The 69122-nt window shown below is 40.6% G+C and overlaps 1 long non-coding RNA gene across 1 annotated transcript; it reads right to left on the bottom strand.

The window, feature by feature from the left end:
- Positions 1 to 8672: 8672 nt before the first annotated feature.
- Positions 8673 to 64239, bottom strand: LOC118802610. The gene is made up of 3 exons (XR_005006801.1): positions 64038 to 64239; positions 11290 to 11318; positions 8673 to 8682 (listed from the first exon to the last, which is right to left on the bottom strand). It is a non-coding gene; the product is annotated as an uncharacterized LOC118802610 (long non-coding RNA).
- Between the last annotated feature and the right edge of the window lie 4883 nt (positions 64240 to 69122).

The raw sequence follows: 69122 nt of genomic DNA, 5'->3' as shown, positions 1-69122 counted from the left end.
CTGTGAATGCCAACAACGGCTTTGCAGAAAAGCACTAATGTTATTCATTTGAATACTTCCCTATGAATATCACTTTAAAACTCATCTTTGTTTATGACCTCTTCTGATTTTGTAGAACAGTTTTCAAAAATGAACAACAGGATAGTACAAATGGCAGAAGTAAAACAGACTGCTGAACTGATTTGTTCAGTCTGATGTGTGACACTGTGTTATAGAATGTGTTAGCCTGTGTTAAAAACTGTGCTATAGCCTCCACTAGGGGTGGGAGGAAAAATTGATTCTTAGATGCATCACGATGCGGACATGGACGATTCTGAATCGATTCACAAATGTCAAAAATAGATTTTCTAAATTTTAATTGATGACAATTGCTGATGGAATGCAAAAGGCGGAACCTGGAAGCGCGGAAGTGCAGCACCCGGACGCTCTGTGACGTGCAGATAACAAAAACACAACTGGATGAGCAAGAAATACAACCAGCACACTCTGCATTAAAAGCTAGGTTAGGTTAACAGCCATTTTATCCTTTCAACAAAAATCAAACCACCTTGGGAGCCACAACATTTTATGTCCAGTATGTGCTAATGTCCTAGTGTAGGCTAAAAAATATAAACGAAAACACAGACTTACTTTGCTTTGCTTTAAGCTTTAGCTATAGCTGCTTTCCTCCACCAGAACCACTCCTCCATCTCCACCAGAAAACTTTTCCTCAAAAGTAGAACAGTTTCTTGTAAAATGTCTCTCAACGTTCAACTGTTTTACAAAGCTGAAGTCAGCTTCTTATTTGCCAGCTTCTTGTTTGAATTTTCCTGTTCCACTTTAAATTCTGCCTGAGGTGCCAGAATGTAAATGCAGCACCATTTAAGGTGGAACGGGAAAATTCGAAAGGGAAGCTGACTTCATCTTTGCAACTTTTTAGTGTTTGACAGTCTCTCATTGCAGGTTTAACGTTCCAGGAAACCAACTGCGCTGCTTATAAATGCCAATAAGTCCATCTGTCTCCAAATGTTCGTCTTAAATCTCTCTCGCTTTTTCATTAGCTACTACCTAGGCGAGACTGCGTTGCTATGTGACCTGCAGTCTGCACGCCAGTTCTTAGTCACTGAGAACCAGGGCTTTTGCACTATGTTGCACACTTTGGAGCCAAGATACAGCGTCCCTTCTCGAAGATATTTTACTGACATAGCGATCCCCACTCTCTACAACGAGACCAAAACCAAAGTTACAAAATCAAAAAAATATTAAAGAAAATGGGTAGAACAGCTGCAACATGTGCTGGACATCTATTGCCACTGGATCTTATGTCACCAAAGTGTCTCATGTGCTCCAAACAAGAGCAGTCAATGAGAGCCTTCAAATTCACTTGCCATATCACTTACATTTGTTTTAGTTATAACAGATATTGTAAAAGTAAAAGTAAATTCATTATAGATAATTACAAATCCTTTGCTTTAAAAGTACCAAGTCCTCACACAGTGAGAAAAAAATATATAGTATAGAAAAAAAAGATGCATCAAGATGCATCAATAATCGTTTTATAATCGCGAAGTAGCCCTCTGAATCGTAATTTAATTGAATCGTGAGATGCCTAGAGATTCCCACCCCTAGCTTCCACTGTTGTGGACAGATCATTTTCATTTCTGAGGACCACCCAACACTGAACGTTTTAATCCAACTTTCAAACTCTTCAGCAAAACAGTAAAAAAGACTTTCACTTTCCCAAAGATTTGCTAGTAGCAATGGCGAATTATACAAATTTACAGCTAAGGGGGTTATGCAGGAAGATACATAACATAAAAAGGGTAGCTAAACACAAACAAAGCCCACCCCCAATGGACCCAATTTACATAAAACAACACAACTACACTAATAACAATGTCAGTGTAGCCATAATAATACTGATTTTGATTATTTTTAAAAATATATATATTTTTTATTTTATTTAAATATTATTTTGCATCGCTATTGTGAACTTCACTAAGCTTTACTAAGTCTCTTTGGGGAATGATAAATGAATATTGCTGTGAAATGTCTGAGTTTCAAACTAATTTCAATGTGTATGGTTTTTATGGGGTTCCCCCCTTGCTGGTTGTAGATGGGGCATTAATTGGTGCAACACAATGCCTGTGTACTGTGTGCTTTCCCAGTATATCGGTAAAGGCATTGTGAATGCTGAACGGGTAAGCAGGCGGTTTCACTCTCTCCCATATAGTTCTCTTTCTAAGAATAAAAAGAGGTCTTTCAGTCATTGCTAAGGATATAAACACTACATGGTGAAGTCGCAGCACTGTTTTACGTGCATATGTAATTTTCTTTCCAAACTTTTAAGTGTAAACAGTGCTTTTAATGTACTGCATGCACCTCGTTGTTTTTATGCCTCGTGCAGGCAAGAGAGAGAGAAAGAGAGAGAGCGCGTCTGCGTATGTGCACTAATCCTGCCCTATGTCTCATGTGTTCAGGTATGTTTTACTGTTGAATTTGTACTGTTTAAACTAATTCATTTGGAGTTTGGCAAATTATAATGGTTTGCTCACTGTGTGATTATAGTTTTTCCATTTCGAAGCCTCTTTCTGTTGTAGCCTTTCAGCGTTTCAGGCAGCCTAGATTTTGCGTTTTATGTTTAAGCCTCTGCTCAGTTAAATATAGTTACAGTGCATGAGTGTACATGTAATGTGATCTTTTTATTTACACTGATAATTATTCACATTGTCATGTCGATCTAATAATACTGTTAACATTTAAGTTTTTCACAGTTTTCCAGTTTTATTGTCTTTATGTATATGTATGCATATGCATCTTTGGAAAAAAGCATTGTCAATGCTGAACGGGCAAGAGAGAGAGAGAGAGAGAGCGAGAGAGCGCGTCTTCGTATGTGCACTAATCCTTCCCCATGTCTCATGTGTTCAGAAATAAACGACACAGAGCTCCATATCCCTGTGTGCGGTGTGGCTGTTTGAACTGTCCTGATCTACTTTTCCGGCCTTGTTGATGTCTGCTACATCAGGAACAACAACAAATGTCCTGTTTTAACCCAGGAGCGCTTTGCATGCCAAGAGGCATGATAGCATAAGGAGTTTAAACTGGATACGAAGCGGGACAGGTAACCAGTGTAACTGACATAAAATTGGGGTGATTTGAGCTGATTTTTCAGAGTGAGAGAGTATTCTAGCAGCTGACTTATGCAAATACTGAAGAGGGCAGATAGTTTTGTTTGGGACGCCAATGAGCTGCAGTGGTCTAAGTGGGACGATATGAAAGCATGAACCAGTTTCAGTATCTTTCATGGAGAGCAAGGGGTGAAGATGAGAAATATATATCAGAGAAAAAAGCTGTTTTGACCAGAGCCCTAATATAAGCTTCAAAAGAAAGGACAGTATCAAAAAGTACACTTAAGTTACAGACTACTGTTGAAGGTCTTACAGTCGCACTGTCCAAGTTAAGCGTGAAGTCAGTGGAATATGCAATCACAGACTTAGGGCCAATGAGTAAAATTTCAGTTTTATCAATGCTTAATTTCAGAAAGTTACTATGCATCCAGGGCGTGTATAAAAGATATTAGGGCAGGGGGTGGCAGGTTAGTGGTAATGTTGGTGCTGACATAGATCTGAATATCATCAGCATAACAGTGCAAATGAAGTCCATGATGGCAGATAATCTGACTGAGGGGTAAAAAATAGAAGATGAAGAGTAGAGGGCCAAGGACTGATCCGTGGGGGACACCTTGCATAACAGTACTTATAGCAGAACCTTACCAAGGTTAACAAAGTGAAGTCTATTAGTGATATAGGATAGGAAACAGGTGAGGGCAGTGTCAGTAATGCCAACAGCTGAAAGGCAGGAGATAAGTATGTCATGGTTAATGGTGTCAAATGCAGCACTTAGATTCATGATGAGCAAAATATCTCTCGGTGATATAAATCTCTGTGCTATGCACTGTACGGAAGCTGGATTGGAAAGACTCAAAAAGATAACTTTATCAAAAAAAGACTGCAATTGAGAAGCTACAATCCCTTACAGCCAACGGCTTGGCTGAAAAAGGGGTAGATTAGAAATTTAACAGTAGTGTTCAAGGGTGGCTTTATCCAGACAAGGAGTGCAGGGAGGGGTAGGAGAGAGAGGGTGAAGAGGTTTATTAATAGTAATAGACAATATTAATAGAGAATAGTATTTCAGGCTTATATCCAGTACCATTAATAACAGATAAAATACAATGTACAGCCAGTATTTAAAGCAGCACTGCATCCATGTATATGCTCTGAGAATACTAATATCTGATAAAGGTGCTCTAAATGTATGCCTGTGGTTTTCAAAGCACAGAGTTCAGGGGACAACCATGGGGAGGAATGACCAGAGGCAACCAATCAAGTCTTGTGAGAGGCCAGCTGGACAAATATATCAGAAATGGATAAAATATCATCAGGACATGAGAATTTTGACATAGAGGGGAAAGGAGAAGACTGAAGAAGAGCAGAAAAAGTGTGAGAATCAACAGCATTTAAATTACAAAAAGAGACGAAGGATTTAATAATCAGCAAGCTTGTGGTCAGAAACACCAACAAAAGAACCAGAAACAGAGGTGCACAGTTAAGCACAGACAAAAACTCAGTTGATAATGACAGTGAACAGTCAGTGTGAACATGGATATTGAAATCCCCAAGCACACTTATAGCTGGACACACAGAGCTGGCTAGAGTGAGTAATTCACTAAACTCTGACAGAAAATGAAGCAGATTTGGGCGGGCGGTAAATTGACAGAAACAGCACAGGAACTGAACCAACCAGTTTCAGGGGCATGAATACAAAAGATGTGAGTTTCATGAAGTTACAAAGGTTAATGTAATATTAAAGACAACAGCCAGGGCACCACCTTTTCCCTGGGACCTAGGGTTAGCTAGATAACTATAGCCATTAGGTAGCATCATAGGATGGAAGTAATCTCCAGGTTTCTGCCATGACTTCTGCCATGACATGAAAAACAATCATGTTGAAGCTGTTTTGGACAATTAGGTCATTTAGTTTAGAAGCTTTGTCCATTATAGAACGACAGTTGACAAATGCAAGTTTGAGTCTGTTAGAAGTTCTGGAATTATTTGGAGTTGGCAGTGAAGTGGAACGAGGCAGAGAGTGAAGGACATCAAAGTTGATTCACCAAGTGTTGGAAGGGGTGGTTATTTGTTAGTCCCGTCTATTTGCCCAGATAGCTGGGACAGCAGAGTCCAATGCATAACAGACAGTGAGTAGAGTTCTGGAGGAGCAGAGGAAATAGCAAGGGCGACGATTAATGCCAAGCAACTGGCATAATATTAATGTAGCAAAGACATCTTTAGTCCAGAAGCATACATTTTTAATAATCTATAATTTAGGGACCCCTAACAAGTGCACATTATTATTGTGGTCCAGCTACAAACATGCCTCAGCCAGATAATTAAGGGCTGTAGATGCTGAGAGACTGAAAACCTCAAAAATTTAGACATGGTACAACATGATGGGGGGAAAAGCCCCCTTTAGTGATAGGTACAGAAGGAACTTTAAACTATTTCTGTAGATGTTTCATTTATTGTTGTCTTTTCTGAGCATATCATGGACATCTATGTGCTTACAGAAAACTGACCAACTTAGATGTTTAATTGGAAAGAAAGTAGAATTTGTTCTGTTCAATTGGCATTAGTGTAGTGCCGAATGTGAAATGCTGAATAAAAACGGTTTAACTCTAATAGTGCATTTGTATCTGTGATGATGTAAGGTACTCCTTACACATCACAAAGACTGATTGTATATACTTACCTGTACTTACCTGTGGACTGATCATCCTTGCCTTTAAGGATGAACTGAGTGGGTTCACCTGAGTTTTACTTACCTGGATGAGTCTATCCTCTGTAGAAGAGGAAAGTACAAAGCCTATAAGAGAGGAAATTGTGTTTAAGAAGTGTACACTGTAATTGCAAATGAATGTTAATGACATTGTGAATGTGAATATGAGCAGTAAGTGAAGAATAAGAATTATAATTACTGTTGCATGTAAATATATTTAAATATTCAGAGCTCTTGTATTACCTCAGGCCAGTAATTGTTTATTCTATGGGAGGAGCCGTATATAAGCAACATTACTTGGCGGTACAGGTTATTCTTTGTTCAGCTCTGTGGTTGACTGAATGTAATGAATGTTGGTGATCTGAGTGTGTGTGCTTGTAAATATGTAAATAGCTGTGTGTGTGGTGTGTAAATAAAGGTGATGGGGAGAAGAACTCTTGTGCAAACTCAACGTTTTCCAGGTCCTCAGACCAATTGCCCGACGTTACCCATAAAGTGTGCCCACTACTACAGCATATTGCCGGGTCGAGAGACATGCTTTACCACAGTATCTGCGTGTTAAAATATCATGATAGGTATTGTGTATCGTAAAATATCTTATCGAATAATATACTCACCCAAAGTGTTGTGCGATAAATATATAAAGCAGTAATGGTTACTATTACAACAAACCTGCATCACCATAGTAAGTTTTTTAAGGAATTAAATACATATTTTTAGGTTTTTTTGTATGTCTATATAATATATAAAATAAATTACAGCTGTTCAAGTAATGCAGACTCAAAGAAAATTCCATACATTTCCTTTAAAAGGAGAACCTTTTCTGTACAATGAGCTGTCCTTTAAGCACACTAATCTCATTATAATAAAGTCATTTTTATCTCTTTGTCTGAACAAAATGTCTTGACCTGTCAAGTTTTAAAATACACATGTACATTTCCTGGCAGCCACGTCTGGCTCATTCGAGGTTTCCTGTTAATAAACAAGTGTTTCTCGGAACTTTGATGCACATGTGTGTGTGTGTGTGTGTGTGTGTCTTTGCTTCTTGCGCACTCCCGGAGCTCCAAAGGAGAACAAGCAGACAGAGTGAGGTCAAGGTGGGATCAGAAAAGGAGACAGAGAAACTAAATTCTTACACAGACTTTTTCTATGAATCTATTAGCAGCTAATAAGCTATAAATATTTAATTATTGTTATTTTGCACTTTACACAAAAGTAAATGATACTTTTCTATTTTTTTCTAATTTATTTTTGTTATTATCTAATGATAGGTTAGATTTAGACAAAAACAAAACATCAGAGTCTAAACTTACTGCACACTTGGTCAGGTGCAAATAATTTTAATCACAATGTATCACTTCCTGTATAATCGTTACACATTTTATGTCAATATTTTGTAGGCCTAACTGCAATAATTAGAAAAATGGTAACAGTGAGAAATAGTTTCATAATTTAATTTACTGTACATTTCCATGTAGGCCATTATTCTACAGCATAAATGGCACAAACACTCATTAAACACTCATTACACTCAAAAAATAGTTCCAGTTAAATAGCTTTAAACTTGTTAAAATATACACTTTATCAATCTTTAGATTTATATTTTGAATATCCAGCTAATTTAAACAGAATTATTTTGGCCATGTTTATTTTGTTTGGCTATAAACTTGAATTATGCTACAGCGAGTTTTTAAAAAAAACTATAGCAGCTGATGTTTAATGGATACACATTTTTATTTCTCTAATAAAGTTAGTATTAATGGATTATAATACAGCATTAATATTCCTTTTATGTATTAAGCTCCCAACAGCATGTCATGGAAAAAAAGAAAAACCTGTAATGCATGTTAGAATGAAACACCTCAATTCAGAAAGTAATAAGAGGCATTTTTAAATGGCATATCAAGACTTTTAGCTGAGATACAAAATCTGTATACTGAGAGAGTATACCTACATGAAGAAAGAGAAGACTCCACATGTATGAAAGTCATGATTCAGATCCTTCTGCTCAGGGTAGCACATAGCAGCATCAATTATAATCCACCAGCCTGAGAAGAACTGAGACAGAGAAACAGTGAGAGACAGAGACAAAGGGGCAATTAAAGGGCAATTTCAGATAAAAAAAAAAAAAAACCTTATAATTCTGCATAATTTAATTGTGTAGATGCAAGTCATTTAGGGTGCTTTGAAGTAAAATGCGCCACTCAAGGGTGCAAGGGTGTTTTCCTCTGTCTTTTCTGTAGGAGGGGTGGGCTTAAGCTTTGAATGTTTAAATGTAGCCTAAGTAAAACAAATTGAAACACTCCTCCTAATGCACAAGTTTTATTTTTTTATTATACTGTTTATATTGATGAGAGATGTTCTTTACTTTTGTAGCTGATTTTTTTTTTGTAGCCATTATTGTAGGAAGGTGGCTAGCCATAGTCATACAACTGTATATCATCAAAATTATTTAAAAATATTTTTTTAAAAAGAAAATGTACAGTCTGTACTATGCTGTATCTGTGAATTGAAATTTTAATCTGTGAATGCCATAGCCATCTGTTAATCAAGATTATTATTGTAATTATTAGAAGTAGTTGATATCTAGCACAGATCAAGCAAAATCTCCTGCTACAGCAACAATTCCTCAGTACAGCTCAAATCTCACACACACTTTCACAATGTCTGTCCTTTACCAGTACACCAGACACAATGGAGGACACTGTATTTCTCCTCTCTGCCCAGTCAATACACTCATTCTCTGGCCAGCAGACATTATCCAGTAACCCAGCCATCGCTGAATTGTTGCTCTGTGTGTTAACTCATTCACACTCGTAACTCATTCTCTGAGCGCAGATATCAGTCTGTGACCACGTGCTCCAAATCAGTCTGTAACAAGAGAGCAAACATTACTCACAGTCTTGTGGTCTGAATCCTCTCTGGAACGGAAATACAACCTGAAAAACACTCTCATTATGACTCTGAACAGGCAGATAATAAAGTAACGTACTGAGCAGTGAGCCAAATCCCGATTACAGTTTTCAGCCAAAACAGTTCACTAAAGCACTGATTATTTCACCACAAGCTGAAAGTGTGTATCAGTGAGCACTGTAACTCTTAAAAATAAAAAATAGAGAATGCAGAGCTGGCAACTGCGTGCTTCTGGTGACAAGCTACTGTTTTAATAAATATTTTGGGTTGATAAGTATAAAATGTGCTAGTTATTCACATGGCTTTTCTGCTTTTGAATATTCTATTCCTACATTGTTCACAGGGATGTAAATACCCTCAAATTCAAGCTGAATGTCTGCACTTTGAGCTCATATGTGTTACTTAATTTCATTTTCAATATGCTGTAGTAGACAGCTAAGATAATAATATTGTTGACATCCAAATATTTATGAACCTGACGGCATTTATTTTTGTTTATACTTTTTGACTTTCACTCAATATTTTGGCTCCATACTTCAAATGTTACTCGGTTCGGTTCTTTTAAAACTAACTATATGTGAAAACACTGTAAGACATTGAAACAGTCCCCATACTTGCACTTTAGTATATTTTCTCTGTACATTTCCGCTCATGGGGTATCGTCACCATGACAGTGCGGTTCATTTACAGACAGTAGTAAAATGGGGGAATTGTGGAAGCGCTGCTGTCAGTGGTTTTCACAGCTCATATCCTAGAACTCTGCGGTTTCTTCAGGCACACCTGCTCACCCTACAGTCTTGGAGATGTGTGTTTAAAGTATTTTAAATAAAATTATGCCATTACGTTCCTCAAGCAGCAAAAGCTCGCTAATTTTAAGGGTTTAAGTTATAAAGAGCAAAAAATTTACAGGTTTGGGGGAAATTATATAGAGATGATTGTGGCAAAAAAACACGTCCTCTAGCGTGGAGCTGGTTTGGTTTGGTTATAACTGTTTCTTAAATCAGGTGCATTACATTTTGAAACCTATTCAGACTTTAAGTTGAGCATTACAAAATACACAATTAGTATTAGTAATTGTTAATATTGAATGGTTTGGAAAGAATCCTGAAATTAGATTTTTGGTCATACTGTCCAACTCTATAGCCCTATTTAGAATCAAATGTTATGTCTTCTCAGTGATAAAACTCCTGCATTCAGATGGCAATAACATTAACGTGGGACAAGTGAGTTTCTAGTGGGTTGTATTTTCTATGAACCTGGAAGTTTGCATTACACATGATTGCAAAACAGGCACTACAATCAGCAGATGGTTGAAAGATTTTCCAAAGCATCCATCATGATTGCTGCAGTTAGGTGATATGCCCAGACAAACTGTCTACAGTAAACAGAAAGCTGTATATCTGCTTCGACTCTAAAGAGGGAAATTCCACTGACCCCCAATGGTGCTAATCTGCCACCAACAGTCATGGCTCCACGAGATTACCTCAAGGATCCTGAGCTTCTGCATAAACTGGGCCAGACTTCTGGGCAACACAGCTGATAGCAGTGGTGCAAAAATGTGCCAATCTGAAGGTCACAAAGGTCAACTGCATTCACATTGTAATTCTGAACCAATTAATGAATCTTAATTGTGAACTCAGGCCAACTGTATTGACAGTAAAAATTATGAATTGCAAAGATGAAAAAATGTTGCGTTTGAGTACAACCAGAGGTAGTGTTGGTTCTAGGCGCACTGAGTTGTGCAATGTCTGGTGACAGGACATTTTTTACATTTTGACTATATGAATAGTATATGAATGGCTAGTATATGCAATTATGCAGAAAATCTAAGTAGGCAGAGCTAAATGGTCCAAATTGCAAATAAGTTTGACACCTCCGCTGTCAGTAACCAGCCCAAACGATAGGGGAATATCCTTTCAGTTTGTCTTGAGCCAACAAAAAAAAGAAATTTTCCTTTAGAAGTCGTGAGGCAAAATGCGTTTTGTTGCACTATAGCACTCCCCCTTTGGCCAATCGGGTTTATTTTGGTTGGCTGGCTAGATGCACACAAACTACACAAGTTTGGTGTCTTTATGATTTAAAGGCCTTTTTTAATATATTTATAACACAAAAAAGCAAAAGCCACAAATGTTTTCAAAGAAATGACACATTCTGTAAAACTTAAATGTTAATATAAAATGTGAAAAATGAATGCCAGGGGCTTCTTTCTACTGGCTGGGGGCATTTTTTCCCTGACAGCAGATCACAGCTTTAGGAAAGCTAGTCATAACACATACCTGCACCTGTCTGTTACCAAGGCAGCATCTGTGCTGCTTATATGACCCAGATTGTCTTCATCATGTTCTGTTCTTCATCATTCAACTGTTTTTTTCTGATTAAATGAGATGCGAATTGTCCAAGTACAAATGATTACATTCTGACAAAAGCTTCCCTCAAATAGATTATATAGTAATAAATCACACATGCATTTCATTTACCAGATACTCTTCATCTTAGACATCACTAAAACTGCCTTTCAAGCTCACACAGTCCTGCTGTGCTTCAGTAGAAAGTAAACATACTCACCTTCAAGCACAGCTGTCTCCATCAGAGCCCTAAAATACAGACAATAAGAGATTACAAGGTGGAAGAAACCAAATAAAAAACGATTTACCTTCAACATCAGTAGTTAAATATACATAAAGCAATTTTAAACCACTGCAATCTTACTGATCTCGTAAACTGCATGCTTCATGGCTTGCATTCAAAATAGTTAAAGAAATAAAAATGAAGATATTACATATCACCACCATCACAACAAAACTTATCTGAAACAGTAACTCTATAGGAGTACATTAACTTTAATGTATGCTAATGTTAAAAGATTTTGTTCCATTAACCCAAAATACAAATGGCAGCAAGAGTTTTCAAATGGTGTAAATAAAGCAGATACTCAATACGTTCAATTATTTATTTAAATAAGGTAGAGCTTTGCTGATTTTGTATTTTGCATACATTCTAAAAACCAAAAAAGTCAAGTCAAAGTTTATTTATACAGCGCTTTTTACAACAGGAGTTGTCACAAAGCAGCTTTACAGAAAAATCCGGGTCCAAGCCCCCATGAGCAAGCCATAGGCAACAGTGGTAAGGAAAAACTCCCCAGGAGCAAGAGGAAGAAACCTTGAGAGGAACTAAAATTCAAAAGAGGAACCCATCCTCCTCTGGTCGACACCAGATAGCAAACAGCATTAGTATAACATATTACAATACAAAACGGGGAAAACAGGCGGAGCAATGGTTAATTCGATTAGTTTTAGTTTATGCAGCAGCAGCAGCATCATCGGAAGGTCAGTTCATGAGGGTGACGTTTGCACAGCGTTGTACAGTATGAAGCTCAACGGTGGTCAAACTGGTCCAGAAGGCTGGCGAGCAGTGGGCACCCCATCAAGGCAGAAGAAGCAACAGCATCAGACTGCACAGGATGGGGAGTTGTTCAACTCGGCACAGAAAAGGAAAACACACAGAGAGTTATTTCTGTAAAGAGTGACTGATCACAGAATACAGTATTAACAGAGTGCAGCACAGACTCCGGCAGGTCTAGTTATTACAGCCTAACTAAAAGGAAGAAACCAGAAAGGTAACAGAGACATGAGGGCTCCCTGAGATGTCAGTGCCCCTCCACTCCACCGTCAGCAAACCTGAGTGAACGCGTGAGAGCAGCGGGACGACAGCACCAACACTCCAAGTTAACCATAATACTCTATGTCCATGAACCCCCAGATCTGCACTTTTTATCTAACAGGGAAAACTAGTTACCAAAGGCTTGACTAAACAAGTTTGTTTTTAGCCTAGACTTAAAGACTGAGGCTGTATCTGAGTCCCGAGCACTGCCTGGAAGATTATTCCAAAGTTGGGGGGCTTTGTATGAGATGGCTCTCCCCCCTGATGTAACTTTATTAATTCTAGGTACTAATAGTAAGCCAGCAACTTGTGATCTAGGTAGGCGTGATGGTTCATAGTATGAGAGAAGTTCACTCAGGTACTGAGGGGAGAGTCCATTTAGAGCTTTATATTTCAGTAAAATAATTTTGTAATCGAAAAGGGTCAAAAAGGGTTCTTTAGAGCAATGTCGCATTTGACTAAAGAACCTTTTAAAGGATGATGGTTTCAGTGGAACATTTTTGTAAATGAGATGTGTGAGCATGAAGAACAGCCACATAAAAAAAAGGAAAAACAAAAAAAAAGACAAATGAAAAAAAAAGTACGCCAACATCAAACAGAGAAAAAACACTTTAGAAATAATTCTAATTGCAATGAAAATGAGAGATAGCTGTTAAAAAAGCCATTTGTTTCCTTTGCTCTCCTGCACTGACCAGCACAGAAGTGTTCAAACAGTTTGAGTGACAGCAGATCAACAGTGACATTACCTGTGTTATACTATTTCACTGCTTCTGTGATAGACACTGATACCAAAGCAGAAAGGAAAGTCCCTGCAGCACGCAGACAACAGACAAAGAGCAAAAATCACCAACAATAATAGAGTTCAGTCAAGGATGCTGGTTTGTTGGATTTTGATGATGCATACTGTAGCTACATAGTATACGAATTTTGGTACATTTACTTTATGTGAACTTTATTTATTGTCAGTTTTTCAGCTTTGGTTTTCCACCCAGTGTGTCCTGAATTTCAGTTTCTGCCAAGAATTGTCAGTAACACTACATGAATAACATAACATTGACTGTACTGTAAACATGTCATGGTACATGTGATACTGATTTTCTCGTTCCACCTTAATGGGTGCAGCAGTTACATTCTGGCGCCCACACCAACATTTGAGGTATAATGGGAAAATTCGAACAAGAAGTTTGCTAATAATGAGTTTAGCTTTGTTAGCAAGTTTACAGTTTACTGTTCCCAGTTTAACGTTTACAGTTTACCGCAATCTAAGCGAAACTGAGAGGAAGATGCTAAGCTAATTAGCTAGCTTGCTAATGTCAGCTAGTTGATAGACAGAGTATGGTTAAAGCGAAATGAGGGTAAAAGTGAGGGTAAACGGAGCGTAGGAGAAGCAGGTGTCTGTAGTGTAAGTTAGTGTTTAAAGATAATAAATCAGGTGGGTGTAGATGTGTTTTTGATCGCCCACCTCTCATAACATACTTAGCTTTATTCTTTATTACACACACAGACGCAGTTTAAAAACCTGAATGTTTAATTTCCAGTGTTGCACCCGTATCAGTTCTTCCTCAAATTCACATCCCCCACAAGTTCTCTGTTTCTACGATGACATTTTAGGGCCACTGTTAATAAAAAAACTGTAGACTTCAAAAATATAGTCGTAATATTTCGAGAAAAAAGTCTACTACTATTTTTATTTTTATTAGCAGTGGACCTAAAACGCCGTCGTACTGATATATATACGTATATGATGTATAAATCATAGTTGCGGGCGCGTGCATTCATGCAGCACTATAACAATGAAAAGCGAAAAGGGTCAAAAAGTCTTACGCCTCAAACGAATCATCCAAACAGCATCAAAGCGCAGATTTACACCCTTCTTGAATCTTCTCACTTTCCGTAGTTGCAGTGTTGTTAGGTACTGATTTCTGCTCAGTGAATGCGTGCTCCTGAGGGGAACGTGAATTTGAAGGGGAACTGAGCGGTTGCAACACCCGGGCAGCGCTGTGCGAGACCTCAGTGAAGCTGGCCCCCCATGTGGTCAGAAATGGAATAAAAATACTACTGTTCGTTTGTGCTGGTTTGTGCCGCAGAAATCATCGTTTGTGCTGTCACCATTTTTAAGAAATTAAACATTATATTTTATTGCCTGTGATGTCACGCGGCCCCCATCAACGTCCAAATCGCACCAAAAGGGTCTCGTTCGTTTGTGCTGCGTTTGTGCTGGTTTATGCGTTAAAATAAACATTTGTTTTGTTTTAATTCTCCAGTTATAAGCCATAAAGGTTGGACGAGGGATGTCAAACAGCCCCCCATCAACGTCCAAATCACACCAAAAGCGTTGCATTCGTTTGTGCTGCGTTTGTGCTGGTTTGTGCCGTTAAAAGAAATGTTTGTGCTGTTTTAATTATCAAGTTATAAAGCCATAAAGGTTGGACGAGTGATGTCAAACAGCCCCCCATCAACGTCCAAATCGCACCAAAAGGGTCTCATTCATTTGTGCTGGTTTATGCCATTATAAGAAACATTTGTGCTGTTTTTATTCTCCAGTTATAAAGCCATAAAGGTTGGACGAGTGATGTCACGCAGCCCCCGCCCCTTCCAATCAACGCCCAAATCGCATCAAAAAAAAAAATGCATCAATATAGTCTTGTTGGTTATCATGAGTAGTCTGTCATCTCCCACGTGATTGTCACGTGCTGACAGTGCTGAAGTGAGAAGATCTGAGGAGATGCACATGTTGCTACTGGAGCTGCCTGAGCAAATTGAGTTATCTCACTTTTAAGTCTTAGTCAGGATCATAATGAAATTAAGGATAAGTAAAGAGTTGGACAACTTTACTACTTACTTTAGATACATTTAAAACTAAAGCAACGATTGAGCCAACCACCGTTCACTCACAAGGATTGCTACACAGTTAAACTGATTTGTGGAATCCAAACGTTAATGTCATTTCAATTGTTTTAAATGCCTGTGGGCAGTCCACAACCAAGTACAGGAGGGGGTAGTGTGAAGAATAAAAATGTAAGAAGGTTTTGATTTATTTAATATTTTATAGTCACTCCACAATTTCATGTTTTATTTTATAGCTCTGATTTCTTCACTGTTCCAAAATATAGGAAATCGTCCACATTCTTTGAGTGTGTCTAAATATTTGACTGATAGTGTATTCAGTAGATATCAGTCATCAACGATTAATAGAATGCTAATGGAAATAAGACACAAGACATCAAGAACAGATTGGTTAAGTTTAATATAAATGTCAAAGCAGTTACAATACATAAATTGCAGAAATGTTAAAGAAAATAAGAAAGAAAAAACATGCAATATGGAGCAAATACAGACATTTTTCAGAGATAAAACCATGAGGGTGGTTTAGACTTTGACAGAATTCTTATTTACAAATAAGACTGAGGGACTGTAACGAATATCACAGAACCAGAGCTGCCGAAGCGCCGATTAGTGGAGGACCATTGTCGTGGACGCCCCATATGAGCAGGGAGGGAGCTAGAGAGCCCCTTACGTGGGCGCCCTTGGGGACGAGGAGCAGGCTTGTCCAGATGTCGACTGTGAAAGTCCGCCACCAGTCCTGGGTCCAGGACGTCTCTTGCTGACACACAACTCTGCTCCTCCGGTCCGTATCCCTCCCCAGTCCACTAAATACTGGAGTTGTCCTCCATGTCTTCTGGAGTCCAGCAGCCTTCGGACAGCGTAGACTGGCGCCCCATCTATCTCCACAGGTGGAGGTGGCACCTCGCCCGGCGTAGCCTTGTCCAAAGGACCTGCAATAACAGGTTTGAGGAGAGATACATGAAAAGAACGGGAAACACGATATCGGGGGGGGGTAAGTCTAGTCTATAAGTTACATCATTTATTCATTTCACAATTTTAAACGGCCCTATATATTTGGATTGTAGCTTTCTACTTCCCTCTAAATGACGAAAGGCCCTCGTGGAGAGCCAAACACGGTCCCCAGGTTGACAAGCGGCGTCTGCCCGCTTGTTCCTAGCTCCTTCTCAGAACATGCTCAATACGTTGATGTGTGTTCTCCCATACCTGTTCACTCTTCTGCATCCGTTTGTCCACTGCAGGGACGTCAGTGGTAACTCCTGTCCAGGTTGCTAATGGCAGTTGGTACCCCAAAATGCACTGAAAGGGAGTCATCCCCGTGGTTGAGCTAACTAAAGAATTCTGTGCTATTTCCGCCCAGGGTAGAAAACGCAACCAGTCCATAGGGTTGTCATAGCAAAACAGTCTCAGAAATTTACTCAGTTCCTGATTAGCTCTTTCACAGTGTCCATTCGATTGTGAGGTGAGGCTAATGCTAACACCCAAACTCTCAAAGAAGGCAGTCCAAACTTGGGAAGTGAATTGTGATCCCCTATCTGATACAATGTCTTCTGGTACCCGATAAAATCGAAAGACCTGTTGAAACAGTGCCTCTGCTGTCTGAAATGTGGTGGGCAATGCATTAAAGGGAATGAATCTGACCCCCAATAGAGAAATGATCTGTGACCGTTAAGATCGTGGTATGGCCTTGGGAATCAGGTAAGTCCATAACAAAATCTACTGCTAAATGAGACCAGGGTCTGCTAGGAACAGACAAGGGCATGAGTTTGCCTGCTGGCAATGCTTTAGGGGTCTTACATTGGGCACAAGTGGAACATGACCTGATAAAAGAATGAATGTCCTTATTCATAGTTTCCCACCAGTATCTATTGGCTATCAGTTGCTGTGTCCTGGTCTCTCCTGGATGGCCTGAAGCAAGGGACTAGTGAGCCCAAGTAATTAGGGAAGTGTGGAACTGGTTGGGTACATAAATCTTCCCTGAAGGACAATGATCCGGTACCTCTATATTTGGTAGTGCTCTCTCAATTTCTTCATCTAGCTATAAAGGAGTACAACCAGGCTTTAATGTTGAAATCGGAATCCAAAATCGTAGTCAAATGGCAGGCAAAAATGTCAAGGCACAAAAACAGAGAACCAATGCAAACAATCCAGAGGGGTAAACCAAAAATCAGAGTCGGGGAAATGAGAATACAAGTCATACACGAAAAACAACACAATAGAAATAACGCTCAGTAGTTCAATGAAGCAATACCTCACAACTAACTATTGCTAAAGCCCGGGCTTATAAGCTACTCTGAAGTAGTCAAGTGACAAAACATACAGGTGTTACACATTAAAACTCAGGCGACCGTGAACGCTGATAGGAGCGAGTGTGGAGATCAGCAGTAAGCTGATCTCGCTCTTCACTCTGGGAGATGTAGTCCGTGTGTGGAATGGAGTCTGTAGGCAGTGAGGAGGTCATGTGATCTCCCAGAGGATTCTGGGAGATCGAGTCCATAGCCTCGTTGGTGACATTCGTGACAGAGACACATCAAGAATAGGTGAGTTACTTCTATTATAAATGTAAAACAGTTACGATTATTCACTTACAAAAATGTTATTAACATTAAAGAAAACAAAAAAAAGTTTAGCATGCAATACAGAACATATAAAACAATAACATTTTTTTCAGAGGAATGGTAGTGTGATTTTGTTGTAGGTTAAACAATCTTAGTGAAAGCACCAGCTCCCATTGGTCAACAGTAGGCCTGTAATATTCCTAATGCACATTCAAATGGCTAGTCTACAAATGATGACTGGTCATTTTTCAGAGTCATCTGGCTAAAGGTAACGTTTGTCAGTCCTTTGTATAAAATACAACATGTGGTTGTATTTTTGTATTTTCAGGTGCTGTTATAGCGTGATTACAAAAGTCATCATATCTCTCCCAGACAAAGTACGGCCTCCTGCAATAGGCCACGTAGTGTCCAAGAGTGTCTTTGGTTGGCCCTGGGAGAAAAGCCACAATGCCTCTGAGTGTAAACAACTCTTTGCTCAGGGTGATGGTGATGGGGAATTCACTCAGTGGAAAACTGCGTTCTGCTGCTGTTTCAATGTACAGTGCATAACTATGCGTGACCAAACCAGTGCACATGAATTTGAGCGCTGAAGGGTATTCTGTTTTTAAGCTGTTTGGACACTTTTCAGGAGACTTAAGTGGCTGAAGACATTTTGAGGGGTGTAGCCGCGGCCCTGCTTCAAGTGCAGCCTGAAGCCCTCTCTTTCCTTCTATGTTTAAAATATTAACATCGACTGGAATCAGAGGAATTTGCCTTAAGCGTAGCAAACTACGGCTGCAAAATGCAGAGGAGCACTGACTTTTGCTTGTGACACTTGGGGTATGCTTCATTGTTGAAGTGATAATGTGAGCGATGTTGCATTCTCCATTTACTTGCTTCACACCTGACTTAAGTTGCACAGAGTCAAATATGTCCAACATTTTTGCCCTCTGTTTGTACACACCATGTTGTACTCCTCTTGTGACAATGGTCCTAACCAAATTAAACATTTCAGCATTGTTTTGTTGTTCAGTTACATAACAGCTGAAATTGTGACTGTCAAAGAAGGCACAGCAGAGACATTGGCAAAGGGAATCGAAGACACAGGTATTGATCATGCTTAGAAGTGTTTCGCCTACTTTAAAGGGCTGTTTTGCTGAGTAATTGCCATTTTTTAAAACACCAATTTTTGTTCTTTGTTTTTTAGGAGCTGAATCAACATGTAACCACTCTGGACAATGTGTAAGGTATGACGATTTTCTCTTTTTCAGTGGCAGACCAAGGCCTCTCCAATTTTCAATCAGTGGTTCCTGTGGCAGTAAGTCTTCTGTGGACTGCAGTATTTGTTTGTTCTGTTGAATCTCTTGGGGCAAAGGATCTTTTATGCTTAAAGCTTGTCCACATTCAACTGACTTTGAGATTGTTTTCTCACTGTTTGCAGTTTTGGCTGCTGAGGAAAGTCTCATGTTCCCTTCAATGAACTCAAGGTGTCGGCTGAAACGGTCCACTCGAACTGGCAAGCTTTCGTGTTTGAAGAGGCCAAATTTCAAATTCTTGAATTCAGCTTCAACATGGGCAGAGCTTGCTGTGATGTTGGCACTTTTGAGAAGTGGAACCATTACACCTGTCCAAAGAGGTAGATAAGAACCTAGTCTTATCAGATGAGAGATAAGCTCGGGAAGAAAATGCAAATTATCTCGATCACCATCATGCACAGCCAGAGTCTTGCTTTCCTCACAGATGTTGGTCACCCACTTTTTAACATCAGTGGTGCATTCTTCCACAGGCTCCTGAGTCTTCACTGTATCCACATCCCTCCACAATTCTCTTTTTCAGATTTGTTTTGCATATCTCTGAGATGACAGGCATGCCTTTCTTGTAATTTCGCTCAGATTCGCTCACAGCAACAACTGCAATAGAGTGGATGAGCTGTCTTGTGTCCTGGATTGTCACAGACTGAAGAAGCTGTGCCATGGCTCTTAGGTAAAAGTCTCTCACCCGTCTTGCTTTCTTCTGGAGACATTCCCATTGACTGATCATCTTTATGCAGTGTGCAACATCTACTCTGATGAAGCAGGGAGGCAGTTTTGTTGACTTATTGCTGTGTAGTACACCAAAACACTCATTTATGTAGGTCTTTAAATCAGAGTAAGGAGTAAAGGCCTTGACAAGACCTCCCAGCAATGCAAATGCAGAAATAACTTCTTTGGGCACAGATGCTCCTGCTCTAAGCCATCCAGAGAGCCAGTTTGATATGGCATTGATGTCATGCTGCTCAGACAGCATTTGCACCACTGGGATGTGAACAGAAGTATCTACATGTGAGGACAGAACTCCTTGATACAGAAAGATATGTCCTGAAGTTTCTGTAGGTCTAGTGAGCCTTTTGACTACTGTCCCATCATGTAACATCAAAACATACACTTGAACCCTCAGTCTTTGCTAGTGTTTTGTAGACCTGGACTTGAGAGGAGGTCCAATAATGGCAAAAAGATTTGTCAAGGCCAATGTCATGAATGCTGCCCTTATGAGGCACACTGTATTTCATTATGTTAGGAAAGATAGGAGCTAGGGGCAGATACTGACTTTCATATTGGAACCACACGGGGGCGCCAACTACCTCACGTATGCTTTTATTAATTGTGATTAGGCTCAGCCGGAAGGAGGAGACCAACGGCAGGAAAACAGGGTTTTTGGTTGGAACGGCAAGCGGTGGACCGGCGGGCATTTTTCTCTGTCTCTCTCTTAGGCTCTCGTTACTCTTTTTGGACTCTTAGTGTATATATTTTGGATTTTGTCGGAGCAACCATTCTACTAACTGATAAAACCTGAACGCTATCATGGACACGGCTTGAGCTGGTCGACCACGGGCTCAAGGCTTGGGCTGGCCACAACCCCTTTCCAGGTGACTCAGAGACTAGGTAGCAGGTGAGTTGGCCTTCGGTGGGGGATTTCCAACTAGACTTAGGCATGCACTTTTACTTAGGCTCATGTTTCACACTAAATCGCAACACGTAGGGACAGTGGGCCTTGGTTACAGTCAGGACTAGAATATATGAATTAGACCCTAGACAACTTGCCATTTCTTTTGGCCTTAGTAATTCCTGAGCTTGTAACATGTGGAGGGCTCGTCCAGTTCCTGAAAGGGTGTGAGGCTATATTTCTGTAGTGTGCTGATGGTAGTCATTTGTTAGCATTATGGCTCATCGCGGTTAGCATGCTAATGGCATTGGGTATGGGCCTGGTTTTGAGGAAATGCTGGCATTAAGTGGTTGCGTTTGTTAAATGAGCAGCTCGTTTGCATGTTATTTTGTTGATGTGGTTAATGTGGCAATACAAAATGAGGCTGTGTCATTTAAAAGGGTGAATTCGTGAGCAATTAGTAGCTTTCCACAATACATTGATAGGTCTTGTATTTTGTGTCGGTTTATTGGGTTTGATGTAAGCTAGCAGTATTGTGTTTGGGGAACGAACTGGTGTCTTTGATATTCGGTTAATAGAGCAACAATGGCTGAATTTGATCCAGAGGAGTTTTTTGAGCAGGAAGTAAACCTTGTGCACTTAGCCAGACTCTCAAAGCCTAACCTATTGAAATTAGCACATTTTTGTGAGATAGAAATCCCTCTGGAAGCCAAGAAAAGCGAAATAATAAGTGGAGTGTTACTTTGTCTTGGGGTTCCAGATATGGAGGCAGAATCAAGTAAACATAGAGAAGAGTTGCAGGAGGAGGAGAGTCGAAAAGAGAGAGATTTGGCAAGAAAAGAGAGGGAATTTGCATTAATCCAAAAGGATGGAGAAGAGGCAGTAGCCCTAGTAAAGTTAGAATTAGAACAAGCTAAAGTGAGACAGCAAGAGAATAATCGGCAACGTGCTCATGAAGCTAGATTTGACCTTACTAAGTGTTTTGCCCTTATGCCCCGATTTAGTCCAGATACGGTTGATGTTTTTTTTTAAACATTTGAACGTATTGCGATAGAGAGGAACTGGCCCAATGAAGTGGGTAACTCTTATTCGTAGGGAACTGACAGGAAAAGCTCAAGAGGCTTATGCTGCCGTCAGCATGGTGGGTCGTAATAATTATGAAGTAGTTAAAAGAGCTGTCCTGAGAGCATATAAACTTGTACCGGAGGCATATAGGCAGCAGTTTCGCTCAGAAGGACTAAAGTTAGGACAGACATATGGAGATTTAGCCAGACGGCAGGAATTACTTTTTGACAAATGGTTGAGAGCTAGCGAGGTGTACACTTTTCAGGAGCTGAAGCAGCTGATACTCTTAGAACAATTTAAAAACCGGGTTCCACGGCAGCTAGAGGTTCATCTAAACGAGCAATCGGTAGAATCTGCTTCGAAAGCTGCAGAATTAGCAGATAACTATGTGTTGGTACATAGGGAGTTTTGGCAAGATAAACCTAGGAGCAGAGTTAGGGAGCTCACTACTGATGAGAAAAGACATGATTTCAAGCCTAAGAGTGAGCAACGAACATCAGCTAGGTTTCAGTCGGGGGGAGGGCTATCTGGAAAGCTTTCTTTTCCTGATGACATAAAATGTCACTACTGCAAGAAACCAGGGCACATGAAATCTCGTTGCCCTGCCCTTCAGTGGAAAGAGCGTTCTGGTGGTGATCACTTTAATCGACCGGTGGCTTTAGTTATGTTTGAGGTTTTGCCAGCTGGTTGTTCAGATGGGATCTCTTCAGACTCCTTAAGGGAGACCAGGTTTGTGTGACACCAGTGGTGAGTAATATTCCTTGCTTGACTCCAGAGACAGAGGCCCTGGAGCAAGAGTATCCTGCAGTTTTCCCGGTGTGCGTTGTTACACGTTCAAGGTCCAAGAATCAGGTCAGGTTGGCTGAGTCTATCGAAAAAGTGCCAGACTAAATCAGTAGATTCTTCTCTTTCCCAGTTAGGTAGACCTTGTATAAGGTCTCAGTTTAGCCGTGATGTTCTTATTAAAGAGCAAAAGAATGACCCTGTCCTGTCTGATTTAAGAGTGACAGCAGCCTCAGTTGAAGAGAGTAAGGAGATGGCCGAGGGTTATTATATTCAGGAAGGGGTGCTTATGCGCAAATGGAGGCCACCTGACCGTCCAGCTATAGAGGAGTGGACGGTGGTGGAGCAGGTTGTACTCCTCAGTGTTTTCGGGAAGAGGTTTTGCAGTTGGCACATGAAACTTCTATGGCAGGTCAGTTAGGCATACGAAAAACCCAAGCTAGGATTCTTAGGTATTTTTATTGGCCAAAGCTGCACAAAGATGTAGTGGCCTTTTGTCCGTCTTGCCACACCTGTCAAGTAGCCAGAAAGCCCAATCAGAAAATTCCTGTGGCCCCACTATTCTCTCTTCCAGTGGTTGAAGAGCCGTTTTCTCATGTGTTAATTGATTGTGTTGGACCACTTCCTAAAACTAAGAAGGGAAATGAATTCTTGCTTACAATAATGGATGTTACAACTCGTTTTCCTGAAGCGGTCCCATTGCGTAACATTAAAGCTCAAACAGTTGTTGATGCTTTGCTCCAATTTTTTTCCCAGTTTGGTTTGCCTAAGGAGGTTCAATCAGATAGAGGGACTAATTTTACATCTGGAGTGTTTCAGCAAGCAATGCATGAACTTGGCATCACCCAGATTGTGTCCTCAGCCTATCATCCATACGAAAGGTATCATCAGACTTTGAAGTCTATGGTTAAGACATATTGTGTTCAGTTTCCTGTAGATTGGGATTGTGCCATACCCTTCCTTGTGTTTGCTGTTAGAGATTCAGTGAATGATAGCATGGGTTTTACTCCATTCGAGTTGGTTTTTGGGCATGAGGTCAGAGGCCCCCTCAAGATGGCCAAAGAGAAACTTCTGGGACAGGAGGCAGGGGCCAGTCTTTTGCACTATGTGTCTTGTTTTAAGGAAACGGTTGACTTCAGCATGTGAACTGGCAAGAGAAAATTTGAAAGGGGCACAGAAGCGTATGAAGGGCTATTATGATAGAAAGGCAGTGGAAAGAGCCTTTGAAACTGGGGACAAGGTTTTAATGTTAACCCCTATGCGAGGTGACAGTCTTAGTGCAGCTTTAAGTGGGCCATATACCATCATAAAGAAAGTGAGTGATCGTAATTATGTGATTAGCACTCCCGATGGTAGGAAAAAATCTAAGCTATGCCACATTAATCTGCTTAAACCTTACCATGGCTGTGCAGCAGAGGTGCTGGTTACGTCTGCATCTCCAGCGTATAGTGAGGCTGAGACAGAGGAGTTGGTGATGGTGGAACCAGTGGGTGCACGGTTGCTTAACTCTGTTGTTATGGAGAGCCTAAATGAACGTCTCTATCATTTGTCCAAAGAGTTGCAACAGGATGTTCGAACCTTGATAAGTGGTTTCCCTGAAGTGTTTCGAGATAGACCTGGCCTTACCACATTAGTAGTCCATGATGTCGAGGCTGGTGATGTTGCACCTATTAAACAGCACCCTTATAGACTGTCTCCTTCTAAACTAAGTATGGTTAAACAAGAACTGGCATATGTGGAAGAGATTGGTGCTATAGAACCAGGGCAGAGTGATTGGAGCTCACCCGTGGTGCTGGTTTCAAAGCCTGATAATTCGCTGAGATTGTGCATAGATTATCGAAAGGTGAATCAAGTGACCAAGACAGATGCTTTTCCTATTCCTCGGTTAGAGGATTGTATAGATCGTATTGGTAGAGCTCAGTATGTGTCCAAACTTGATTTGAGGCTAAAAAGCTACTGGCAGGTTTCGCTCTCAGATAGGGCAAAGGAAATCTCTGCTTTTGTAACTCCAGATTCTTTATATGTCTGCAAGGTTCTTCCTTTTGGGATGAACACACCAGCGACCTTTCAACAGTTAATGAATCAAGTCACAGCTGACCTTAATAATGTAGTTATTTACATTGATGATGTGGTTGTCTATAGTGACTCCTGGCAAGAACACATACATCATTTACAAGAGTTGCTGCAGAGGTTACAACAGGCTAGATGTGTGGTTAATTTGGAAAAGTGTGAAATTGCAAGAGGTCAGGTCACTTATTTGGGTCACTGAGTTGGGCAAGAGAAGGTAATGCCAAAGTGGGCTAAAATCCAAGCAATTGTAGATATGCCCGTACCACAATCTCGTAGGGACTTGATGCGGGTTTTGGGCATGTGTGGGTTCTACAGGCGGTTTGTTCCAGATTTTGCTGCAGTGGCAGCACCCCTGACTAACCTTCTGAAGAAAGTGGCTAAGTTCACTTGGTCTAGTACTTGTGCAAAGGCTTTTGAGCAAATCAAAGCAGTGCTGACCTGTGAGCCAGTGTTGGCTGCACCAGATTTTTATGCCCCATTTAAGTTGGCGGTGGATGCTTGTGAGGTAGGCGTGGGTGCTGTCCTACTACAGTCTGATGCTGTTGGTATTGATAAGCCAGTAGCCTATTTTTCCAAGAAGTTAAACAAGCATCAAAGATTGTATTCCACCATTGAGAAGGAGGCGTTGGCTTTGGTGTTGGCTATACAACATTTTGAAGTGTATGTGTCTAGTTCCGTTGGGGATGTGGTAATCTATAGTGATCATAACCCCCTGACCTTTCTTGCAAAGTTTAGAACTGCAAACCAGAGGGTGTTTAGGTGGAGCCTGGTACTACAGCCCTATAACTTAGTGGTGACGCATGTGGCTGGTAGAGAGAATGTGATTGCTGACACTCTGTCCAGGTTGCATCCAAGGGATGGCAAGGTCTGAGTTGGGAAGCTTACTGTACTGAAGTTTACTCTCGTAATAATCTCGAATTTTGTTTATTTGTCATTAGTAGACCTGTATTGTGGAAATATGGTGTAGTTGTAATGACAAGAAAGGGAGTTGGGAGCTGATGGTATATTCAAAAAAAAAAAGGGGAAAAAAGGGAAAAAAGGGTTAAAAAAAATTAATGTGGTGGTGTGGTATGGGTTGCTCAATTTGTTTTGTTAGGGTTTTCCCTTTAGGGGGGGAATAATTCCTGATCTCGTAACAATTAGTTGAAGGGAAAGAATAGGATCTTTGTGCCCTACCTCCTTATCCCCTCTCTCTTGTTTTGCTTTTCTTAATGTAGCCCGAGTGCCATTATCTTGTACGCCTCTGCAGCTTGCCACACATGTGGCAGTTTTTTGCCAGAGTTCTTCAGAGACCTGCACTTTCTTCTCTCCAGATAGCGTGGTGTGTTTACCTCTGTCATCTCCTCACTGGAAATGCACAATTTTGCATTACACTCAGTACAATGACCATTGATATCAATGCACTTAGATGCACTGTGTGGGTACACTTTTGCCCTCTTGAAAAGTGTGCAAGATAATTTGGTCATGTTCCATATCTTTTCATTTAGGACAAGAGACCATGTGCCACGCTTCAAGATGGTGTAAGTTCTTTCATTTGATGGTGCAGCACTGTTCTTGTAGACAGCTTCCTCTTGCCAGATGTCTGTCCACTCTTGATGAGTAATGGCAAGTTCAAAGTTGATGTTATTTGTCTTTTGTGTGGAATGTACATAAGAATCAGAGCTGTCACTGTCCTCATCTGCCTCTATACCTAGGATTTGCCAAATGTTGTGTTGATTCATCTTGACAAAAGTGTACAAGCCTTTAGGAGTCATTTTTCCTCCAAGTTCTGTCCACACCTTTTCAGAGGGGCTGGCTCTGACAATTGTATCCCTAGCAGCATGGATGAGTTTTATGACATCATCCTTGTTACAAACCGGCAGCTTTGGCATCTATGCAAAAAGAATATCTGTTATTAATTATGCAGTTAATTTCAGTTTTGGTTACTTGTCTTTTCTCACTTGCCTAATAATGTGTATGTACAGTAGATGTTTATATATTTTTCATTTAACTGCCCATGCATTTTATGACTCTGAAATTTGTTTTAAATGTCATTAGTATGGTTGAAATGCTTGGACACCCATCATCTAATAGTGTTTTGTTATAGGCAAATTTTGAGTTTCTATAAAAATAAATGAAGTCTGTGAATTACCTTGAAACGAGAATTACATGTTTATATAACAGCTCAATTTTTCATGGAATGTCCAACAGCGCTCTGAGGAGAGGACAAAGGAGGTATGCTCAGACTTCAGTCACACATTTGACTATCAACTTTTTTTTAGCTGGGACAATGGCCTTTCCCATATGTGTTTTTTTTTAAATAAAGCCTGCATAAAAAGAATGATTTATTGTACCAGCCCTTGGACTTTGATATTCAAGTATCCACTCACCAATTAGAGATTGTAGTGACGCACAGTTTGTGTTAGTGTCTTCTCAAAGATCAGTGGTCGGCTTCTAACCACAAAGCCACTCTTGGCTGGATATTTTCAGGTGGTGGTTCACTCTCAACCTAGCAGTGACACTGATATGTGTAAAAAAAAAACAAAAAAAAAACACCACACACCATATCAGTGTTATTGCTGTGTTGAGAGTGATCTGCCACCCAAATATTATCTAGCCAACAACAGTGCTGTGGTTGGAAATCAACAATGAATGAAGAAAAGGAGGCTGATAAATTGTGCTGCAGCAGATGGACTACAGTTTGTAACTGTACACCTACATAGTGGAGCTATGAGGCTGGTGAAGCTTCTTTCCAGCATTATTCCTGTTATACACATATGGGAATCCATTGCTCCAAGCGCTGACAATTGCAGTTACACATGAAAACATGAAAATGAATTTAGAATGCAAGGATGTAAAATAACATCCTAAACATGCCATGTCATTGTTTATCCAACAGATTAATATCCAAGAGGTAAGAAATTCAGATTTTTAAATCTTTATCTTGTGATTTCTGGATGACCATTTCGCTACCTGGTAATGTTTTGAAAAACTGACTCAACATCTATCAACATTATGCCCCTATATATATGTATATGTGTATGTGTGTGATTTCAGAGTAATTGTAATTGGACTCAAAAATGCTATGTTTGCTCTATGACTGCCAACTGCTGTAAGCCATTAATGAGCCCTTCCCCCACTCAATATGGTACCCAAATTTGATACATTTCTGTTTTTCCCCCACAGTCTATCAGGCAGTTTACTGATCACTAGTAAACTGCATGTTTAATCAAACATGCATTGCATTTTTCAGAAAATACCTTTTATGTGTACAACAATCAATCCACCTGAGATTCTGTATTTTATCAGAGTCAAGTAAAGATATTTCTCTTTATAAAGTGACTATAAAGTGTAACATATTTAAAACGTGATGTTACGCATTACTTTTTAGTAGATTGATATTTTAGTGAATGTTTTACCTGGAAAAGATGAGTTTGGGAAGAAATTAGTGTGCAATTTGGTAAGAGGTAGCGCTTTCTGCAAATGAACCGTTTGCTTGCTTTCAATGAAAAGTTCCCCTCCCACTTTCCTGCGTGTCATTGTTATTTGGTCTATATAGAAACATGGCTTAGAATAAAGATTCCTTTTATAAAGAAGTCACATACAGAGCATTGGTTTATTTTAACCAGGGCTGGTAATTTATGCGTTGGTGCATTGACATATCTGGGTATAGCACTAGGAGTCCACATTGCATTTTCAGCAAGAAGCTGCCAGAGGTGAGTACACCATCAGTGCTAAAATGCATCATCTGGAATGTCAGTTACAGTCTTCATCCTGGAAAATGGAATCAAGAGTTATGAAAGAGTGCAGGTCTCTGAACTGGAAGGATAGAAAACTGCCATGTGTGGTGAACTACAGTGGTTTAAAAAAATAATGGTTAGTGATCCATTCCCCATAAACCTACCAGGTGGTGGCTGCATGAAAAAGTATTTAAAATGGTCATGTCTCTGTGTCTATCAAGGGGAAGGACACGGTATGCAAGGTTGATAAAACACAACAGTGGTGTTCATATGTATTGTCCACATCAGACAGTGAGAAATCAAACCGGAATTGTCACATCAGCATCTGGCAGAAAAAACAGCAATTTGTACAAAGGATTAATAATCAGCTCAGGTCAGTCTGAGTTTACTGATGGTCAAGCTGCTGATTGCTAATTATCAAACACCTAACCCAACTCATCTTGACCTGAGCTGAGCATTGATTCCATGTATAAATTGCTGTTGCTAATCAGGTGCTGACAGGACAAGTTCCTATTTGATTTGCCAGTGTTTATTCCGGAGAGCACATCTGTGCAGGGCGGGGTATGCCCAGGAGCAACTTTAAGAAACACAGAGTTAAAACAGCACGAATGTTTCTTTTAACGGCACAAACCAGCACAAACGCAGCACAAACGAACGAGACCCTTTTGGTGCGATTTGGACGTTGATGGGGGGCTGCGTGACATCACAGGCAATAAAATGTAATGTTTAATTTCTTAAAAATGGTGCCAGCACAAACAATTATTTCTACGGCACAAACCAGCACAAACGCAGCACAAACCAACAGTAGTATTTATTTCCCATTTCTGACCACATGGGGGGCCAGCCGAAGGTTTGAGCGAGTCACCGTGGCGCGTTCATACAGTGGAGCCGCTCTACGTCACTACATCGATTTACATGCAAAATCACCAAAACAGTTCATCCTTTATCAATACGGAGCCCCTAAGGTGACATGATGATTATTTTTAATGAGGTGTGGCCACTAATTAATATATTGAGGCTGTGAGTTCAGTTTCTCAGAACTTGTAGGCTTAATATATTAATTTGTGACCTCAATATAGTAATTCGTGGCCTCAATATATTTATTTGTGGCCTCAAAATATTAATTCGTTTCCATGCCTTATTAAAAAATAATCATCATATCACTTTAGGGGCTCTGCATATTAGTACTAGTAAAAATATTACACTTGTCACTTAGAAAACCAAACACATAACACAACTTTTATTAAATATATATTTATTAAATATCAAATATATTTTAGCATTTAGCAACTCAGTCACATTTGTTTATAGAAGAATGTATTTATTTTCTGAACACAGCACATAATTAATTCAGCAAATTAACACAGCAAAAAAAAATTCAATTCATCTCCTCCAATTCGGTTATATTTTTTAGCTCTTGAACTCCAGTTATAGGACTTTATAACACTGTCTCATGTATGTTTATGCTTAAGCGGTTCTTTAAATTGCAAAATCGTTCTTCAGATTTATGGAGAATGTGTTGTAAAAAAAAGTTCTATATACAACACATTCTCCATCATTCTGACGAACTATTTCACCATGCAAAGAACATGAAATGGTTTTATACAGAACTCATGGTTCTAAATAGAGACACTGCCTTTACTGAAAAAACCCTTGAAGAACCATCCTTTAGACAAACTGTTAGAACAGCAGCTTTGCTAACACGCATAAAAGTTCTATAAAAAGCAGCAGACTTGGACAGAAAATTCCACAGAGGAAACAGTTCAGAGGGAAAACTCCTCAAATACAGCTAAGAACAAAGTGAAACACCTAATGTCCATTAGTTACTGCCATATTAGTCTATAAGTCTGCCAGCAGCAGATGCTATTCTAAGAAAGTTGGAGTCCTCTTAACAATGCTGCGGCTGTAGAGCAGTTTGAACTCTGTTAGCCACGTTTAGCCCCTTTTAAGATGTGAGCATAATAGCAAGCTAATCCATTAGTTTTACCATCTTAAAACAGAAAACTGATCCTCCATTGGACTAAGTTAGTCTAGCATCACTTTCAGACTCAGAAATGTGCCTTTTGTACTATCTGTAAAAATATGGCTGCCGCCTTAAGATGTGGAAATCATGTTCACATATTTAAAAGTAAATTTTTCAAAATATCTGCATAATTAAACAATTAAGGTGTAAACAAAGTCATTCAGAGTGGTTTGGTGTGAAATGCTCCATTCTAGAGTCCAAATTGTTCACAATGTTGGTGATAAGAACCAACGTCCGCCTCTAAAAGCTCCCTAACAAAAAGTTATTACATGAAATGGTTATGAATACGCTGCCTGATGTCTGACATTGTTTTAGAATAGTTTTTAAAAAAAAGATTTTGGCCTTTAAATCCATTCATGGTAGAGGGATTCACACAGGCCACTTTGAAGCAAAATAGTCCCCAAAGAATTTTTTTTTATTTCAGATTTTCCACTATTATACCATCATCAATATTCCATATAAAAACTCAGACACACGTGGGTTCACACAGTGGTTTTCTGAACATTTACGACAAAAGACCTAGGTTTCTCTCTTTCATGGTGGATGTTAACAAATTATATCTATTTATCTATCTATATCTATCTATCTATTTATATCTCATTACTCTGTCTGTGTGACCTTGTCCCTGTAGAACCTGAATTGTACAAAAGCACCATTTAAGGTTGAATGGAAAATTTGAAACAGAAGCTAACTTCAGCTATGTTTCATAAACTGAGAATGGTGGCTGAAAATAAGCCTGGACATAGATATTCCAGTTGAGGCCATATAGGAATATCTTCTACAAAGTAAGCATCAGATGGGGATATATTGCTCTGCCATCACCTCACCTGCAAGTGAATTGTGGAGGGCTGCAGAATTAGGCTAGCTAAAAAGCCTTTGTTAATGCTATCTAATACTACATTCCCAAACAAGGACACCATCTGCTGATTTTACCAGCTGGCTAAACATGACCCAGCTAACTGTGACCAGCGATTTTTGTATTATTAATTTTTAAAAATGAGAGCAGAACATTACAGACCCCCTAACTGATTTTGGTTAAAATATTACATGCTACCGACACAGAAAAGTAGCTGTTGCCAACTCAGCCACTATGACATGGTGGTTGTGTGATTTACTGTGTGTTCCAGTACAATTACAGCTAAATAATTTAATGAGTATATTTTGGTAACTGAAAAGTGGACGACAGCAATATATACAGATCTGATGTTCACTATGTAAGTTAAGTTAGAAAATAGTCCAAGATGCTGGATCACTCTCTATCTGCCGCAACTGTAGTCAATGGTCAGATAACGTGGACAATAATCTCTGATTTTCTGATTAAATAGAAAAATCTGCCACAGGTTTGATTAAAGATTCTTCAGTCATGTAGAAAGACAAAGTAATCATCACAAAATGATAAACTGCTCTGTTTTGCTTTAACTTATAAATCAGGATGGTTGACAGGTTGGGAAGACCATAGAAATGAAAATGCAACTTGGTCGAATGCATGTTCAAGCATTCTGAAAGAGAGGCACTGTTTCCCCTTTTACATTTGAATTTTGACCTCTTTCTAGCTTGGTGTTCTTTTTATTAGAGAATGAGAATGCATAAAAGATAAACTACATTTTAATTTTCATTTTGACACAATTAAAGCATAATCACATTAAGCATAAATATGCTGCTCTGGAAGCTTCAATTACATCACATCTGTCCATGACAGATAGGTTGACCTGCGACCCAGCATCCTTTTTTGTTTCTTAGAGTAAACACCATGTATTGATTTTTATTGATTTTAACAGTTTATAGTTTTACAGTTTTATTTATTTTAACAGTTAAAACAGATTTTAACAGATAATGTGTTAGCATAAAACCAGGTATTGATATAAATAGTATAACTATCAGTATAAATAGTTGAAAATAGTATGTAGCCATTTTCGAAGGATAGAAAAATGTTGCTGTCATCAGCAAACAAAATAAAAATTTTCTTAGCAGACAAAGGTCATTCACATAGATAAAAACAGTAAAGGTCCCAGTATTGACCTTTAAGGAACTCCACATTTAATAGTTTTTAGATCAGAGATGGAGTTTGACCAAGAGACACACTCTTTTCCATCTGATAAGTAACTTCTAAACCAACCTAATTCTGTCTTGCAGATGCCATAGTAGTTTCTGTGATAGTATGTTATGGTTAACTGTATCAAATGCTTTGGATAAATCTATAAAGATTCCTATGGTTATTGAATTATCAAGTACCTTTTGATTTTTTTCAATAAGTTGAATTAAAGCCATAGATGTGGAATGTTTGCCTCTGAATCCTTATTGATGTTGGTACAGCAGATTGTATTTTTTGCGTAAGCCTTGAGTTAGTGATAGCCTATTTTTTCAAAGACTTTAGAAAGACAAAGAAGGATAAAGATTGTTAAGTATTCTTTAAGTTTAAGGCTCTAGTAACCTAAGATTTGTGAGTTTTAACTGTGTGCTTAGATTGATATGAAAAAGATAAACTGACTGCTTGGTTAATAGTTCCATTAAAAACTAAGTATCCTTTTTGAGCATTGGGTTCGTTCATTCATTCATTCATTCATTCATTAATTTTTAACCACTAAATCCAGATACGGTCACAGGTTCAGTAATTATTCCATGACACTTTTGAGATATGGTTGATAAACCTAGTAATATTCTGTTCCTGATTCTGCGCTCCTCCCGTGGCATAATGCAGGGCTGTGGACGCATGATGGACCTGGCTGTCTCAGGTGAGAGAGCCTTCTGGCTAAACCTCTCAGGCCTTGGTGACACTCAAAAAGCAAAGGTCAAGGACGCGGCTTATGACCCCACCAAAGGTCTTTTCAGACCAGCCCTGGAGAAAATGAGAGAAACCAGGACTCTCAGGAAACAGGAGGGTGAGGCTTTCAACCTTTGCCTTCCACACAGACAAGTACCATGCCCTCCTCAGACTGGCCAGCAAAGCTTTGCAGCTAGAGCTGTATGAGCAAAGCAAGGGGGTGTTAAAGCCCGAAGAACAGCCCCATCAGGTCAGCAGGCTAACCAGCAGCCTAGAGCAGCAAACCCTGGGCTGGGGAATACATTCCTTCACAGCCACGGCCTGACCCCTACACAGCCTACCCATTTAACCCTTCCTTCCCCTGCAAAAAGGAGGAAGATGGGGGAAGAACGCAGTCCCACTCTCACATGTCTGGAGGGCTCCCCAGTGTTAGAAATTTTGGGGACCCACACTTTAGCTTCTCCTCCAGTTCCAGAAAAGGAGGGAGCACAGGGGCTTCCAGTTCAGGGGACAAAAAAAATAAAGAATAGACAGGCACAGCCAGGCCAAGAGCCAAGGGTGATGTGCTCTCCACATTTCAAAATACAAAAAAGTTTTCCCTGTCTGTCTCCACTAGAGGGGGCTCATGCTCCCTCTTTAACACAAATCCGCTGTCTCCCTTTGGTGCTGACATCATCAGCCTGCGACACCAGCACAAAAATCTACAGGAGCACGATTGCTGCTTGAGTGGACCAATGGCATGCATAGATCACCCTTGGGTTCTGTCAACAGTTTCTTGAGGCATATAGATGTCACATAGACATTTACCCTGCACACAGAAAATTTCTCAGGTTTGCATTCGAGGGCAAAGCCTATGAAGACCAGACAGTCCCATTCGGGCTGTCTCTAGCCCCGTAGGTTTTCAGCAAATATGTGGAAGCAGCGCTAGCTCCATTGAGAAACAATGGTATCAGTATTTTCTCATACATAGACGATTACCTAATTTGCACCCACTCGAAGGAGCAAGCGATCAGAGATTCCAACACAGTGTTATATCACCTGAGGAATCTGGGATTCAAAATAAATGGGGAAAAAGAGTCGTCTCGAGCCCTCACAGTGCATAGAGTATTTGGGTCTCAACATAAACTCCCTCTCCTATAGAGCCAGTCTGTCAGAGGGGAGAGTGGTGTCATTTGCGCATTGCCTGCCTTTTCAGTGACAGAACATGGTTCCATTAAGGCTTTGTCTATATATGCTGGGTCTTATGGTATCAGTAATTTCAGTGATGCAGTGGGGGCTCCTCATGATGACAGCAATGGATTGCGTCTCATCACCTGTGCACCCGCTGCCACCTCAGCCGCTCGGTCAAAATAACGGTGGCTTGTATGACAGCACTCCGTTATTGGAGAAACTTCGCTGTTCTGACAGCAGGAATTCCTCTAGGGGGTGTGTCCATGAGGATAACTTTAACGACAGACGTGTCAGGTTGGGGAGCAACTCTGATGGGCAGACCTGTGAATGGCATGTGGGAAGCACACATAAATTATCTGAAACTTCTTGCAGTGTTCTTAGCAGTGAAACACTTCAGTAAATTTCTCCAAGGCCAGCATGTATTAATACATGCTGGCACGCGCTCACTGCAGCTACACAGGCTGACAAGATAGCTTCTTCTGTGGTGCAGCATCCAGTTTTTGTCCCTCCGCACCACACATGTGCCACAGGGATACTGAACGGGGGGTGGATCTCCTGTCAAGGGAAACCCAGAGACTGGAGACTTCACCTGCAAGTGGTGGCTCAGCTGTGGCAGAGGTATGGCCAGGCAGCTATAGATGTATTCGCCTCGCGGGAAAACGCGCATTGTCCTCTTTATTTTTCCCTGCTAGACGAAAATGCACCACTGGGTGTGGATGTTCTAGCCCAACCACAGCCAAACATCCTTCTTTATGCGTTTCCACCTCAGTTTAATCTCCCCCACACTGGTCAGAGTGAGGGATCAGGGTCTGTCTCTAATACTAATAGCTCCACACTGGCCATCCAAGTACTGGGTGGCAGAGATTGTCCAGCTCTTTACAAGCCGGCCTTGGCCCCTCCCACCATGCAGATGGGGAAATCTATCATCCACACCCAGACAACATGGCTCTCTGGGCCTGGCCTGTGATAGGTGGAATCTAAGTGCTGCAGGCCTGCACCCTGCTGTCATTGATACAATACAAAGCGCCAGGGCCTTCTCTACACATTCATTAAATGGCAATAAATGGCGGGTTTTTGAGGATTGGTGTGCTCTGAGAGATATCAGTTCCTTTCAGTGCTCACTAGCAGACTTACTTTGCTTTCTACAGGATCTGTTAGATAAAGGCTCATAAGTGTCAAGGCTCATAGCCACCAGAAGGCCTGAGAGCCCACTCTGCTAGAGGCATGGCAACATCTTGGGCCTTGTTCAGGGGAGTCTCAGTACTGGATCTGTGCACTGCTGCAAGCTGGGCTTCAGGGAACACATTTGTGCATTTCTACAGGTTAGATGTCACAGACCCATCCCTGGCGCATGCAGTGCTAAGAGACAATGTCTCCACATCAGTCTAATGCAACGCCAACACAGGGCCTTTGAGCTATGGATCATTGGGGTAGCGCAATCCAGGAGTAGTCTATATCTCCCACAGTGAAACACCAAATGAAGTTAGAAAAAGAACGTTGGGTTACTTAACGTAATCCCTGGTTCTTTGGTAACAGGTGAGGTGTTTCACCAACACTTCCCTCCTTGCTTAGGTAAGGGAAGAAATCTCTTTAGAATGACTCCGTTGGATAGGTTGACCGTGGCTACAGGGGCAGGGGTGGAGCTGGGTCGCAGGTCGAGCTGTCTGTAACACTTTACATTAAGGGTACATGACCTGCCAGTAATTAAGGCATTTACATTAACGGCATTTGGCTGATGCTCTTATCCAGAGTGACTTACTATTTGATCATTTTACACAGGTAGGCGAAGGTAGTGTTAGGAGTCTTGCCCAGGGACTCTTATTGATATAGTGTAGGGTGCTTACCCAGGAGGGGATTGAACCCCAGTCTACCATACGATCATATTACTCAGTATTAACTACTGCATGAAGATAATAAAGGCTTTCTTCAACATCTGAATTTATAATTCATGTGTCAATTAAGCATGCAAAAAGAATGTTAGTACACATCAGCCTACTGCTAGAAGCTCTTTGTTTCATCCTATTCATGCAATTTATATGATTACCTGTGTCATACTCCAGTGTCTTACTGTTACAACATAAATGTAAACTGTTGTGTTTATTCAGTTTATTTACTGAAAATAGGCATTTTATTTAATTAAAACTGTGAATTATCTGAATATATCACTGTTATTATGAAAAATATATACCACCTTTAGAAAAATAAAAATGTGTTTCCCATTTTACTTATGTTATTCTTATCAAAAATTTGTTATCTAATTTTTTTTGTTTCATTTGTTTATTTATTACCTCAAGGCTGGATTACTGCAAAGCCCTGCTGTCTGGATGTTCCAGCAAAAGTCTTAACAAGCTTCAGTTAGTCCAGAACGCTGCAGTCAGAGTCCTCACAAGAACTAGGAAGTTTGACCATATCAGCCCAGTTTAATCAAACCTGCACTGGTTGCCAGTTAAATTCTGCATTGATTACAAAATTCTTTTACTGACATTTCTGTGTATTTTCTTTTTCATTGCTGAGTTGAACAGGTGCCCATCCTGTGCAGTCTGATGCTGTTGCTTCTTCCTCCCTGATCAGACTGCTCTTCTTACAGCTATTTTCTTCACCAGTATGGGGGCAGTAATTGCAATAAATGCTATAGCTTGAGTGACTAGGCTGCTTGACATGTAGCACACACTAATACACCACCACCATGTTAGTGTTACTGCGGTGCTGAGAATGATCCACCACCCAAATAGTACCTGCTCTGTGAGGGTCTATGGGGGTCCTGATCACTGAAGAACAGGGCAAAAGGGGGCTAACAAAGTATGCAGAGAAACAGATGGACTACAGTCTGTAATTGTAGAACTACAAAGTGCACCTATATAGTAAGTGGAGCTAATAAAATGGACAATGCCTGATCAGTGTATATATGGAAAACTATTTTCATTTACAGTTCATTTCATTACGGTTAGGTTTCATTTACAGTTAGGTAGCGAAAATAAGTACTGTGCCTTGGTAAGACAATACTCCTCCATTTGGAGTGGAACATCTCTGACCTTTTCTGGAGTCCAAATGATGGGTTTTTCAATGCAGCCTGTGAGATGAGGTGTTGCAGAGGTCCTACACTCTCTAACAAAAAAATTATAGCCAAGCATTAAAGCAGTTTGTGTCCAACTGGCCTTTAAGGGCTCTAGATCTAACACAGCAACATAAGGCTTCCCCTGGATGCACAGGTGAGAACTGAATGTGTTTGCCCAGAATTTTCTCTGTATAATGTTGGATGTCAGACCAGAAGACCTGTATATTAAAATGTGCATCAGAGTACCTGGCCCAGCTCCACATGGCCAGCAAGTGAATCTGCTGTGACCCACAAAATTGTCAATGGTATAAAAATCAAATAACATCAAGCTGGAAATAAGCTTTTCATTTTAGTCAGCATAGAAACAAGGAATGTTCGTTTCCTCATCATCATCATCATCATCATCATCATCATCGTCGTCGTCGTCGTTAACCGCTTAGTCCAGATACTTCCTCCAGCTCATTCCCGGGGACCCCAAGCCGCTCCCAGGCCAACCTGGAGATATAATCCCTCCAGTGCGTCCTAGGACGACCCCAGGGTCTTGTCCCGGTAGGCCGTGCCTGGAGGCGTCCAGGGGGCATCCGGATTAGATGCCCGAACGACCTCAGCTGGCTCCTCTCAATGCGGCGGAGTAGCGGCTCTACTCCGAGCTCCTCCCGGATGGCCGAGCTCCTCACCCTATCCAATAGAGTGTAGCCCGTCACCCTGCGAAGAAAGCTCATTTCCGCGACCTCATTCTTTCGGCCATTACCCATAGCTCATAACCATAGGTGAGGGTCGGGATGTAGACCGACCGGTAAATAGAGAGCTTCACCTTACAGCTCAGCTCCCTCTTCACCACTACAGTCCAGTACAGCGACCGCGTTACTGCTGCTGCCTGTCCCAGCCTGCGGTCGATCTCACGATCCCTCTTCCCATCACTCGTGAACAAGATCCCGAGATACTTAAACTCCTCCACCTGGGGCAAGTCCTTTCCCCCTACCTGGAGTGGGCATGCCATCCTTTTCCGGGAGAAGACCATGGACTCAGACTTGGAGGTGCTGATCCGCATACCAACCGCTTCACACTCAGCTGCAAACTGCTCCAGTGCTGGAGGCATCCATGTGATCCAGCCAAAAGAACAACATCGTCTGCAAATAGCAGAGACGCCACCCTTCGGCCTCCACACATAATGCCCTCCTGACCACGGCTACGCCTTGACACCCTGTCCATGAATGTCACAAACAGGAGTGTAGACAGGGCACAACCCTGGCGGAGTCCAACGCTAACAATGAAAGAGTCCGACTTAATGCCGAGTATACGAACACAGCTCTCACTCCGGGAGTACAGAGATTGAATGGCCCGGAGTAGCAGCCCCGGCACCCCATACTCCCGGAGGACCTCCCACAAGATATCTCGGGGAACACGGTCGTAAGCCTTCTCCAAATCCACAAAACACATGTAGACTGGGTTGGCAAATTCCCATGCCCCCTCAACAATCCACAAGAGGGTGAAAAGCTGGTCCATTGTTCCACGGCCGGGACGGAATCCGTATTGTTCCTCCTCAATCTGAGGTTCAACTATCAGTCGAAGTCTCCTTTCTAGCACCTTGGCATAGACTTTCCCAGGGAGGCTGAGCAGTGTGATACCCCGATAGTTGGCACACACCCTCCGGTCCCCTTTTTTTAAAAAATAGGGACCACCACCCCGGTCTGCCAGTCCAAGGGTACCATTCCCAAGGTCCATGCAATATTGCAGAGGCGTGCCAGCCATGACAGCCCCACAATATCCAGAGCCTTAAGCATCTCTGGACGAACAAAGGAGCAAACTCCTCCCACGCCCTGGATTTTGCTTCTGCCACCGTTGCGGCTGCCACCTTTTTCGCCTGTCGGTACCTATCTGCTGAGTCGGGAGTCCTTCGGGCCATCCAGTCCCTAAAGGCCTCTTTCTTCAGCTTGACGGCCTCCCTCACCCCCGGATTCATTCGGCTGGTACATGAAAGATTACGTTGATGGTATAATTGGGGTTCTTGGGTTACCGCCCTGACAGGCACCAACAAGCTTTTTGCCACAGCTACGCCTGGCAGCTTCTACAATGGAGGTTTTGAACAGGGTCCATTCAGACTCCATGTCCCCTACCTCCTCCGGGACATGAGAAAAGCTCTCTCGGAGGTGGGAGTTAAAATCTTTCCGAACAGGGGCCTCCAACAGTCGTTCCCAGCACACCCTCACTATTCCCTTGGGCCTACCGGGTCTGATCATCGGTCTTCCCTGCCATCTGATCCAACTTACCACCAGATGATGATCGGTTGACAGCTCAGCACCTCTCTTCACCTGAGTGTCCAGAATATATGGTCCCAAGTCAGATGAAAGACAACAAAGTCGATCATTGACCTATGACCCAAGGAGCTCTGGTACCATGTACACTTATGAACATCCTTGTGTTCAAACTTGGTGTTCATTATGGACAATCCATGCCTGGCACAGAAGTCCAATAACAATTCACCATTCGGCTTTAGATCGGGCAGGCCGTTCTTCCCAATCACGCCTCTCCAGGTCTCCCAGTCATTGCCAACATGAGCATTGAAGTCTCCCAGTAAGACTATGGAGTCTGTAGGCGGGACCCTTTCCAGAACCCCACCCAATTGCTCCAAGAAGGCCGAATACTCCGACCTGCTGTTTGGTGCATAAGCACACACAACAGTCAGAGTTTTCCTCTCTGCGATTTTAATTCGCATTGAGGCGACCCTCTCGTCCACCGGGACAAACTCCAACTGCACGGCTGCCAGCCGGGGACTCGTGAGTATCCCCACACCTGCCCGGCGCCTCTCACCCTGTGCAACCCCGGAGTAGGAGAGGGACCAACCCCTATCAAGGAGTTTAGTTCCAGAGCCGACACTGTGGGTGGAGGTGAGCCCAACTATATCTAGTTGGTACCTCTCAACCTCCTGCACAAGCTCCGGCTCCTTCCCCCCAGTGAGGTTACATTCCACGTACCAAGAGCCAGTTTCTGCCGCAGGGGCCTAGGCCACCAGGGGCCCCCCCGCAATCTCCCACTGCCTATACGGCAATGCACCACTCCCCCATGCTGGACCTTGCGGGTGGTGGGCCCACATGGTTCTCCCACGTTGCCTCTTCGGGCTGAGCCCGGCCGGGTTACGTGGGCTGCCCGGCCACCAGGCGCTGCCGGGGGACGCTACCCCCCAGGCCTGGCTCCAGGGGTAGATCCCGGTGACCCTCTCCCAGGCAGGGTACACGATTGTCTGTGTCCATTTTTCATAGAGGATTTTTGGATCGAGTTAGTCTGGGTCTTCACTCCAGACCTGTTCGCCCTGGGAGACCCTACCAGGAGCATACTGCTCCCGACGACTTAGCTCTGAAGATCCCTAGACCACACGAGCCCTTCTGCCTCGACAAGGCCCCAATCCAGGAAGGGGAATGTTCATTTGCTTATGTCAAATTGTGATGCAGCTAATCAAGATTAAGATCACTTTAATCCAATTATACCATCAACGTAATCTTTCATGTACCAGCCGAATGAATCTGCTCCCCTTTATTACTATTATTCACGATAATGGAGGTCACAAGATGAGAGCTATAGGGCTATGGATTTAGACTGAAGGAGTGGAGAGCTGAGAATGATGTAGTCTATTCATAGAAATGAGAAGTGCCTGATATGTGTAGAGTGATTCAGATGTATAGAAAGTTTCAGACCTCCATGGAGGAGAGTTCTGTGCCCACAGACATTTGCATGTGTCAAAAAAGTGCCGTCTTCATCTCTGCATTTATATTCATGATTTAATTCAGCAGACTGTTACATACTCTAATAGAACCAGGATTAGAACAAACAACATGTTAGTAAATGTGCTTTAAAGGGCTCATCTAATGGAGAACCACCTTTTCCTTGATCGTTGCATGCTGTTCACCCCCCGGTTCATCCATGGAAACTAAACAGCCCATTTTGAATTCAATGTTTTTGTGATGCCATTAAAAAACAACATACATACACACACATTACATATGTCCACCTATTTAGCCTATAGCAGTTTAGCCTTGATCCTTCACGCTGAATATATAAGGAGAAAAGAATTCCACCTATTCTTCAAATGTTTAGCATAGTTCAGTGTTAAGATGTAAACAGTCATTTAGAGTCATTTAGAGTGGTTTGCAGTGAAATGGTTCATTGTAGAGACTGTAGAGATTTCTTTACAGTGGTGGTGATAGAAACCAGGGGTCACCATGTCTGCAACACAAATGTAGCCATTGTATTTACTATTCAAACCCACCAGTGAACCTGCACGTCTTCTGAGTTTTTATATGGAATTATGATGACGGTTAAATAGCGGATAATCTTAAATAATACGTTTTCTTTGGGGAATATTTTGCCTCATATTGCCCTGCATGTAGCCCTCCACCATGAATGAATTTTAAGGCCTAAATCTTCTCAAAACCATTGTAAAACAATTTCTCAGATCAGGCAGTGTAATCATAACCATTTCATGTAACAACTTTCTGTGAGGGAGCTTTTAGAGGTAGACATCTGGTTCTTATCACCACCTTTGTGAACAATTCTGACTCGTTAAGTTTGTCTAGAATGGAGCATTTCACACAAAACCACTAAGAATGACTTTGGTTACACCTTAACCTTTAAAGGCACAAAACTGTGCAAAAACAGAATTATCCTTTACAATTAAACAAAAGTTTAATTGTAAAGTATAAAGAGAGGTTAGAAAATGGATATGTAAAAATGAATGTTTTTGGGACATAAAATCACACAAATGTCATAAGTGGATCTCAGGGGGAAAAAGCAAAAAAAAAAAGACTGTTGTATATGGACCTTTGAAACAGGATGCTGAATCTGAGCATGTGAGAAGAAATTAATGGGAATGAGAGAGTGGTGTATTGATAGACAGAAAATTAGGTCTTTCACGTTTCAGTAGATGAGTGTTAAAAGCTTTCATAGGACTGAAATGCACGAACAGGAACATGAGTGATCACATATTAGGCACGCACACACTTGCGTGTGCTTGAGGCACAGTGATCTTGACGTGTAATGATGCAACAGCAGTAGAGTGTGCAGTGTAAATCTGCCAAAAACAAATTCTTGCCCTGCTTAGAGCATTATTTTGAATTAATTTTAACTAAAGCCACTTGCAGCAGATGGGTCTCAGCAGACGTGAGGGGACATCGCTAAATATATGAATAAATAAATCTAGACAGGTCAAATACAACTCAAGATGAAAAATGAAAAGTAAGCCAGCAAACTGCTGCGAAATAAAATCAGCCTTGCTGATGAATAGCTGGTAATAGCACATTCATGTTTGAAACGCATTCAGGAATAAAGCAGATAAAGATAAACTCATGAACACTGCATTCAGCTGCATTAAGAACTGTGTGTTGGTTCATGAAATGGGTTTTCATAGCCGAGGAACTGCACACAAGCCTAAGATCACTATGGGCAATGCCAAGCATTGGCTGTAATGGTGTAAAGCATGCCACCACTGAACTCTAGAGCAGTGGAAACACGAGTGATGAATTACACTTCACTATCTGGCAATCTGATTGACAAATCTGGGTTTGGTAGATGCCAGTAGAATGCTACCTGCAGGAATGCATAGTGCCAACAGTAAAGTTTGATGATGGAGGGATAATTATTTGGGGCTGTTTTCCAGTGTCTGTCGCTTAGTTCCAGTGAAGGGTAATGTTAGTGCCATACAAAGACATTTTAGATAATCATATGCTTCCAACTGTGGCAGGGGAAGTTTGGAAAGGCCATTTCCTGTTCCCGCATGACTGTGCCTATGTGCACAAAGCAAGCTCCATAAAGATGCGGTTTGACGAGTTTGGTGTGGAGGAACTCCAGTGGCCTGCACAGAACCCTGACCTCAACCCCACTGAACACCTTTGGGATGAGATGGAACATCAATTGTGAGCTAAGCCTTCTCATCCAACATCAGTGCCTGATGTCACAAATGCTCTTTTCACTGAATGGACACAAATTCCCACACTCCAAAATCATGTGGAAAGCCTTCACTGAAGAGTAGGAATTTTTATAGACACAAAAGGTGGCAACTTTATATTAATATCCATGGTTTTGGAATGGGATGTCCAACAAGCTCACATAAGTTTGATGGTCAGGTATCCACATACTCTTGGCCATATCTATAGTGTGTGTTCACAAAAGCAAGAATATTAAGAAAGAAAACATCGATTTGGGGCTTCAATAAAACTTTCTTAATTTTAGTTAAGATGAAGATCAGAGCACATTTAGGAGTCATTCACACAGAAATTTAAATGATTCCAAAATGTTCTCATCATTTTGTCAAAGTGGTATCTATTTTGCACCTTTAAACCCCAGAATCAGAATCTGAATCAGATTCATTGGTCACACACAAGGAATTTGGATCCAGCCATTGGTGTCTCTCTAGTATCAAATGCAATGCAATATGCAAACAATGCACAAATAGTAACAGAGTGAACAATGTACACTAAATAACAGAAAGTAAACCTGTATTTGGTGGTTTTATTTCTTACATATAAAAAAAAACATTTTTCTCCAAGATATTTGAGAAACATTTCTTTTTACCTGAGTGGTGCAACTTTCTGAAGGTTTCTGAAATTCTTTAAATATACCAACTAAACTAATTCCAGCTGGTGCCCAGTCTTTTACAGGCTGGAGGCTGTTGAGAGTAAATACAGCACTGGTGTTGGAGACTGCAGAGATTGAGAGGCTTTGATCATCTGAGATTGATAGGTAGGTGGAAAGTCAGCACAGAATTTACAGCTAATATTTGTTCTTCTTTGAGCATGCTGAAAGTTTGATGGGTCAGAGCTAACTCAGGTCATGCAGGTTCCTTTTCTTTCTTTTTCATTTTTATTAAGCTAATTTTTTAGAACATCTTTCTTTGGCATGTCTGCCATGTTAATAAAATATTAACTTTGCACTGCATAGTTTATCTCTGCTTGTGATGGTTCAGTCAACAAATTTAATTTACACAATATTCCCTTCACTATACATAGAGTGAACTATTGTTCATGCTGAAACAGTAGTAGCAACCATCTTGAAGCCTGAATTTCAGCTCTTTGTTAATAAAACTGGACTGATATAGTCAAACTTTCTAGTCCTTGTAAGGACTTTGGCTTCAGCATTCTGGACTAACTGATACTTGTTAAGGCTTTTGGTGGAACAGTCAGCAGTGCATGATAGTAATTTTTACTTTACACTTGCTATCTTGGTGATGGAATATCCTCTCTTAGTTTCTTCTACCACTGCTGTAGTGATAACTCCCAACTAATCCTCTCCTTAATACCTGCTGACAGTCACATCTCAGCACGTCTGACTTATATCTCTTCATAAAGATTAATTTAAAAGACTACAAGAGCCAACCAAAGTGCTGTACAATTAAACAATTAAAATTTTTAAAAATGTACAATTTACTATACAAAAAAACACATTAAAATATATTACAAATATAATAGTAAATAAAATCAAAGTAGGAATTTACCTGGATATGCAGCTAAGAACTTTAAAACCATTTAAAATGACATAAAAGCCTGGGAATATAGTTGTGTTTTTAAATTAGACTAAAAACATTAACTGTGCATGACATCCTTAATTGAGACTAATAACTGCTCCACAGTTTTGGGGTAGCAACAAAAAATGCTCTGTCAGCTTTAAAACTTTAGTTAAGGAAGTGTTAAGTAATTGCTGATTGGAGGACCTTAAAGCTCATGAAAAATACCTTTTACAGCTTTAAAAACAACCAATAATCAACAAATAAATAAAAGCATGCATGACTGTTTCCAGGTCTTCAAATGCTAAAGGGGATTTAAGCTTGGTAATTGTTTTGAGTAGATAACAAGCCTGCTCTGATCACTAAGTTGATTTTTTTTGTCAAATTTAAGCACAGAGTCAAACATAAAGCCAAAACACCTGGCATGGCTATGTATATTTAAAGAAAACAAGCCTAAATGATCAGTTATAATTTTTTATGGAATCCAGATGACCAAATTTAACTGCGTTTGTTTGATTATCATTCTGTTTTTTTTAAAAATTGGACATTCAACTTCTACTATCCTAAAGACAGTCATCCACAGCTTGCACAGAGCAGTTTTCACCTGCACTGTAAAAAGTAGCTCGTCAGATCATGTGGTAACAATTAACTAGTTTTATTCAACCTAAATAAATACTTTGATTGAATGATTCTTTCAATGAAAGTATTTTTTGAGTTGAATAAAGCTAGTTTCATTGCTTGTTACCACATGACGTAATTTTTTAAGTAGATCTGATGAATGGAAAAAACTTTTTACAGTGTGGTTCAAATGGGAGATATAATTGAGTATCATCCGCATAACAACGGTAGGAGATGTTATGTTTACATAAATCCCTAGGGGAAGCATGTATAGAGAGCAATATAGGACCCAAAATAGAGCCCTGAGGTATTCCACAGGTGATTGCTCAAAGGACGAAGAGAAATCACCAAGAAATTATCAGAAGTTTCACTTAAAAAGCTTTATTCTTAAGGTACAAGGCAAACCACTATATGACAGGTCCCCAGATACCAAATCCACACTTAAGGCAGTCAAGGAGAATGTTATGATCGACTGTATCAATGCTGCATTTAAGTACTAACCTTAGTACTTTTTACTAAAGGATTAAAATGGACTTTCCAGAGTCCACAATTAACAGTAAGTCATTAGTTACTTTAAGAAAGATGTACTCATTGCTGTAATGTGCTGCGATTGAAATTTGTCAGAAATATTTTTAGCTAAAAATTAGCATATTTATTTAAAAAAACACTTTCATTAGAGCCAAAAAATAGGATAATTTAGAGATATCAGATCCAGAGTGGGCTTCTTCAATAAAGGCTGGACAGCTGCAGGTTTAAAACTGGCTGAGACAAAAAGAACTATAGATACAACCCCGTTTCCAAAGAAAATTGAGACATTGTGCAAAATGTAAATGTAAACAAAATGTAATTATATGCAAATCATCTAAACTCTGCATTGAAAATAGTACAAGAACAATATATCAAATGTTGAAACTAATAAATTATGTTTTTGGATTTCTCCTTTTTTCATATTTTTCATTACATAATATGCCAAATGATTTCAGGTAGCCAAGTTTATCATCCAGACTCTTTTACTACAGAAACCATACTGTTGTAATGAATGCCGAATGTGGTTTACCATAGACAGAATATGAACAAGTCAACCAATTTATCAGTGCTTAAAGCCTTTGGCTGTAGAAAACTTAATGTACTGTGAGCAATAAGCAGGCAGACAGCTCCTTAGAGGTGAATGTGGGATAAAATAAAAATAGGATGCTGTATATAAAAGAATAAATCTTGGGAACGCCGCATGCTAGAGCCTTACTTTTTTTTCCCCCGGGAGGGTAGTATTGTGTCATTCCAGTGAGGGCTCCGGTGGGATCAGATGCCTTCTGAAGCTTTGAAATCCAGACCTGAACTGTACTGTTTTTTTGGAGACTTTGTGATATTAATCCATAATGACAAATCCAACACTGTGATTATTTATCCATATTACAAAGAGTTATAGCTTTGATGTCGCATATGATGTTGCATGTTGTCGACCTGTAGGGTTAAAAAGGATAGGCTGGTGATCAGACAGAACTGCATCAGTTTTTTCCACATTGCCAACATCAAAACCAAATAATAAAACAAGATCTAAAGTACATCCATGCATATGTGTTGGGCTAGTGACAGTCAATTGAGACAAATTAGAAGACTCAATATAGTGTAGAAGGGCTTTGAAGGACAACAGATACATATATTAAAATCACAAAAGATAAGAATTTTTTCTGATTTAGATAAAAATGGATCTCAGGAAATCATTCATTATCAATTCCTTGATAAAGACCCTATTGGTTTTTGGTGGTCTATAAACCAGTGCGCATAGCAACGGGCTTAAAAGATCTAATTTACATAGCTGCACTTCAAAAGACAAGTAGTTGTCCACTGGCAGCGATCGGTATTTGAACTGATGCTGATAGAATGTTGCTAGGAAGGACATGGACAATTTGCTCGCCAAAATCAACCAGATTAACTCTACTTTATGTGGAGTGGCTACTGATGTATCAACAAGAAAAGAAACCATGGCTGAAAAACTCAATCAGTGCTGGATAAGAAAGATTGGAAGAAGCCGAGAGCTGTCTATCCAATATCAAAGATGTTACTGCATGGTTGACAAGTGATGGCGAGTGAAACAATAAACTTTTTTCAATAAAATTGCGTTGAGGATCTTGAGAACAGGAGCCAGCAGAACAATGTATGATTGATTGGTTTGAAAGAGGGCCTGGAAACAGGTGAAATATTTAAGTGCTTGCAAGACATTGTTTCTGAGGGACTGGGCACTGGTTTGGATCCAGAGTTCTAAATGGAGCGGGCACACCACACACTCACACTGTGACCACCTGAGGATCAGCCAGGCTAGCGCTGATCAGATTTCTGCGCTGATCTCTGAGAGGAATTGAGTAGGGTGGGTGCAAACTCCAGAAGATCTGTGTGAGTTCACATTCACTTATCAGCACCTCTGTGCTGGTAAGGGAGGGGCAGGGTCTTCACAGATGGCAAAGAAGCAGAGTGATTTATTAAAGAACACTATAGCAAAAAAGACTCATGGAACAAACTGAAACACACCATATAACAAAGGTGAAATGTGCTGTTTAGGTTTGGTGGGCTGGGGGAGTTGACTGTGCTGTCTGTTTACAGTTAAGCTGGCACTGTGCCTTACGGACCAAAATGGTTAGTTTTGTTTGTTGTTCAGAGATAGTATACCTGACAGTTTCCTTGTTTGTTTTGGGGTTTTTGTGTTTTTGTTTGTTTGTTTTATTCTTACACATTTAAAATGTTCGACTGCCTCAGCTTGATATGGAAAAATGGTACAGCAGCATGTTGTGTTACACAATTTCTCAGTTGGCTAAAGCCATACATTTTATTTTATGCATATCTGTGCATGTCCTAGGATATGGAAATGATTAATTCTGTTAAATTCGTTTCACGGAATATCACTGGTTGTGAAAATCCAATCAAAAAGAGGAAGGTTTTGTCATATCTTAAACAGCAGCAGGTTGGTGTTGCAGGAAACGCAGGTGAAAGATACTGAAGCTCTTAAATTCAAACAAGACTGGGTGGGGCATGTATTTTCATTTATGAGTAAAAAAAAAAATGGGGTGATGATCTTAATCAACAAAAGATTGAGTAATGCTCATTTTGTAATGCTTAAAGAATTAAAAGACAATTTTGGAAGAATTATTTGTGTTGAAGCCTTTATCAATGGAGTTAAAGTGGTATTGTGTAAAATATGTAACGTGCGACCAGAGAGCAGACGCTCGCGGATGTAAAAAAGTGATGAAGCTTTACTAGAGTTATTGTCGTTGGTACATAGGCACAGCAAAATACACTGAAGACGATCAAACACAACAGGGCTAGGCAGATCAAAGTCCAGAGTACAGGCAAAAGTCCAAAACCAGATATCAATCCAACCAGGCAACAGTACAAAAGGGCAAATCCGAAAATCCAAGAAACGAATCCAGAAACACAAGGTCATAACAGGGGAGATCAAAAAACCAGAATGAACGCTCAGTAGTTTTCAAGAAAACAATACCTCGCAAAGGTCCTATGCTAAGCCCGGGCTAATATACTAAACTAAACAGATCACATGACATAAACACACAGGTGAGAGTGATCAGTATTCCGGAGAGCTAGAGCGGCGATTGGTTGCTGCTGCTCTTCCTGGTGTCATGTGATGAAGCGGAGGATTCTGGGAATCGTAGTTTGGAGGCTGGCTGGCCGAATACGTGACAAATATATGTGCCTAATAAGGAAGATCCAGGTTTTATTAACAAAGTTAACAAGATCTTGGGTGATAAGGAGGGACAAATTTTTAGCGGTAAATTTTAATCAAGTTGTTGATGCTACTCTTGATAAAAGCAAGTTTTGGGGCTCAGTAATGCCTAGGGATAGGGCAGCAATCCACACTCTAATAGAGGACCCTGGTTAGTTAATATATGATGTGATTAGTAAACCCGTGTGATGGAGAATATACATTAGCATCAAACTCTATCACTGAACAGGCAATAGATTGTAAAATTGGTTAAATCACACCCTCAGATCATGCACCGGTAGAACTTTACATTGATTTGAATACAGAAACAGGACAAACAGGAAGATGGCTAGTGAACACCATGCTATTGCAAGACGAGGAGTTTAGTACCCTACTGGCAGAGAACTTGATCTCCTTTTTGAAATGAACGGGACTACAGAAAACTACTATCATCTTCAGTATGGGAAGCATCCAAAGCATATATCAGAGAAAAATTAATTGCTCAAGCATCTAAAAGAAAAAAAAAAGGATGAACCAGATAGAGAAATTAAAAATAGAAATTTGCACCCTACAAAAGTAGCCAGCAAGAAATTAGATTACCTATATCAGGCTATATGCAGATGTAAATTTGAGTTGCATATATAACATAAAAGCAGAGTATGCACTAGATTGAGAACAATTTTTACAAAGAAGCTGGTGAAATCCTTTATTAAAGCAACAGAACATGGGTAATCCCAGTTATAAAGAATGGAGATAATTTGGTTTCATCATTAAAGGAAATAAACAGTGTTTTTCAAACAATTTTGTACCCAACTATACATGTCATCATCTAACCCTGATCCATAACAATTGAAACAGTTTTTATTAACATAAATCTAGCAAAATTTACTCCAGAACCAACTCTCTGGAATCTCAAATTACAGAACAGGATGTCAGAGTTGCCATTGCCAAATCACCAGGTGCAGATGACTTTCTAATAGAATATTATAAAAAATATGTCTATATATATAATATCTCTTATATTAAGTAATTTAAATCTGGATCCCCACCTGCTACATTCAATGAATCTTTGATATCATTAATTCCTAAAAAAGATAGAGATGTGAGAGATCCCTCAAATTTCAAGCCTCATTAATGTTGACTGCAAAATATTAACATTAAAATATTAGCTTCCAGTTTGGAGAAAATATTGCCTAGAATAATACATAATGATCAAGTAGGCTTTATTTGGGGCAGGTCCTCAGTCGACAATATGAGACGATTATTACATCTAATGTTGTTGAACTCCTCAAGTAATTCTTCTCCCTCAACGTCATTAAGGCTTTTGATAGGGTTGAGTGGAGTTTTCTGACTACAGCCCTGACATTTTTTGGGTTTGGTCCTGGCTTTAAATCATGGGTGAGAATATTATATAAGAACCCCAAGGCAGCTGTTGACAAATGATATAATTTCTTCATTTTTCAGCATCTCCTGAGGAAGATGTCAAGGATGTCCCCTCTCACCTTTAATGTTCATGATTTTTTTAAAAACTTTAGCAGCTATGATTAGATCAGACTCAAAAATTAAAGGAGTGAAAGGAGGGGGAAAGGAACATAAATTAATGTTATATGCTAATGACATGTTACTATAAATTAGTGACCCTCACAACTCTATACTCCCATTAATGTATACCATACAATCATATTCAGATCTATCAGTTTATAAAATAAATTGGACCCAATCTGAAGCTATGACACTATCTAAGATATGCCATCCACATGGTGTAACTCAGTTTGATTTTAGATGGGTCCCAGTTGGAATTAAATATTTGGGAGTATAATTGAATAGAAACCTGGAGGAAGTAATGTTGTTAAATTATGAACCGTTGTTGAACAAGATGAAAATAAACATGGAGAAATGGAGAAAATTGCGTTGTCCCTTTGGTGCAAAGCTAATATTATTAAAATGGTGGTTGCTCCCTAGTTTAACTACATTTCCATGATGATCCCTATGAATATTCCAGAATCTGTCTTTAAGCAATATGACAAAATCACTAAAGATTTTCTCTGGGAAGGCAAGAGGCCCAGAATTAGAATGCCTAAGATGTATTCCCCAAGTGAAAGAAAGATGTGGCCTTGGTCTTCCAGATGTGAGGATGAACCACTTGGTTGCCAGGTTGATTCCAGGTTAGAATGAGTAACTGTAGAGCAAAGCCTGGCCTTACCTGGCATTTAAATCCTATATTGCCTCAAACAAAATATGTGTGGAGCAAAATTCATAAATCTTTTAAAGTATCACATTTCATGCAGCCATAGGCCTCATTTTGGCATAATTCTGAAATACAAATACGTAAACAAACAGTGTTTTGGAAACAATGGCAATCTAAAGGGATAAAGATTGTTAGTGATCTTTATGAAAATGGGATATTAATGTCCTATTCCAATTTTTTAAAGAAATATAACTGTGGAGACAGCAGGAATTTCTGGAAGTATTTACAAAGTTTATTCAGAGTAATTTTAATGTTAGAGAAAGTAAGAAAATATTAAAGAAAATGCTAAAGAAAATAAGGCATTGTATTATATAGAACATCTAAACAGTTCATTAGAGATACATATGGGAATCTCAAAAACAACTAGAAAAGTGCATTTCCTAAAGGAAACGCGAAATGGTTGCGCCGCGGTTACTATGGAATTCTGTAGGATGAATGAGGGATGAAAAAAGTACTCATAGAGGAGTGTGGGTCAGTAAGGCGGTGGATAAGAGTTTGGAGTGAGTACTTGCATTTTAGTGGGTGTTGGGCAAAGAAGTCATAGAATTTGAGTGGTGGTAAAAATTAATGGGACTCTTTGGGAGGAACGAAGGATGAAAAAAATGACAAATAGAGGAGTGCGGGTCAGTGCGCCTATAGTTTAGAGCTTGGGGACCTTCCCTGAATGAGTACATGCATGTTGGTGACTGTCGGGCAAAGAAGTAATAGAGTTTGAGAGGTGGCGAAAATGAATGGGAGAGGAACGAGGGATTAAAAATGACAAAAAGAGGAGTGTGGGTCAGTATAACTGTGGATTAGAGCTTGGAGACCTGATCTGAATGATTACATGTACTTTGGTGGCTGTTGAGTAAAAGACTGATTAGGGCTTTGTTGCAAAAGAAAATAAATTGGACTCTATGGGAGGAACAAGGGATGAAAAAACGACAAATAGATGAGTGTGGGTCAGTGTGGCTGTGAATTAGAGCTTGGGAATGTGCCCATGCATTTCGGTGTCTGTTGCACAATGGAAAAACAGGGTTATGGTTTGGCCAAAAATGAATGGGACTCTAAGGGAGGAACGAGGGATCCAAAAAAAAATTACAAATACATGAGTGTGGGTCAGCATGGCTGTGGAATAGCGCTTGGGGAACTGCCCTTAATGAGTACATGCATTTTGGTGACTGTCAGGCAAAGAAGAAAGAGTTTGAGTGGTGGCAAAAATGAAGGAGGTTCTATGGGAGAAACAAGGGATGAAAAAACGACAAAGAGATGAGTGCAGGTCAGTATGGCTATGGATTACAGCTTGGGGCTGTGCCCTGAGTGAGTACTTGAATTTTGGTGGCTCTTGGGCAAAGTTATTAATAGGGCTTGAGTTCGGACGAAAATGAATGGGACTCTATGGGAGGAATGATGGATCAAAAAATGACAAATAACGGAGTGCGGGTCAGTATAGTGGTGGATTAGAGCTTGGGGACCTGCTCTGAGTGAGTACATGAATTTTGGTGACTGTCGGGCAAAGAAGTAATAGAGTTTGAGTGGTGAGAGTGGTTCCTCTATGGGAGGAACGAGGGATGAAAAAACGACAAATAGATCAGTGTGAGTCAGTATGGATATGGAGCAGAGCTTGGGAATGTGCCCATGCAGTTCGGTGTCTGTTGCACAATGGAAAAACACATCTATTGTTTGGCCGAAAATAAATGGGATTCTAAGGGAGGAACGAGGGATGAAAAAATCAGAAACAGAGGAGTGTGGGTCAGTATGGCTATGGATTACAGCTTGGGGATGTGCCCTGAGTGAGTACATGCATTTTGGTGGCTGTCGGGTTAAAAAGCAATAGAGTTTGAGTGGTGGCAAAAATGAATGGGACTCTAAGGGCGGAACGAGGGATGAAAAAACGACAAATAGAGGACTGCGGGTCAGTATGGCTGTGGATAAGAGTTTGCAGCGGTTCCCTGAGTGAGTACTTGTATTTGGGTGGGTGCTGGGCAAAGAAGTAACAGAGTTTGAGTTGTTGTAAAATGAAAGGGGCTCTACGGGAGGAACGAAGGATGAAAAAAACGACAAATAGAGGAGTGCGGGTCAGTATGGCTGTGGATAAGAGTTTGGAGCGGTGCCCTGAGTGAGTACTTGCATTTCGATGGGTGTTGGCCAAAGAAGTAAGAGTTTGAGTGGTGGTGAAAATAAATGGGATTTAATGAGAGGAACGAGGGATGAAAAAATGACACAAAGAGGAGTGCAGGTCAGTATGGCGGTGGATTCGTTCTTGTGCTAGCTAAGTGCAATTCCACCTTAAAAGCAGTTCCACCGTAAAAAAATCATTATGTGTGCTGACACTGCTGAGCATTAGGCTGGGAGCGGGTGAGACATTGGGCTCCGTGTGTGAGTTTGGATGGGTGTGTGAGTTAACGGGCCATAGTGACATCATGTCTGGCATGCTGCCAACAGTCCGCTCAATGTAAGTCTATGAGAGAGATGAAAGAGGGAATAAAACGACAAACGGATGAGTGCAGGTCAAAACGAGAGTGAATTTATGCTTGGGGGCCTGCCCTGAGATAGTGTATCAAAAACGGTGTCAGGGCTATGGTTTGGCCGAAAATGAATGGGATTCTTTGGGAGGAACAAGGGATGAAAAAACGACAAATAGATGAGTGCGGGTCAGGACAGCTGTGGATTAGAGCTTGGGGACCTGCCTGAATGAGTACATGCATTCTGGTGACTGTCGGGCAAAGAAGTAATGGAGTTTGAGTGGTGGCAAAAATGAATGAGACTCTGTAGGAGGAATGAGGGATGAAAAAACGACAAATAGAGAAGTGCGGGTCAGTATGGCTGTGGATTAGAGCTTGTGGACGTGCCCTCACTGAGTACATGCATTTTGGTCGGGCAAAGAAGTAATAGAGTTTGAGTGGTGGCAAAAATGAATGAGCCTCTATGGGAGGAACGAGGGATGAGAAAACGACAAATAGATGAGTGCGGGTCAGGACAGCTGTGGATTAGAGCTTGGGGACGTGCCCTGAATGAGTACATGCATTTTAGTGACTGTCAGGCAAAGAAGTAAGAGCTTGAGTGGTGGCGAAAATTAATGGGACTATATGGGAGGAACAAGGGATGAAAAAACAAAAAATAGAGGAGTGCGGGTCAGTATGGCTATGGAATAGACCTTGCAGGTGTGACCTGAATAAGTATATGCATTTTGGTGACTGTCAGGCAAAGAAGTGATAGAGTTTGAGTGGTGGCGAAAATTAATGGGACTATGTGGGAGGAAAGAGGGATGAAAAAACGACAGAAAGAGGAGTGTGGGTCAGAATGACTTTGGATTAGAGCTTGGGGACTTGCCCTGAGTGAGTATATGTAGTTTGTTTGCCGTCGGGCAAAGAAGCAATAGAGTTTGAGCGATGGCGAAAATGAATGGGACTCAATGAGAGGAACGAGGGATGAAAAAATGACACAAAGAGGAGTGCGGGTCAGTATGGCGGTGAATTAGTTCTTGTGCTAGCTAAGTGCAATTCCACCTTAAAAGCAGTTCCACCTTAAAAAAATCATTGTGTGCTGACACTGCTGAGCATTAGGCTGGGAGCGGGTGAGACATTGGGCTCTGTGCGTGAGTTTGGATGGGTGTGTAAGTTAACGGGCCATTGTGACATCATGTCTGGCATGCTGCCAACAGTCCGCTCAATGTAAGTCTATGAGAGAGACGAAAGGTGGAATAAAACGACAAATGGATGAGTGTGGGTCAAAACGAGAGTGAATTCATGCTTGGGGGCCTGCCCTGAGATAGTGTATGAAAAACGGTGTCAATCGGACAAGCAGAAGTACCTTAGATTGGCATGCAAATGTTCACCCCATTCATTCTCTATGGGAAAAAATTCCGCAAAATTCCGTTGCCACACGGAATCCGTGCATCCGATCAAAAAGCTGCAAACAAGCACGCATCACACAATCAGGCTGGACAATCTGGAGTTGGAACGGTGTTGATATCTCGAAAGCTGCGGGACTAGTTACGGGACAAAAATAAGAATAATACTAAAAAGAATAATATAAGTCGGATAACAATATAGTTACTAGAAAAGTGCATTTCCTAAAGGAAACGCTGAATGGTGTGCAATTTAGAGATAGCAGATGCATGTTTGTCTGATCACAGACTTATCTTGTTTGATGTTGCCATCCCATATTCTTCTTTCAAACGCACTCTGTCATCATATTGCACACGCCCTGTTATGCCTCATGCAGTCAGTTAGTTTTCAGCTGCCTATGTAATTTCTCCTCTAGTTTGTATTATTGAGAGTCCTCCTCAATGTACTATCATTGATGAGCTGACTGCCTTGTTAAATTTTACATGTGCCGATACTATTGATTTAATTGCTCCGCTTAAAGTCAGGAAACACAAAATAAAGTCTCAGCCATGGCTCAATAATGACATTCGTGCACTTAGACAGCAATGTAGGAAGGCAGAACGGAAATGGAAAAAAGACAAGCTTCAAGTCTCCTACCAAAATTTCTGAGAATCTTTAACTAACTGTTAGTGCCTGGTGAAAGCTGCTAGATCACAATACTTTGCCAACATAATGGCCAAACATTCCCACAGTTCTAAAGTTCTTTTTAATACAATAAACAAGGTACTGCATCCTACCATTACATCAACACCTGAGGCAACTGCTGACAGTTGTGAAGATTTTATGAGGTTTTTATCCGTAAAATTGACAATATAAGAGCACATATCTCATCTCCGGCCCTTGACCCCTCTGGTTTACCTACAAGTTCTGTTCTCCTTAATGAGTCTGAGCCTGTGTCATTGTCTGATGTAGTTATGAGTATGAGGCCTACCACTTGCTCCCTGGATAAGCTTCCCACACCAATTTTTAAAGATGTGCTGTCGTCTGTTGGTCCGAGTATTTTGTCCATAATAAATAGCAGTCTCATCAATGGCGTAGTTCCTTCTTGTTTTAAACATGCTGTCATTCAGCCTCTTTTAAAAAAGCCTGGCTTGGATTCATCCGTCCTGAACAATTTTAGACCAATCTCTAAGTTACCTTTCTTGTCAAAAGTTTTGGAAAAGGATGTCTTTATTCAGCTTTCTTCATAACTAAACATACGTAATACCCAAGATATATTTCAACCAGGTTTTAGAGCACACCACAGTACTGAGTCTGCTCTTCTTAAGGTAACCTCAGGGATCTGTTTTGGGCCCTATTCTGTTCTCTTTATACATGCTCCCTCTTGGGTCCATTTTTCAGAAGTACAAAATCCCCTATCACTGTTATACAGATGATACACAGCTCTACTTCTTGATTAAACCAGGAAAAATGTCTCTCTGCACCTTATCTTTGATTGTCTGAGAGATATAAACTGATAGATGTCTAAGAACTTTCTTAACCTAAACCAAGACAAAACAGAAGTTATTATTTTTGGAAATCTGGAATCGACTGAGCTATGGCTAATGATCTGGGGCCTTTATCATCTTATGTACATAGCCACGTAAGACATCTTGGTGTTATCTTTGATTTGGCTCATAAGTTTGAGAAGCAAATATTTAAATTAAAAGCATTCTGTCTTTTAAGGACCTGGAAACTGTTGTTCATGCTTTTATTTCCTCTCGTATTGACTATTGCAATTCACTGTACTTGGGAATCTGTCAGTCAGGGTTGTCACGTCTGCAGCTGGACCAAAATGCGGCCGCTAGGCTCCTGACTAGTACCAAGAAAAGGGAGAGCATCACCCCGTACTTGCATCATTGCACTGGTTACCAGTAAAATATAGAATTGAATTTAAAGTTTTATTATTCATTTTTAAAGCATTGCATGGCTTGGCTCCTAGCTATATCTCTGACCTCCTCTGCTTCCATTCCACCCTTATGAGTTCTACAATCTTCTAACCAGTTGCTCTTAGCCATTCCATGGTCTCGGATGAGACTTAAAAGTGACTGGGCCTTTTCTGTAGCTGCCCCAAGATTCTGGAACAGTCTTCCGCTTTTCATAAAGGAATCCTCCACAATAGAGGTTTTTAAGATTATCTTAAAACCCATCTATTTTCTCAGGCATTCAAGTATTTTTAATGATTATGAACTCTATAATCTGTTCTGTCTTGGTTAGTTCTGTCTTGCCAGTGTAGCTCTTCCATTTTGTTTTATTTTGCCCTTTTTGTTTTATTGCTTTTTATTCAATTTGTTTTGTATGCATGTTCTTATTTCTTCTCCTTGTTCAATGTATTGTAAAGTTTTGATTAGTTATTATTGTTTTGATTAGTATTATTGTGCAGCACTTTGGCCAACACTTGTTGTCTTTTAAATGTGCTATAGAAATAAAGGTGACTTGACTTCACTTGACTATGGCAGAAAGATCTGGGTTGTAATATTGATGATGATGTGTGGCTCAGAATCCTGGCAAGCATAGGTTGAATTATTAGAGAGGTTAAAGGAAAATTCATTCAGTATAAGATTTTACACAGGTACTACTGGACACTATCCATACTTTATAGATTGGGCATAGTTGATAATGATTTGTGCTGGAAATGTCATACAGGGATAGGCACCTTTTTTCATATGATTTGGGAGTACTCAGTAACATATCCATTCTGGGGTAAAACTTGAAATGTTGGAAAAATTGTTGGGACTTATGTTACCTCCGCAACCTGCCTTTGCCTTCTTGCAGATAGAACAGAAACTGCAAATATAACAAGTGGTGAATTTAATTTATTAAAAGTTGGTATAATTACAGCTGCCAGGATAATATTGCGTAACTGGAAAAGCAATGAATGGCTACTTTACAAAGTTGTACATATGTGCAGTGTTATACCTGTTGTATATCACTGATAAAAAAAAATGGATCACAAATAAAAGTGCAAAAGAAAGTTCAGTTCATGAGAGACAAAGTAGTCATTTACAATAAAAGTCATATTTGCCAGAGACCTAACATTCCCAAGCATCAGTCTAAGTTTATCCAAGGTTGAGCTGGAAGAAACATTTGGTGATGTATACTGGGGATAGCGGAGATTACCAAATTCACTGTCACGCTGGATCTACAGAGATGCAAAGTTCATAAATCTGTGGGGAGAGAGGTGTCCTGAAGTTTAAACGCAGCAGTTCCGAGAGTGAGTAGTTACATGGATTAAATTAGACCTATTATGCTCATTTTCATTGTTCATAATTTTATTAATTAATAGATTGACAAGCTTCAATGTTCCAAAACCACATTATTTTTCTCATACTGTAAATCTCTATTCACTCTCTGTTGGAAAAGCTCTAGTAGAGCTCCTGTGTCTTTAATCCCCCCTCCTGAATAGCCCAGTGTGCTTTGCTTGGTCAGCTTGTCCACTCTGTTCTGATTGGTCAACCACCATAGCAAACCAACCCCTGTCTTGCAGTCTGCAAATGATTTCTTCTCTCCTGAGCAGCTGTAAACACCACTGTGAGAGAGAGAGGAGAGATTTACTCCCTCTGGCATGTACTTTAAGCTTTGTGACTTTTGCAGACCGTTTACATGCACAAAAACAGCACTAAAAGACCGGCAACATGAGAAAGTGGAGACTTATTCACATGCTGCATGGCACAAACAGAGTGGAGCAGGGCAGAGAAGGCTCATGTTAGGCAGGTGAAATATTGACCAGGTAAGTGAGGAAGATGTGCTCAGGTGATGAAATGAACTTCCTTTGGAACAGCAGAGTCTCTTGCTGTCTTCAAACACCAAATGAAGACCATCTTTATGTGAAGCACTTAAATGAAAATTTATCAAGCACTTATTATTATCTTAATTTTGTGTTTTGTATCCAGCGTTCTAGGTACTGGCACTGGCTTTTGTTTTCTGGACATGTCTAAACTGAAGGGTAGTTTGAAGTCTAATTAATTTATTTGTCCTAGCTAGGATAAATTCTCTGAGTCAACAGCAAAACACTTTTGTAAGTTGCTCTGGATAAGAGCATCTGCTAAATGCCATAAATGTAAACTTTAGACATTTGTGTGCATGTAGAAAACATCTTATGGTGCTTTTTCACTGCATGGTACAGCTCAACTCAACTCTACTTGCTTTTGGTACCAGCTACATTATTTTGAACTGCAGATATAGTACCCCTCAAAGTAGCTGGTTGTCATAGCGATGCCAGATGAAACTGCTGTGATGAGGAAACAAATTTTGTTAAGAAGAGGGTGATGGCAGCAAGATATGCTCATCTGGTAGCTAAAGTTAGCACATGTGTTTAGGGTGATAGTCATAATTGTCTCCAATCAATCAGTAGTCTGCAGTTTTTCTACATCACCATTTTACCCATCTGTGCAGTGAAACTCCCACATACATGCACACTAGTGAACACACACACTAGGGGGCAGTCAGCACACTGGGAGCAGTGGGGGGTTAGGTGCCTTGCTCTAGGGCACATCAGTCATGTCCTCTCGGCTCAGGGGATCGAACTGGTGACCTTTCGGTCACAAGGCTGGCTCCCTAACCTCCAGCCCAAGTGACAAGACTATTGTTTTCAGAGTGATAAATCTTTATCTGTGTAGCAAAGTCACAAACTCTTCAGGAAAGTCTTCAGAAGCTCTTAAATACATACTATATCCGACCTCCACCAGGGAGACAAGGCGAGCACATCATCACTAGATGTTTTATTGCACAGTTGCACAAAGTACATCAGAGGCACAATGCGTCACAGCATTCAGAATCTCACTGATACTTTTGTGGTTTATCATATTGTGTTGTTTTTAAAGGAAAGACAAGAAAATCAATACCAAAGCAATGAACAGGTTAAATGAAAAAGGCAATTTAGTAACACTACTTTATAACAACTGCCTGATATGAACTGTTTCTATGCCGCAACACATGTATAATGTAGTATATAACACCATCCAACATTTTATAAGATGCTCAGTGATAATTAGAAATATATGAATTCTTCAGCATACTGTCATATTCAGAATAACAATATCACTGTAAGTATAGCTTGTACTGCATTCTGGTTCATTCTGGATATTGACCCTGCCACCCTACAAGACATTCTAACAACTGTGGGTACATTTCAGGACAATTTTCATCAATACATTTTAATCTGAATACACACACATATTCTACCAAACATGGCTACTGGGCTGATTCACAGGCCTCTCTGCAGCACAGATGGCTGACCTATGAGGAAAGAAAGTGCACACCTACAAAATCTGTTGGTTGCATGTTCAACACACTGTGAATCATGAACCTTCATTTTGTCACAGTTTTAATAAGGGATTAAAAATGACTGAAAAAGGGAATTTTGCTAAGATCATATAATTGTGATGATTATAATACAACTGAACTACAAGACACAACCTGTGTTTTTATTGGATTAGATGTAGGGATGGATCAATACCGCTACTGGTATTGGGCCGATACCATGCTCATTTACTCATACTCATAATCATACAAATTCACTGATACCATCTGATACCATGTGATGTAAGCCAAGTGTGTGCTGCTGCACTAATGAGCAAATGCAGCAACGGAGGCTCTGCTCACACAGAGAAGTGTTACTGACTCTGTAACAGCTGGACCCAAAGCCACTGGTCACTTTATACATTCCACCGTGGCAGATTCCTGCCAGACCTTCACTATGAAACATCCCGCTTAAACAAACAATCACAACTGCTTCCCCAATATGGTTGGAGATGTAGCCCAGCTAAACAGAGGCAAAAAAAGTCAACATTTACTACTAAACTCCATATATGCTAACTTACTCTGTTTCACTGAATAGAGTAGCGAGGTATAAATGATATGACGATTTTTTTTTTTTTAAATAGGCTGTCGGCATACTGTACTGTCCTACCATTTACATTCATGCCTGACTTTTAGCTAAAATGCACAGTGTTTGCAGCGCTAATCAGTTTCTCAGCATGTTTGTTCTGTATTTGGTGTGCAGCATGTTATTTTTAATGGAACAGCTTTATTTGAAATTGTTAATAGACAGAGCTGTCTGTAGAGGCTGTGTTTTAATGCAACATGGACTGAGCGTTTTTCTACAGTGTGAATAAATAAATTTGTCTGCATGATAGACTATTCAAACGTACAGTGCGAGTCACTATGCTTCTAAAATAGCACAGTGTATGTCTGGCTTTAGAGGACGTTTAACTTCAGCTCAATCAGCCAAACAAAAGACTCTGAGAAACTCCACACAAGTGCGCTGTGGATGCGTTAGCCTCAGGTGCTTTAGCCGATGTGATTCCTGCTTCTCTTTGCTACAGAGACTTATGTTGAAGACAACAATGAGGAGCAAAACTACAGCTGCACAGAAGTGCTTTTCTGACATGAAACAAAACCCGATCTTCTTCACTGCAGTGCTACTTAATCCAAGGTAGTGTTAAGTCATATAGCATAGCTAGCTAATGCACTTCATTTAACATCAGCTACATTTTAATGATTTAACTGTTGAGGTACATTGCTCTCATTTACGCTAACAACAACTCAATTCTCAGTAGGTTACTCATTATGGTATCGGGCTTGGCATTGACGAGTACTAAAAAATGTGCTTGTACTCGGTCTGAAAAAATGGCATCAATGCATCAATGCTTGTGCTGTGGAGTTTCTACCCAATGAGTTCTGCAATCGTCTCTCAGTTCTGAAAATTTGAGCTGCCTCACTCCTGTGAGACTAACACGACCTGTGTCATTATGATGTTTCAGTGACAACAAAGCGGGTACACATTGTACCGAGCCAGGTGCCGATCAATCTGCGCAAATCTGCATTCAGCGAAGACCTAATGAGTTCCGTGAAATAAACAAAAAGTATGCCTGCAATTTTTATTTTATTTATACGTTTTGGGTGAAAACAAAAGGGTTACATTTTTGAAACATCCAACTGAAAGTGATCCAATCAGGACTGTTGTCTCCATGGTATCTAGGTAGATCCAACCAAGCCCTCATATTGGTTCGGACCTCAGGAGCTGGACTGAAGGCCCTACACATTAGATTAGCTACCAACATAATTAGAAAGTGGCAGAAGAATCAACGCTTTGATTTACAATGGAACCAATTTAGAGAAAGAAACAGCACACTAGTCCTTCTGGAAGTTCTAGAAATGCCACTGACTAAATACGAGCCAGAGTCTGAGCCAACTTCAGTGCTCTTATGAAAGAGTCACTGTGAAACTGTTACAAGGTAAAATAAATACTAATGTCTGTAAAAAACTTTAAATAAAACATGGAATGTCTTTTTGAAGCTTTGAATATCAGCCAGAAAATGTTCATGTGAATTGATGAGAGCTCAGCACTAGCGCACTACTAAAATCCCATGGCAGAAAGGAACAATAATGTAGGTTTCTTTTTTTTCATTTTTGACCCAATCTTGATAATTATGAGCCATCTGAAGGCCCAGCTCTAATAGTTACAGTATATCTTGGTTGCAATATTTCTAACTGTCTCTTTGTTAAGCTAGGCTATCTTTTACAATAAATGCTTAGCATTTTTTTATTAAGGAAAAACTGAAAGCAAGACATAATCAGACCAATAAAACAAGCTTTCAAGTGATACATACATACATACATACATACATCATCTAAACCACTTATCCTTCTGGGTCGTGGTGGGGTGCTGGAGCCTATCCCAGCTGTCATTGGGCGGAGCTTTTAAGTGATATTGATCATATTTTTGTACAGATGCTATTATGTTACTTTGGCAAATTCTTACATTCTATGACCAAAAAGTGAGATGATAAGAATTAAAAACATACTGCCACTGCACTAAATTATTCTTTGACATGCCAGCTGCTCTTTATTTAGTGTGGTAACTTTGTGATGAATGAGCTAATAGAAAAGCTCTAAAAAGCCTACATTAACTTCCATTAAAAATGTAACTTTTTAATCCTTCTCCTGTAAAGTTACTATGCGGGAGATACAAGCTTTTGTTCTGAAAGCAACAACTACTGCATGAAATTGTATTTTAAAAAATCACCTGCACACTGCTGATCTAATTCAGAGGGGATGAGGGGATTTTTTTCAAACATATATTTTCAATATATGTTAGATAGTTGGGAAAAAAGTACATAGCCAAGTTGCAAAGGGGTGTCAGATACAATTTAAAAAAATTTTAAAACTAATTAAACCAAAAATAGATGATGTCTTATTTAGTTAAAGTCAGCAAGGCAAAAAGACAAAAAGAAATAAGAACTGGCCTGGAATCATTTCTTCAATGCATTATGATCATTTAATTCATCATATTTATGATTATTCATGTATTCTGCTAAAATATTTCTAGCAACATGTAGATCAGATGAATTTTAGTGACACAATCGAAAAAAAAAGGAATTGCCACTGTAAGTCAGCAAAACTGATTCTTTGTACTGAATGTGTATGATAATATTACTGTTAATAATACTATTTGGTTTTGTGTTTTAATACTAATGTAAAACATGAGATACCAATATGATCATAGTAATTCTAGGCATATTTTACAGTTTTATGTTTTAATTTGCTGTATGTAAGTTATAGCCCCCCTTCACTGGTCAGACCCAACCTGCACCTTGAACCAGTACATGAAACATTCTCCTCATTAAAGACTGACCCCTGCCTCCACCCCTCCCCCCAACCACCCCCCCACCCCCTTCTCACCTTATCTCCATCCACCAATCCAGCACTTCACACAAGCTTAGAGGTAATAATGTGGTACTAATCTCCACTAGCGTAAACACAGACTCTTCTTGTCCTCATACCTGTTTCTCGTTCTTGTTGGGGTTCAGGTGAGTGACGGGTGCTACCTGTGTGGGCTTGCAGCACCCGGCGCACATGTACTTCAGAAAGCAGAGGTAGGCGCTGCCAGACATGATGACCATGACAATTATGATGACGGTGGCGCTGAAGGTTGGGGAGACAGAGTCCTCCAGCACCGACTGCAGACCTTCACCAGACAGACTCCCCCTCACAGCTCCACCAGCAAAAGATACAGCCTTCGGCCTGCCTGTGGCGTGTCCTGAGAATGGGGGAACAATGGGAGAATGAGAAAACAGAGAATGGGGAACAGGAAATGAAGGGAACAACGGGAGGATGGGGGAATTGGCAAATGGAGGAACGGGAGAATGGGGGAACGAAGAATGGGGGAATGGGAGAATGGGGGAACAGGAGATTGGGAGAAAGGGAGAACAGGGGAACAACAGAAGAACGGGGAATGGGGAATGGGGAATGTAAGAACAGGGGAACAGAGAAATGGAGGAAAGGTAGAATGGGGGAATAGGTGAACAGGGGAATGGGAGAATGGAGAAATGGGGAAAAGGAGAATGGGAGACCGGAAGAATGGAGAAACAGAGAAACCAAGGAATGGGGGAACAGGGAAATGGGAGAATAGGCGAACAGGTGAACGGGAGAATGGAGAATGAAAGAATGGGGAATAGGAGAATGAGGGGAACGGGAGAGTGGGGTTACAGGAGAACAGGGATATAGGAGAAAGGGCAAACAGAACAGGGGAATGAAAGAACAGAGAACAGGAGAATAGGGAACAAGAGAACAACAGGAGAATAGGAGGACAGAGAATGGGGAATGGGAGAACAATGGGAGAACAGGGGAATGGAGGAAGAGAATGGGATTTCAGGAAAAGAGGAACGGGAGAATGGGACAGCACGGAATCAAGGAAACAGAACAGGGAATAGAGTATAGAGGGACAATGGGACAACAGGGAAAAGGAATAGGAGAACGGGAACAGCGGAACAGAGAAATGGGGAATAAGAGGATGGGAGAACAGAGAATGGGGAACAAGAGGAGAACAGGGGAATGTAAGGATGGGGAACAATGGGGCAATGGGAGAACAGGGGAACAGGAGAAGAACATTTATTTAAAAAAAGCAAAAATTCATCTTGCATTATATGGGCCCTTTAATATATCACCCACCCCTACTTGTTTTTTCATGTTTTATTTTTTCACACCATCTTAAAATGCTAGCTATCCTTTACATCGGGCGTAAACCTCAATGGAGAATGGTCTAATAATCCAACATAAAAATCTTATATTGATGTACGTGAGATGTACAGAGATAATAAAATAACATAAATCAGGGTGGTAGGCCAGGAGGAAGTGACAAATAGAATAACAAATTCTGTTGCTTTATATTACAGAAGGGGAGAGAAAAGAGTTCACTGCACTGTCACACAGCAGACAGCAAACATGATTTGTGTCGGCAGCAGTTGATTAAAACATTTTCTCTTAATTTCTTCTGTTATTATTTTGCAGAAAGCTGAAAAGTAAAGCTCTGTGTTGACTTTGGAAAAGTTACAACATTCATCCAGCATGTGGGAGCAGATGACATGTCAAGTCAAAGTCAAGTCAAAGTTTATTTATATAGCGCTTTTTACAACAGTTATTGTTACAAAGCAGCTTTACAGAAAAATCCGGGTCCAAGCCCCCATGAGCAAGCCAGCAGCGACAGTGGCAAGGAAAAACTCCCTAAGAGCAAGAGGAAGAAACCTTGAGAAGAACCAAGACTCAAAAGGGGAACACATCCTCCTCTGGTCGACACCGGATAGCAAACAGCGTTAGTATAAAGTATTGTAGTACAAAACAGGAAAACAGGCGGAGTAATGGTTAATTGGATTAGTTTTAGTTTATGAAGCAGCAGCATCATCGGGAGGGTCAGTTCATGAGGATGAGGTTTGCACAGCATTGTACAGCATTAAGCTCAGTGGTGGTCAAACCGGTCCAGAAGGCTGGCGAGCAGTGGGCACCCGATCAGGGCAGAAGAAGCAACAGCATCAGACGCACAGGATGGGCAGCTGTTCAACTCGGCAAAGAAAGGAAAACACACAGAGAGTTATTTCTTTAAAGAGTGACTGATCACAGATTACAGTATTAACAGAGAGCAGCAGAGACTCCGGCAGGTCTAGTTAACTAATAGGAAGAAACCAGAAAGGTAACTGAGATGTCGGCGCCCCTCTGCTCCACCGTCAGCAAACTTGTGTGAACGCGTGAGAGCAGCGGGACGACAGCACCAACACTCCCAGTTTACCATAATACTCTATGACCCACAGATCTGCACCTTTTAAGTTTTTAGCCTAGACTTAAAGACTGAGGCTAAACACTGCCTGGAAGATTATTCCAAAGCTGAGGGGCTTTGTATGAGAAGGCTCTCCCCCCTGATGCAAGTTTATTAATTCTAGGTACTAATAGTAAGCCAGCACCTTGTGATCTAGGTAGGCGTGATGGTTCATAGTGTGAGAGAAGTTCACTCAGGTACTGAGGGGCGAGTCCATTTAGAGCTTTATAAATCAGTAAAAGAATTTTGTAATTGATGCGAAATTTAACTGGCAACCAGTGTAGGGTTGATAAAAATGGGCTGATATGGTCAAACTTTTTGGTTCTTGTGAGGACTCTGGCTGCAGCGTTCTGGACCAACTGAAGCTTGTTAAGGCTTTATGTTGGAGACCCCCACCCCACTGTTCACCCCAAGCAAACCTGACCAATTCATCTTAGTCTTTATTTATTTAATCATTTATTTGAATAAGGAAATGAATCTTGTGATTTTTACTTGGTGTGCAATACAGATTGTCTGGACACAACCAGCTTGTAAAAAATTTAAGTATTATTTTTCTAAGCGTAATTTTAAGGGCTAGGGTTTGGTACAGATACCTCCTGAATGCTTCACTGCTTTTTAAATACTATTTCTATTGTGGGAACTAATTTGGTTGAAGGAATTCTCTGACTTTATGGAAATGCTGATAATGAAATGTGTATTTTTGTGATACTCGGTTTTGTAGTCACAGATAGTGTCACAGATGAGAGAAGCCTGGTTGCTGCTGTTAGGGTACTCAGCTTTAATCAGTGTGAGCGTCCCTCCAGGGTCAGGGTGAGTGGACATGCCTTTGGCCAGTAAGACTGCATGTGATGGTGCTTGTCAGACTGGCTATATGTCTAACCTTGCAATCTTCTGCTAATGTTGCACTTTGTGTAGAGATGCTGCTGCAAAGCTCAGAGAAGATGTTGCTTTTGACCCCCCCCCACACAATTTTCTCCCCAATTTAGTCACCTCCAATCCCACTTGCTAGTTAGTACTCCCCCAATCACACAATACCACCAGTGCTAGGAGGGCGAAGTCTAGCACAGGCTTCCTTCAAGACCTATGAAGCCAGCCACTGCATCTTTTCGAACTGCCGCTCACGCAACATGCCTTACAACAGCCCAGGTGAGAAAGGAGTTCAGAAGGATCAAAGTGAGGAAAGCTTTGGGTCTGGATGGCATCAGCGCCAGGCTCCTTAAGTCCTGCACAGATCAACTGTGTGGGATAGTTGAACATATGTCCCAGTTTGCCTATCAACCTGGCATTAGAGTGGATTACGTGGTCATCTACCTGTTACACAGAGCTCTTTCTCACCTGGAGAAGACTAGGAGCACTGTGAAAATCATGTTCTTTGATTTCTCCAGTGCTTTTAACACCATACAGCCTTGGCTCCCGAGGAACAAGCTGGAGAACATAAGGGCGGATCACCACCTATCAAATTGGATTCTGGACTATCTCACCAACTGACCACAGTACGTGAGGGCACAGGACAGTGTGTCTGACAGTGGTCAGCAGCACAGGGGCCCTGCAGGGAATGGTCCTGGCACCATTTCTCTTCACTCTGTACACTGCAGACTTCATGTACAGCTCACCAAACTGCCATCTACAGAAGTTCTCTGATGACTCAGCAATCATCGTACTCATTACAGATGAGGACGACAGAGAGTACAAAGAACTGACCCAGGACTTTGTGGACTGCTGTCTGAGGAACCACCTCCTGATCAATGCGGGGAAAACCAAAGAGATGGTGGTGGATTTTCGCAGACACAGTCACCTCCCTCCACCAGTGAACATCGAGGGAAGGGACATTGACAGAGTGGACTCTTATAAGTACTTGGGATTTCACCTTAACAATAGACTGGACTGGTCAGAAAACAGCATCCATGCTGGAGAACAGCTCAAACTCCATGCATGAGACTCTGGCAGCTCCTTCAGTGACAGGCTGCTTCACCCCAAGTGTGTGAAGGAGCGTGTGGAGAAGGGGGCATGGCCGAGCGTTGAATGCAGGACACAGAAGCAGGTAGGGCTGAACCAGCGGGCTAAGTAGCTGATGAGATTCACCTGTGCCTTGTTTCTACCAGCCTACTTATAGTCATCTCTTCCCTCAGTAGGTAGCAGAGCCCAGAGAGAGAAGGAGACCTGCAAAAGTGTGAGAGCTGAGCTGAGCTGAACAGACAGAAAGAACTGAAAAGTCCCAGCGAGCATCTTGTCTTAATTTGTCTGTGGGCTGAAAAGCCAAGTGGTTTTTGTGTTGTGTATAAATAATAAAAAAAACTCTCCGTCTCCACACCTGCCCTCCCTCCACCCATCCTTAAAGTTGTTACAGAGCGCTATCGCAGGTCCTTCCTTCCTGCTGCTGTTAGACTGTACAACTAGCACTGCTCCCAGTAGAACCTTCCTCCACCCCCCATTAGACCTCACACACCTACAGAACATAAACTGGGAATTCATGACCATTTCCTGTGTGCAATATAATCAACACACCATGTGCAAATTTTTTTTTAAAAATATCTCTATAGTGTAAAGATTTTTTTGCTTTTCTATTATAATGTTTATATTGTTAACTCCTCACCATCCTATGTGTAATATAAACCACTACCTCATGTGCAATACTCCATGTGAATTTTGGGCAAAATATCCTACAGTGTAAATATCTTATTTACACAAACTGTAAAAACCTTGTTAAGTTTCTCTTTCTTTTTCTTGAGTGCCTTGCTATCCCTTTGCTGCTGTAACACTGAGAATTTCCCCATTGTGG

This window comes from Colossoma macropomum, unplaced genomic scaffold (genome assembly GCF_904425465.1).
Source record: "Colossoma macropomum unplaced genomic scaffold, Colossoma_macropomum, whole genome shotgun sequence".
NCBI classification, from domain to species: Eukaryota; Metazoa; Chordata; class Actinopteri; order Characiformes; family Serrasalmidae; genus Colossoma; species Colossoma macropomum.
Note: the sequence above shows the minus strand (reverse complement) of the source record. Positions and strands in the feature narration are given on the sequence as shown.